Source organism: Gossypium hirsutum, chromosome A07 (genome assembly GCF_007990345.1).
Source record: "Gossypium hirsutum isolate 1008001.06 chromosome A07, Gossypium_hirsutum_v2.1, whole genome shotgun sequence".
Taxonomy (NCBI): domain Eukaryota; kingdom Viridiplantae; phylum Streptophyta; class Magnoliopsida; order Malvales; family Malvaceae; genus Gossypium; species Gossypium hirsutum.
This window is the reverse complement of record NC_053430.1, coordinates 16,780,655-16,852,743: the sequence shown is the minus strand read 5'-3', so window position 1 is coordinate 16,852,743 and position 72,089 is coordinate 16,780,655. Positions and strand designations below refer to the sequence as shown.

Below are 72,089 nucleotides of genomic sequence, written 5' to 3'. Positions count from 1 at the left end.
GCTTCTTTCCCTCTCTTATGATATTATGCTTATATTGCTATTATCTATCTTTGTATATTGAGGGCAATGTACAACTTAAGTATGGGGAGGTTATTTATGTGATTATCAGAAAATCCCTAAATTGTTCTTGTTCTCAAATAATTTTCTCATATCATTATTAGAGTGAATTTTGATTGATTTATGATTTTTATTGGTATGTGTTGAATTAAATCATAGGTAATTGTGCATTAATTGTTTAAACTCTAAGATATTAGAGGATCAAGCATGATAAGTTGACTTTTGAGAATTAAAAATTCTAGGTTGTTTCCCAGAATTGAGGTATTATCTTGAAGTTTTGAGTTTACAGTATTGACATCAAACACCCATAACTTTCGTGAGATTTTGAGCCTTTTAGAGCATATATCTTTCTTGCTCACTGATTTTTTTATGAGTGTGCAAACATTGATTTGCTATTCTAGAACTTGCATCGATAATACATGTCGAGACCATACCTTTGATTTGATATACTGAAATGATAAAGGCACTTAGGTTTTAACCCATTTACCCCATAAAAAGCCTACCCACATAATTGACCCCTAGTGAACTCCTTTGAGCCTTGACTATTATTTCTTAATGATGGGCATCGAATCCACCAAAAATAATTCCTACAAAATAGCTCTAATTAGTAGTAGAGTGGTAGTATAGAACCTTCAATGATTGGTGAACCCGCGGATCCATTTGCAACTAATCAATTTTTGAGTTTGGCTTATGAACAGAATGTCGTGTCAAGGGTCGTGGCTCACGACTCTAAACGTACTAGCTGAAAAATAAGCAAATAAATAAGTAAAGCAGGGGATTTTGAAATTGAGTGGAAACTAAATAATTAAATAAATCAAAAATTAAATTGGGATTTGCAATCAAATGTAATAAGCCTTAGCCTTAGACTCGGTAAATTCCATGTCGAGAATCGATCCTCGAAAATTGATCTTCTCCTTCAAACGATAAGTTGGTTATAGTGGTTAAGAACGTCCTAACCACCAATTCTTTCTCTCGTAGCTGGTCTCGGTACGACCTGCAAACCAACCCTTACCGATTATCTAACCGAGATACATATGTTCCTGATTCAAGATTCCAACAGCCTTGCATTCTGAAGAACCCAACTCGAATTAACGGCCTTAATTGCGTGGGTCGTTTAAACCCGATCACCTCTTTCTCGATTTGTTCTCAGAGATCCAAATACAACACGACCGATTTGTTTCTCCAACTGTCAGAAAACATGACTCCAACCCAACGAGCTCTTTTTGACTTGAAATTGAATTATCCTTAAGAGATGAGTTGTCAATCTCGATACTTAGGAAAAAGGTGAATACCGATTGGAAGGATTTTAGGCGCGAGTACGAATCTCACAATTCTCGACCAGAAAGAACACCGGCCTAAAGCTAATATGGAATTCTAGTGGAGCATGAATTTATTCATGCTTGAAAGTTGTGGAAAATGATGGATTTATATGAAAGGTGATGGAAATTGAAAAGGAAAAGTACTTTGAAAGCAATTAGCCCGATTTGACAAAAAAAACAAAACCAAATGAAAAAGTGACAAAATGCTAAACTCCAATTTGAAAAGGGAAAAGGAGAGTTTTTCAATTCCAAATAGAAGTAGGAATACAAAGACAAGAGATGATTTTCTAAGAACTAAAAGCCCCTATTTATATATATAGGGTTTACTAAAAATAGGCTAAAACTAAATTAATAAAATAAATAATAAATAATAAATAACAAAATAAAATAATATCTTCTATTTTTAGCTTTTTACAAAGTCAAAATTTATGTTAAATCCTTGGCTTTCCCATCTTTATGATTTGGCCCCAACTCAACGATCTGTCTTTCAATTTGACCCATTTTTGCTCGTTTTTTAGCAATTGCATCCCTGACAAGATTAATCCATAAAAACACCAATTAAGCAGGGATTAATTCAGAAATAAGCCAAATTAAACACAAGAATCATGTAAATTAACATGTTTATCAACTCCCCCCTACTTAGCTCATGCTTGCCCTCTAGCATGTTTGTTCTTTCAAACATTAAATTTGTTCTACAATTTATTAAAAATTGAGCCTCTTTTCGAATGTATAATCAATGTAAATAACGGCAGGCAAAAAATAAATAAACGCTCAAGATATAAAGTTTGATCAACAAATGTCATAAAATTGAAACATGTGGACTAAATAATTTCACTAAATTAAGTTTGAATCCAATAAAATGCAAGGTATTATTTAATTAACTATGCATTATAAAAAATTATTGACGTGGTCAAACCTTTTTACGCGAACTAGGATGACAACCCAAGCACCCTATCCCGGTTACTCAGTTTAAACAGTCTTAAATTTTATTTATTTATTTATTATATATATGTTTTTTTATATAATAAAGCTCAGTTAGCGGAATGTTTATAAGTTATCGACTTGTCACTCGAGCCTTTTTACGCGAGATAAGATGACAACCCAAGCACCTTACCCCGGTTACTCAATCCAGTCACGTTTTCGAAACTTCACTCATAACTTGAACCTTTATTTATTCACTTATTTATTAATGCACAAGCAAATATAATTTTCCAAACAATCAATTTATACGGAAAAAATCAAGCTACATATATCAATTTTAAAACACAAATGTTGGCTGACCTATATACTTGAACATTTTAATTCAAATTTTGCCCAATTGTCCAATATTAACTAAGTATGGGATTAAAGGCTCAATGTTAAATAAACTGTCGAATGAACTTAATGTAAGATTGAACACATGCAAAAGAGAGACATGCAACAAAAATCATGCATATTTACCATCCATTACCATCTATCCATCCCCCCTACTTAATCTATACTTGTCCTCAAGCATATATTATATGAAATAAAAGTTAGCAGCCTAAAATAAAAAGAAAAAGTGAAGAATACTCCCCATATATGTAATGAAGTAGTTGGTGTTGGGGGTAACGAGTCTGCAGGATGTTGAGGATTATGGAGACTTGGGTTTCCATTGGTCCAAGTAGAGCCTCGATTCAGTTTAAACGGGCCTCCACAGTTGGAGTCTGTTCCTCATGTTCTCGAGTAGCAAAATGTAGGCGTTGGCGAAAAACCATATTCACACGAGCAGTCCGTGTACATGGAGGAACAAAATAACACGCAGTAGAGATGCCGGCAAGCAAACCTATAAAATCCAAACAATATTTATCTAGGCTGTCCATATGATACGCACATGTCAAGGACGAGAAATTGATTTCAGAGGGAAAAAGTATAGAAGTTAAGTTCGTAATATACGACCCAAGTATTAGAGGATGATTACAACGTAAAACAGCATGAAAATTTCTTGCAAACCAATATCCTAAATTAACTTTATAACCGGAATGCATACACCACAAGAAAAATAATTCAGTTCTCATTAAAACAGAAGATGAATCGTTTCGTCCCGAAAAACTAAATGCTAGGAATCAGTGAATATATCTTAAAGCAGGTTCATGCACTAATAATTCTTTTGTGGTTTTCAGATTATAAAGTTGATTAGAATTGGTTAAAACACGATAGGCATCTTGAGCATTAAAGTCGCTCAAAATGTCTAACAGAGCAGTATGATAGGAATCGGATTGAATATTATCAAAGTCAACGAAATCCATGGCAATATTAAAATCAGATATCGACATTCGAAAGTCCTTTCCAAGCAAACAAAAATAGATAATGTTTTGTGTTTCAACTGTCTGTAATGCATTAATATTGAAGCTAAATGTGGTGTAAAACTCATATATTAACTCATAATATGCATGACAAGAAATATTGGCAAATAAGCTCCCACCAATAGCATCAAAATAATTAATCACAGCATCATGAATATCTAACATATCAAGACTGGTGAAATCGATTTGCTTATAGACCGGGATTGGACGTTGTCGAATGTCGTCGTACCGTGTGCGATGCTCTGGGTTAAAAAATTTAAAAACCCTTGCAATCATCCTTCGGTAGGAATTGTGTTGCCACAACCTCGTCTATTACGCTGACTGTTTCGTGTTGGTCGAACATATGCGTCGTGCGAGGGGGGAGGACTTGAATTTTCAGCACCATCAGTACTGCTGCTTGGTGGTGTCAGTGGCTCACATCTCGACTGTCGACGGCTTCGAGTAGATCGTGTTTGGTGTTGATTGAAACTTTCATTCGTGGTCGAAGGAACCTCGACATGGTCGTTAGAGGTTTGAGTCTCGTCTGCATGATATGTTAGTAAAGGCAAATGAGGTTAAAGTTCAGTAATCAACCTTTCGGGAGGAACTTGGTTGCTGTCTGAGTGTTCTGTATCAATAGGAGTCGGGTTTCGTTGGCGACGAGTTCTCGTGGGTGGGGTCGTTCGTCTAGGAGGTGCTGGAGAAGGTTCATCGTCAGCTATATCAACAACAAGAGGCGCGGAGGATTGGTGCCGACTTCGATTGAGTGATACCAGAAAGTTTTTGGCCGTTTGGTTTCGAGTTCGAACCATTGTGTCTGTATGGATAACACAAATAATCGGCTCTGTCTACTAAGGCGTTGTGGCAAACGGCGACGGTAGGTGGCAGCGAGGGCGACGGCGGTAGTGACAGCGGCGATGGTAGGTGGTGCGATTTTGGTCAATTTTTTGTAATGGTGATGGTAGGGGTGTTGGTGTTGGCATCGATTAAGGTGGTGGGTGGCGGTTTTGGTGTTTCAAAGAAAAAGAAGAAAAAAAAGAAAAAAAATAGGAGTTGGGGGAAGAGGAGCGGCGGCGCATGGCGAAAGGCTCCATTCGGCGACGATGGTAGGTGGTGCAGGTGGGAGGTTACTGTTCGGCGGTAGTTAGGTGGTAGAGAGGAGTTGGTCGGCATGGAGGAAGGAAAAAAAAAGAATAAATGAAGATGAATTTGGGTTGCCCCAAAAAAAAACGCTTTTTTTTAACGTCGTTAGCTCGACGACCTGAGATATCATTCAGCTGGCTCTTCGAGGACTAATTTCTCAACCAAGTGGACTTGAAAGTTTTCGTAAAAATGCTTTAAGTTGCTGCCCGTTGACTTTGAAAATTTTTCCATATTCTTCACTTTTAACCTCGACTGCACCATGTGTAAATACGTGAGTAACAATAAAAGGCCCTAACCACTTAGTCCGAAGCTTACCTGCAAAAATTCTCAAATGTAGGGTCCTAAAGTAATACTTTCTGTCCTATCATAATTTTTTTGCAGTTTATCTTTTGGTCATGATACGCTTTGACCTTATCTTTGTAATTTGGGCACTCTCATACGCTTCGCGTCGAATTTTCTCAAGTTCCTGGATATTTAATTTACGATGCTTACCTGCAGCTTCCAATTCCATGTTGCATAGTTTGACCGCCCAAAACACCTTATGTTCTAGCTCAATAGGGAGATGGCACGGTTTACCGAAAATTAGTCGATAAGGAGACATACCTCTAGGTCCTTTATAAGCTGTTCGGTATGCCCACAATGCATCATTAAGTCGTAAACTCCAGTCTTTCCTATCCAACTTAATGGTCTTCTCCAAAATCAACTTGATTTCCCGATTCGACACCTCTGCCTGACCGTTCGATTGTGGGTGATAAGCTGTAGCAACTCGATGCACTACTCCGTACTTTTTCAAGAGCGTATCAATTACTTTATTGCAAACTTGATTGCTGATCAAAGCTCACGGTGTGCCAAACTTGGAAAAAATACAACTTTTCAGAAAATCGACTACTGTTTTGGCATCAGAACGACGAGTGGCTTTTGCTTCTACCCATTTTGACACATAGTCAACAGCAAGTAAAATATAAACATTACTGAACGATGAGACAAAAGGGCCCATAAAATCAATGCCCCATATATCGAAAATTTCACAGACATGTATAGGGTTTAGAGGCATTTCATTTTTTTCGGCTCAAGTTTCCTACCTTTTGACACTTTTCGCAGGTTTTACAAAATAAATACGCGTCACGAAAAATATTTGGCCAATATAGTTCACATTCAAGTACTTTATGCGCAGTTCGTTTGGGGCCAAAATGTCCACCACATGCATAAAAATGACAAAAGGATAGAACTGATTTTACCTCAGTTTCAGGAATGCATCGGTGAATTACCTGGTCAGAACAGTACTTCCAAAGATACAGGTTGTAGCGACATAAAAATTTCGCTTTGGTCGCTAGTTGAGGCGATTATTTGAAAATTTGAAAATGGAATTTCAGTTTTAAAAAGAAAAGGAGGCACCACCGACCATTTTTCTAGGTGTGATCGGACACCTAATAAACATTCTTTTTTAGAAAAGAAAATTTATTCTTGAACAAAATGAAGGCCGAATTTGGGTCTACGCGAAAATCCAAAAAAAAAATAGGGTTCGAGAGTCGGTTACGCACGAGGAAGGTATTAGCACCCTCGCGACGCCCAAAATTGGTATCTTGTTAAACACGCGTTGTTATAATTCTCAAAATACAAGTTTAATTTAATACTTAGTTGCGATCCGATTAAAATACGAGAATTTGAAATTTTTGGTTTTTTAGATGGGTGTCACGTTTTTAACACGAGCCAATGATATCCACCCAACATAACGATGAAATCAGCTACTTAGTGTTGAAATCGGTACGTTGCCTTATTTATTTTTGAAATTGATTAAAAATATCATTTGCGATAGGAAATTGTAAACAATGCAAGCGATGATACAATTAATGAAAAATATTAAAATATAATATTAGCATAAAAATAACAATAATATTCACAATAAAAAATAAGGTTCTAATAAAATAATAAAAGAAATAGTATTTGTAGTAATGGTAAAAATACTAATATGCACATGAAAAATACACACGTATATATATGTATGTTAATGATGATGATAATGATAATAAAAATAACAAATATTATGTAATATGTGTAAACAAACTTATAATTTAAGTAAAAAATGATAAAATAATAATGGAATAAATATACATAAGTATTATATGAAACAAAACAATGATACAGGATAATAGGAAATTTTCAAAGTTTGAAATTACATAAAAGTGTAAGCGAATAAATAATGAAATAATAAAATAGAATTAATGTACCATATAAAAAACGTAAATATATAAAAGAAAAGCTATAATAATAATAGTAATTATAATAAAAGAAATAATAATAAATATAACAGTAGTAATATTAGTGATAAAAAAAATAATAGTTATAAAAATAAACATAATAACCATGACAATAAAGAATAATAGTAGTAATAATAATAATGAAAATAAAAGTAATATTAATAATATATTATATTACGATAGTAAAGTAATAACAATAGTGATAATGATAATAATAATTAATAAATTAAATTAATTAGTAATAAAGTAATAAATAAATAAACATAAAAAGGAAAGTGTATAATATAATAATAATATTAAAATAAGGTAATTAAAAATGCTACTATATAAATACATATATATATGCATATATAATAAAAATATACACTAATATTAATAATAATAATAATAATAGAATAATATTGAAATTCAAAAAGCAAATATAATAAAAATAAAGTAATAAAAAATAATAGTATATATAAATATATACATATACATACACATATATAATAAAAATACACACTAATATTAATAATAATAATAATAATAGTAATAATATTAAAATACAAAAAACAAATGTAGTATAATAAAAATAAAGTAATTAAAAAATACTATGTATAAATATAAATACATATACATATATAAAAAAATATACACTAATAATAATAATAATATTGAAATACGAAAAGCAAATGTAGTATAATAAAAACATTAAAATAAAGTAATAAAAAAATAATACTATGTATAAAAATATATACATATACATATATAATAAAAAAAATATACTAATATATAATAATAATAATAATAAATTTAGCAAATGATAATGATAATATTGAATAAATAATAATGGTAAAATAGCAAAAATAACTAAAAGGACTAAATTGAATGTAAAATAGGAGTTCGGGGCGAATCCAAAATAAAATGAAAAGGGAAGGTCATATTGCAATGCGCGAAAGAAGTGGGGGACCAAAAGTGCAATATTCCCTCCCTTCTGAAACAGGCAGCATAAGGGAGGACCGAAATGAAAACCCAAAGTAAATTACAGGGCACATTTAAAAATCAAAAGAACTTGATTTTAAAACAATGAAAAGACGGAAGGGCTAAAAATGCAATTAGCCCTTCCGTTGAAAACACGCGGATCCTAGGCCTGAAGCAGGTCGAGTCGCGGGTTAAGGCTCAAAAAGACACCATTTTGGGGTTTAAAGACCTAGGCCAAAACGATGTCGTTTTGGCCCTCTATTTAACCAATTTTTTTTAAAAAAAAATTCATTTTAGCATTTGTTTTAAAATAAAATTTCTCCTTCTAATTTTCTCTCTGCAGACGCCTTAGGCCGGTTGGAGCTCCGGCGAAACCGCCGTTTTGACCACCGCCGTCGCCAGCCACCGCGCGCCCTGCTTTTTTTTAAGCCCAGGTTTGCATCATTAGGACGCCCTCTCAGGTTTTCATCCTAATCCTTTTTGTTCATCAAGACGCCCTTTTCGAGTTTTCACCTTGATTTTTTTTTGGCATAATATTTCTTTATAGTATCTGAGTTCACTGGGTTAGGTAACTCTTTCCCATCCATCTCAGTGAGAATCAAAGCTCCGCCTGAGAAAGCCTTCTTTACGACATATGGTCCTTCCCAATTTGGTGCCCATTTTTCTCGGAAGTCTTTTTGTATTGGGAGAATCTTTCTTAGCACGAGTTCTTCTTCGTGAAATTCTCTTGGCTATACTTTCTTGTCATGGGCCGCGATCATTCTCTTCTGGTACATCTGTCCATGACAGATTGCCTTCAAACGTTTTTCTTTGATAAGGTTTAACTGGTCATATCGAGCTCGAACCCACTCTGCTTCCTCTAGTTTCAACTCCATTAAGACTCGTAGAGAGGGGATCTCAACTTCGATGGGTAGCACAGCTTCCATTCCATAAACCAGAGAGAAAGGAGTTGCTCCCGTAGATGTCCGCACAGATGTGCGATATGCATACAAAGCGAACGGTAACTTCTCGTGCCAGTCTTTATATGTCTCTGTCATTTTCCCAATAATCTTCTTAATAATTTTGTTGGCCGCTTCAACTGCTCTATTCATTTTCGGGCGATAGGGTGAGGAGTTATGATGCTTTATTTTAAATTGTTCACACACTTCCTTCATCATTTTGTTGTTCAAATTTAAGGCGTTATCTGAAATGATTTTTTCAGGCAAACCATATCGACAAATGATTTCCTTTTTTAAGAACCTGCAAACTGCAGTCTTCGTCATATTAGCAAATGAAGCGGCTTCTATCCATTTCGTAAAGTAATCTATCACTACAAAAATGAATCGATGTCCATTAGAAGCTTTTGGGAAAATTGGCCCTATAACATCCATGCCCCACATAGAAAAAGGCCACGGAGAAGTCATGACATGAAGGGGCGAAGGGGCTACATGAATTTTATCACCATAAATTTGACATTTGTGGCATTTTCGTGCAAAACTAATGCAGTCACTTTCCATCGTCAGCCAGTAATAACCGAGTCTCATAATATTCCTGGCCATAGTGAAACCATTGGCATGTGTCCCACAAATTCTCTCATGGATATCTTCAAGTATTTTTCTGGCTTCAACAGCGTCTACGCATCTCAAGAGCACTTGATCTTTTCCTCTTTTGTATAGAATGTCCCCATCAAGAACAAATCTTACTGCCATTCTTCTGATTATTCTTTTATCGTTCTCATTTGCTTGTTCGGGATACTTTTGGTCCTTGACATATTCTAAGATATCATGGAACCATGGCCGTCCATCTGGCTCTTTTTCAATGCTCAAACAATGTGCAGGGATTCCATATATGCTCATTTGAAAAGGCATTATTTCTGTTTCTCTGTTCGCTTTGAACATTGAAGCCAAAGTGGCCAAGGCATCAGCCAATTAGTTTTTTTCTCGTGGGAAGTAATTAAAAGTTATTTCTTTGAATTCTTTAAACAGTCCTGCCACTAGATCGCTGTATTTAACTAATTTTGAATCTCTCACTTCTCAATCTCCATGGATTTGGTATATCACCAACGCTGAGTCCCCATACACCTCTAAGATTTCGACGTTTTGTTCAATAGCTGCACGAAGTCCCATGGTACAAGCCTCATATTCCACTATGTTATTGGTACAGAAGAAATTCAGCCTGGCAATGAACGGATAATGGTTCCCTTCCGGTGATAGTAAGACTGCTCCAATCCCATGCCCCAATGTATTCGATGCACCATCAAAGCTCATCCTCCATGACTTCTCTTTGGATGACTCACATTCTTTTCCCGTAATGCACATCAAGTCTTCATCTGGAAAATCAAATCTCAATGGCTCGTATTCCTCCGTTGTTCGAGTTGCTAAGAAATCAGCTATTGCACTCCCTTTTATCGACTTTTGGCTCACATAGACGATGTCGTATTCTGATAGTAGGATCTGCCACCGTGTTATTCTTCCTGAGAGTGCAGGTGATTCCATCATGTACTTTATTGGGTCTAGCTTTGAAATTAACCATGTCGTATGGTACAACATATATTGTCTGAGCCTCCGAACTACCCAAACCAAAGCGCAACAGAGTTTTTCTATTGACGAGTACTTTGCCTCATACTCTGTGAACTTTTTACTGAGATAGTAAATTGCCTTTTCTCTTTTCTCTGACTCATCATGTTGCCCTAGTACGTAACCCATTGAATTTTCGGATACAATCAGATACAATATTAACGGTCTTTCTGGAATTGGCAGTACTAGTACCGGCGGACTAGACAAATACTGTTTTATCTTGTCAAAATCCACTTGGAAATCCTCGTTCCATTCTCCCAGATTATGTTTTCGAAGGAGTCGAAAAATTGGGTCACATTGGTTGGTAAGTTGAGCAATGAACTAAGCGATGTAGTTCAACCTCCCTAAAAATCCTCTGACTTCTTTTTGCCTGCGCGGAGATGGTATTTTTGTATAGCTTTTATCTTATCTGAATCAACTTCAATGCCTCTCTTGCTGACGATGAAGCTTAGCAATTTTCTCGAGGTAGCCCCAAACGTACATTTCGCTGAATTAAGCTTTAGCTGGAACTTTCTCAGTCTTTCGAACAACTTCCTAAGGTTCCCAACATGCTATCCATCCCCCTTGGATTTGGCGATCATATCATCGATGTAGACTTCTATTTCTTTGTGCATCATATCATGAGACAACATCACCATGGCCCTCTGATATGTAGCCCTAGCGTTCTTTAATCTGAACGGCATCACCTTATAACAAAATGTTCCCCATATTGTTACAAAGTAGTTTTCTCCATATCCTCAGGAGCCATCTTTATCTGATTATAACCCGAGAATCCATCCATGAACGAAAACAACGAATGTTTGGCTGTATTATCCACCAATGTATCGATGTGTGGCAAAGGAAAATTATCTTTAGGACTTGCTCGATTCAGATCGCGATAATCCACACACATTCGTACCTTGCCGTCTTTCTTCGGTACTGGTACTATGTTAGCTACCCATTGTGGGTACTTGTAGACTTGTAGAAAGCCAGCATCGAATTGTTTCTTGACTTCTTCTTTTATCTTTAACAGTATTTCAGGTCTTATTCGTCTTAGCTTTTGTTGAATGAGTTTGCATCCTGGTTTTAGTGGGAGTTTATGGACCACTACATCCTCATCCAATCCTGGCATGTCCTGATACGACCATGAAAATACATCTTTGTACTCATGAAGCAAAGCGATCAAATCATGCTTGGTGTTATCTGAAATGGAGGTCCCAATCTTCACTTCTTGCCTCTTTTCTTCATTTCCCAAGTTTACTATCTCAACAGATTCTTGATGAGGTAGAATTTGTTTATCCTCTTGTTCTACCATTCTTAGTAAGTCAGGAAACGAGACATAGTCTTCAACATTTTCCTCAGCTTCGAACTCTCCTAAACAAATAGCTTTCTCGAAATCGATTTCAAGATTTGTAACAGATTTGTTCATATTTTTGATATCTGAGCACCTGAAAGTTGAATGGAAAAGAAAACTATAGAGGAGCATCAAAGTATTGAGACCAACAAGCATAATGGCATGATGTGAGATATATGCAATGACAAGCTATGAGAAGAGGGAAAAATTATGAAGTTAATGAGAATGAAAAGACCATGACAAAATGCATCTCCATTAATGTTCATTTAAATGATAAAGAGCAAATCATAAGCTCTTACAAAAGAATCCCTAATATTACTTAGGGACACACAAAAAGAAAAGTGTTAACATTAAGCATTACTCTAGAGAAGACTTAGAAACTACAAGGAGATCCACAGCAGTTCAATTATTCAAAATGAATCCAGAAGGACAAGGGCGTATCATTGAAACATCTTTAATTGCATCATCTCCTTTGTCAATGACATTTATACTAACATTCTGAAGACCCCTTTCAATTAATAACAGTGTGCTTCGTGGATTATCTTTCCCGAGGTATATCATTCCTATAGATGTAAATGTTTTTGACAAAGAAGGGTACGTTATGGGATTTCATTCCAATTCTCAGCCTAAGGCTCTTGAAACCCTCATTTCTTGATCTTTCTACAACTATTTTCTTCTCTATCGTATATCCGATTGGAACCCAAAACCATATCGAGCCTTATGGGGCACTGGTTTTAAAGCTCTAACTATCCCTTGCTGATATCTTCTCAAACCTTTCCTCACTTGGGCTCCCTTTCCCACAGTCAGTTTAATTCCCATCTTGGTATTCCTTGATAGCTGAGGCATGGGAATCTTATTTCCTTCAGCAACGAACATAGCATTGATGAATTCGAAGGAATGGAAGGAACATTCTACTGCATCCTTGTTTACTTCGAGGTATGGTGTATCAGTAGAGATAGATACGACAATGTCTTCCTCGCCCACGATAGTGACCAAAAGACCATCCATGATAAACTTCACTTTTTGATGGAGAGATGAAGGAACTGCCCCAGCAGAGTGGATCCAAGGCCTTCCTAAAAGGCAATTGTACGAAGGCGTGATGTCCATGACGTGAAAATTGATGTATTATATATAGGGGCCCACTTCTAGAGAAATTTTGATTTTTCCCATGACTTCTCGTCTTGTCCCATCGAATACTCTTACTGTAGAGTGACAAGGCCTCAAATAAGATATATCAATTGGAATTCTAGAAAGCGTGGCCAAAGGCATGACATTGAGTGCCGACCCATTATCAATGAGCACATTCGGTATTATATAACCCTTGCAACGGGTTGTGATATGTAATGCTTTTACGGAGCCCCTACCATATGGCGGTATTTCGTCATCACTGAAAGAAATAAAATTATCCGCGTTCAAGTTGTTCACCCACCTATCAAGTTTTTAGACAGATATGTTACTTGCCATATAAGCTTGATTTAACACTTTCAGCAAAGCATTCTAATGTGGTTCTGAATTCAATAGTAGGGATAATACCGAGATTCGTGCCAGTTGTTTACTTAACTGTTCCATGACGTTATATTCACTATGTTTGATGAACTTCAAGAATTCATGTGCTTCCTCTTCATTCACAGGCCTTTTAACTTCTTGTTCGGACGGAGTCTCAAGTTCAACCTCGGCCTCATGCATCGATGCCTTTCCTTTTTGTTTCAAGTCGTTAGTCTTCTTCATTGGTTTGACCACTTTAGAATGACACCTCCCGCTGCGGGTGAAGTGTCCAACTTCACCAACATTTTCGGTCGTGACTTTGGATTTTTCACCTTCAGGCATGATAATGTTGACATCATATTTCCATGGTACTGCCTTGTTGTCTTTGTAAGGGAAAGGAGATGGTACTTCAATTATCATCTTTGGTTTCACTTTCTCCTTTTTTGTATCGTAATAAATCACCAATGGTCGATCGGCACTATAAGGGAAACCCGATGATTGATTATCAGAAGTGCATACTTCTCCTTCATTGGCCTCTTTCATTTTGTTAAAGATCTTGACTTCCTTGTTGTCCATCATGTCTTGAAGTAGTTTTCTGAATCTTTCACAAGACTGGATGTCATGCCCCTCGATCCCATGAAAATTACAAAAACATTGACTTTTTGTATTTCCTTTTTTGAAAATTCTGTTGGGATAACAGAACAGCCCCTTTTCAATCATTACCTCCCAAATCTTTCGCACTGGTGTCTTTATTTCAGAAACACAACTTTTGGCACGCCATCTATCTTCTTTTGTCAACGCGCTCACTTTTCCTTCAGTGTGGTTAGGGAGCGAATTTTCAGCCATATTGCCAGCACCATCAAATCATAAAATACCTGCATTGATAAGACCTTGAACCCTCCTTTTAAAGGCTAGACAATTTTCTGTAGAATGCCCCTGGTTTCCGGCGTGGTACATGTAATTGGCATTAGGATCGTACCATTTTGGGTATGGAGGCTTCAAGGGTGCCATATAATGTGGGGATATTAGTTATTTTTCCAACAGTTTTGGGTACAGCTCTCCGTATGACACGGGAATTGGGGTGAACTGGGGTTTTTCAGGATTGGATCTTGTCGATCTTTATTTATTTTTGGGTTGGCTTTGAGCAGGCATGGTATTTGGTGGGAACATGGCAAATGGTTTTTGGTTATCTATGGCATAGACGAGGTAAAGACGAGGTACTTGATAGTAAGGGCTTTGGGGAGGATAATAAAAGTTTGGAGGTGGGCAATATCGAGGTCGTGGCTGGACTGGGTAAGGATTAGAAGTGTGGTGGCTCTCAGTTCTCACCATATGGGCTTCTGCCTCTTTTTTCTTTACAAGTACTGTCCTTTTCGAGCTCTCAAAACCTTCTATCCTTCCACTTTTGATGGTATTTTCTATAAGTTCCCCGGATATTACAATATCTGCGAAGTCTTTCATGGCACTTCCTACCAACTTATCATAAAACGGTGCTTTCAAAGTGTTGATGAAGAGGACCGTTATTTCAGTTTTAGTCAATGGGGGTTCTACTTGGGCCGAGATATCCCTCCATCTTTGCGCGTATTACTTAAAAGTCTCCGTTGGCTTCTTTTCCATCATCTGTAGAGTTAGCCGATTAGGCACCATGTCGGATACATGTTTGTATTGTTCAAAAAATGCTAACGCCAAGTCTTTCCATGATCGGATCCTTTTTCTACCAAGTTGATTATACCATCGAAGGGCCGATCTGACCAAGTTGTCCTGGAAACAGTGTATTAGCAATTTATCTTCATTCACGTAACCAGTCATCTTCCGACAAAACATGACAAGATGCGTCTTTAGACATTTTGTTCCATCATATTTTTCAAAATTTGGCACTTTAAATTTCGAAGGCAGAACCAGATCGGGCACCAAACTGAACTCTTTAGCACTTAGTGCAGAGAAGGTTTCGGCACCTTCTATCACCTTGAGCCTTTCTTCCAAGCTCCTATACTTGTCCTGGGCATCATGATCATCCATTTTCAACCTGGCTATTTCTACCGGATCATCAAAATCTAGAACATTGGGATCAGCAGGATTAGCTCCTAGGTTTGATACGAATATACCTTGCCCTAGATGAGGAGGGGGTACGGGTCGTTGCTCCAAGCTTGCAGGTTCTCCTTGAGGACAGTCTCTTTGCATTACATGTGCATGAAGGGGAGTGAATCTTGGGGGATAGCACGGATCCTGATCATGGTTAACTCTCGACTGAGGCTCCATAGTGTCAGGGCTCTACATAGGTCCCTTTCCTTTGACCAAAGTTGTCATCATCTCCATCATTTTGGCCATCTGATCTCTTTGCTCGAGCGATTCCTCTCGAGATCTTAAAATCAGATCTTTTGCTTCCTTTTGTGACTTGGTCAACTGCTCTTGCAATTCTCTTTGAGTCCTTTCCATCCTTTTTAATTCTCACATTGAACTCGGCTTCTATAATTCTAGCTTTTTGGAGCGTCCTATAAGAATGGCGTAATTCTAGACTTAGAGTGTAGCAACTGCGGATTATACGGTTTTAGCCTCAGTGAATGATTATGGTGATATGTACATGCAATGAACAGATGAATGGATGAATGACAAATGAATGTCAGTCATGAATGAATGTGAAAAAATTTGGTGTTGATTTCAAGATGGCCCCTACTTAGGCATTTCATTAATCAAAAGAGTCTATTACAAAACATTTCGCTATTTTTTATTCAACCGTTACACAAATTTTCTAGCCACATTGCCTTGTTTCTTCACTCGTTCTAAGAATTCTGATATGCTTGATCTTTGACTCGGAGGGAATTGGCAACTGAGAGCTTCGGCTTCATCTGATAATTGCACAACTTGCATAGTCGCCTTGCGAATTTCATTGATCAAAAAGTCGAGTTACATTTCTTTTTCTTGGAGAGCTCTTTCGTAAGTGCGAGTGTCTCTTTCATGCTGATCATTCTTTTCTTCTAGAGATTTTAAAAGAGTATCTAATTGTTGCTGACGAGATTGCAGCATATTTTCTAGATCTCATATTTTCCTTCTTAGCTCTTGACATTCGGACTGACTAGTCACAAATTCTGCAGTCACAGTTTCATACTCAGCATTCTTTATTCTTAACTCTATCATAGCACGCGCAGCTTTTTCCTCTTTTTTCTTTGCTTTCCCTCTCCAGAATTCCAACCCACCTTTGATGTTGCTAATTTCTTCCTTCCATTCTGCTGACGACTTGCCCAAACCACTATTTTTTATAGTGTTTCTTAATTTCTTCTTTTCCAAATGAAGGTCCCTTAAGTCTTTTCTCATGATCTCAGCTTCTTTTTGAACTTTCATGGTTTTGGATTCTTTAATTTAGACCCCGATCTTCAGCTGGTAATTTTCCTCTTGAAGAGAACTAATATCTCGTAATAGCTTGGCCTTTTCACGTTCGAATTCATGTATCGCTACTTCCAACTCGGATGGCATTTCTTCTGAGAAAGGATTCTGGAAAGTGTAACTCGTCGGTGAGATTTGTTGACTATTCACTCGTCGTTTTCTCCATAAGTCATAATCCTAAGTGATAGTATCAGCATAAAGGGCTACTCCATTAGGTGAATTTCCTTCCAAGACTTTGCAGTATCTCGGACTCTTTTCATGTAGCCTTCACCCGTAAAGGCGAACTCTGATTGTGCCAATCCTCCGGTAGCGGGTATGAACTGTCGTGAAGCAAACTGTCTTTGAACCATTAACAGAGCGTATCCAATTCCTCCCTATAGTCCTACTAAAGGCACCCAATCTTGGCTCCCACATTTGTATAATAGAACTGAATGACAGATCTATGGTGCTCTCCAATGCTGTTCAATGACATCCATTGGCCAATCTTTCTCAAGGTGAGCTTTCAATAGGGCGAATGTTTTTGAAAACATGTGGAAAGGTGTGCGCTCCACTTTCCAGAAATGACTTAGAATCCGGACATTAAGTAACTGTGCACATTCGATAAAACGTCCTTCCCATTTCCTCCTACAACAATTTAGAGATCTAAAAGTCTCGACCAAGATAGCCGGGACGGGGTTGATCCATTTCTTCAATCTTTTGAAAAAATCCACTATCACGACTTTTATATGCCCGAGAACTTTTGGGAAGACAATTAATCCGTAAATGGCCAAAGCAAATAGATCCACTCTCTTTGCAATATCTGGATGGCTTTGAACTAAGTCTCGCAGAGAAAACCACGGAACACAACTGACTTCATTCTTTTTCTTTGTTTGTGTTTCAGCCCATATATCAGTCATTCTCGTCAACCTCACTAGCTTTTTCTTGAAAGTAATTGGTTTGAGCTCTTTCACATATATCTTGTTGAAGTGTACGTTGTCAACACGAAGCAAGGCAGCATACTCTTCTATGGTCAGAGTCATATCTTCCTGATTGAAAGTGAAACATTGGTATGCTGGGTCCCAGAATCGAACCATGGCTTGAATCAACTGTTCGTCTACATTGACGGCGATCAAGTGAGCTATATCCCAGTACTTTTCAGTGAAAATCCCCTAAGTATCTGAGTCCCATTGTTTCCAAATCCGAGTCAAGCCTTCGAGGTTATTCTGATGAACGTTTGAAGTTACATGTTCGGGAAGATTGGAGATACATCCTTCCGTTAAACTGTCCCTTTTTGCTTTCTGGGTTTTCAAAGACCAGTCTCGAACCACGACATTTTTCTCGGTTACTTGCGTAATTGACTCCTCTATTAGAAACCCATTTTTGGCAACCAATCTCTAATCAACACCTTCCTAATCAAGATGCCTATGATGCATGATGAAACATAAAAAAAAAAAATAAACAACCTTGGTTAGAGATCACAAAAAATATGAACAGAAAAAAAAACTATGGAGAATCTAACAAATTAAGTTACCCAGTCCAATAGACCCGATTCCTTTGCAAAGTATAAACGTAAAAGAAATGAAAGGTAAGAGGCGTCTCTCCCGTGTACTTATTTGGGTGACTATTAACGAACGGAGGTTCGACATGGCTCTAATTAGGTGGCTCGTATGGTTTACTATATGCGGTTTCTTTTTTAGACAGGTACTCGAATTGTTCATGCTATCGTCTACTAAGACTAGTACGAAGCCTCGATCGTAGCCCATCACAGGCTCACGAGTTCAATTCGAGGGATTACATTTACTTATGCCTATGCGGTGGGACAAGTTAACTCACGAAAGCATAAGTCATATGTAACCCGGAAGTATTCACTAGCCTGTGCGGAGGGACGAGTTAACTCACAAAAGCATAGCTTTTACTTCCACTTAAGCAGACGGAGCCCGGGTAGAGAGCTCATGTTATGGAAAAATGCAAGTGCACGGTGTGTGGGGAGAAACTCACAAACCTTTACGTTTTATTTAAAAACTAAACTAAAAAAACTAAAACCATAAACACTTAGAGCTGAAAAACAATAAGATAAAATAAGTTAGAAGAATATTTACAACATGACGCAAGTGCATGACTTTTCAAAAACAAAAATTTAAGGATCATGACTAAATATTAATTTGAAAAATTTTGACAACACGGGTTTAATTCTAGACTCGGCTCTAAAAAAAAGATCCCAGTGGAGTCGCCAGCTGTAGAGACGTAAAAATTTCGCTTTGGTCACTAGTTGAGGTGATTATTTGAAAATTTGAAAATGGAATTTCAGTTTTAAAAAGAAAAGGAGTCGCCACCGACCATTTTTCTAGGTATGATCGGACACCTAATAAACATTCTTTTTTAGAAAAGAAAATTTATTCTTGAACAAAATGAAGGCCAAATTTGGGTCTACGCGAAAATCCAAAAAAAATAGGGTTCGAGAGTCGGTTACGCACGAGGAAGGTATTAGCACCCTCGCGACGCTCAAAATTGGTATCTTGTTAAACACGCGTTGTCATAATTCTCAAAATACAAGTTTAATTTAATACTTAGTTGCGATCCGATTAAAATACAAGAATTTGAAATTTTTAGTTTTTTAGAAGGGCGTCACATTTTTAACATGAGCCAATGATATCCACCAAACATAGCGATGAAATTAGCTACTTAGTGTTGAAATCGGTACGTTGCCTTATTTATTTTTGAAATTGATTAAAAATATCATTTGCGATAGGAAATTGTAAACAATGCAAGCGATGATACAATTAATGAAAAACATTAAAATATAATATTAGCATAAAAATAACAATAATATTCACAATAAAAAAATAAGGTTCTAATAAAATAATAAAAGAAATAGTATTTGTAGTAATGGTAAAAATACTAATATGCACATGAAAAATACACACGTATATATATGTATGTTAATGATGATGATAATGATAATAAAAATAACAAATATTATGTAATATGTGTAAACAAACTTATAATTTAAGTAAAAAATGATAAAATAATAATGGAATAAATATACATAAGTATTATATGAAACAAAACAATGATACAGGGTAATAGAAAATTTTCAAAGTTTGAAATTACATAAAAGTGTCAGCGAATAAATAATGAAATAATAAAATAGAATTAATGTACCATATAAAAAACGTAAATATATAAAAGAAAAACTATAATAATAATAGTAATTATAATAAAAGTAATAATAATAAATATAACAGTAGTAATATTAGTGATAAAAAAAATAATAGCTATAAAAATAAATAAAATAACCATGACAATAAAGAATAATAGTAATAATAATAATAATGAAAATAAAAGTAATATTAATAATATATTATATTACGATAGTAAAGTAATAACAATAGTGATAATGATAATAATAATTAATAAGTTAAATTAATTAGTAATAAAGTAATAAATAAATAAACATAAAAAGGAAAGTGTATAATATAATAATAATATTAAAATAAGGTAATTAAAAATACTAATATATAAATACATATATATATGCATATATAATAAAAATATACACTAATAATAATAATAATAGTAATAATATTGAAATCCAAAAAGCAAATATAATAAAAATAAAGTAATAAAGAATAATACTATATATAAACATATACATATACATACACATATATAATAAAAATACACACTAATAATAATAATAATAATAATAGCAATAATATTAAAATACGAAAAGCAAATGTAGTATAAAAAAATATTAAAATAAAGTAATAAAAAAATAATACTATGTATAAAAATATATACATATACATATATAATAAAAAATATACTAATATATAATAATAATAATAATAAATTTAGCAAATGATAATGATAATATTGAATAAATAATAATGGCAAAATAGCAAAAATAACTAAAAGGACTAAATTGAATGTAAAATAGGAGTTCGGGGCGAATCCAAAATAAAATGAAAAGGGAAGGTCATATTGCAATGCGCGAAAGAAGTGGGGGACCAAAAGTGCAATATTCCCTCCCTTTTGAAACAGACAGCAGAAGGGAGGATCGAAATTAAAACCCAAAGCAAATTACAGGGCACATTTAAAAATCAAAAGAACTTGATTTTAAAACAATGAAAAGGCAGAAGGGCTAAAAATGCAATTAGCCCTTCCATTGAAAACACACGGATCCTAGGCCTGGAGCGGGTCAGGTCGCGGGTTAAGGCTCAAAACGACGCCGTTTTGGGGTTTAAAGACCCAGGCCAAAACGACGTCATTGTGGCCCTCTATTTAAGTAAATTTTCTAAAAAAAAATCATTTCAGCATTTGTTTTAAAAAAAATTTCTCCTTCTAATTTTCTCTCTGCAGATGCCTTAGGCCGGTCAGAGCTCCGGCGAAACCACCGTCGTGACCACCGTCGTCGCCGGCCACCGCGAAGGTATTCTTTTTTTCCCTTTTTTTTGTATTTTTTTATGTTTTTTAATATTCGTACATATAAATGGTAAAAGAAAATAAATGGATCTTTATATGTATAGATTGTTACGAAAAGTAAATAAATAAAAATGAAAATAGATCGAAAATAACACCTTATCCCAAATCTAACTCCTCTGTTTTAGTATTTATTGCTATGATCGAATGCTACTATTGGTGCTTGAGTCTCTTTTTGTTCTATTTTTTGTATTAAAAAAATGTCCAGAGCCAAAATACAAAATATGGCAAGGCTTATATAGCCATTTACAAAGTATTTTTTTATTGTTTATGTCTTTTCTTCATTTGCAGATGCAAGTTGGACAGTGACAAGGGCGGTGGCGTGCTGCAGGCATGGCCAATGGAGTTGGTGGTGGCAGAGGCTAGGAGCGGCGGCTTGGGGGGCTAGGGTTTTCTGATTTTGTTTTGTTTTTTTGTTTTAGGTATTGGGCTGGTTTAGTGGGCTTAGGGTTTTTAGTTATTTGGGTACTTTAGTTTGGGTTAGGGTAGGTTAGTTGGCTCATGGGTTTCATTTTGTTTTGTTTCTGATTTGGGCTGCACTGTTTTGGGCTTAATGGGTTTAGCAATCGGGTATTGGGTTGTATTTGGGTTGTATTGGGTAGGGTAGGTCAGTTGGTTTATTGTTTTGGCCAAAATTGGGCCTCAACATGGGTCGTCCTAAATATAATACCGAGACTCACATTTGATCTGTCTTTTTCAGATCGCGATAGGTTAGGAGAGACTATACCTGTAGCAAGGTAGTTCACTATGTCCGCGTACCATGGAAAAATCGTCTGGGCAGCAAGCAAGTTTTCATCCGGAAAATCATCTTTAAGTGGTGTTACATCCTTTGATAGAGGAATTCGACTCAGATGGTCAGCCACCAGATTTTCACGTCCTTTTTTATCTTTTATTTCAAGATCGAACTCTTGCAGAAGTAGTATCCTCCTTATAAGTCTCGGTTTTGCTTCCTTCTTCCCGATCAGATATTTGAGGGCTGCATGATAAAAAAAACCACAATCTTAGTTCCTAATAAATATGAATGAAATTTTCCTCAGGCAAAGACTATAGCTAGAAACTCTTTTTTAGTGGTTGAATAATGGATTTGGGCAGCGTCCAAAGTTTTAGAGGCATAGAAGATGACGTGTGGTTCCTTCTCGATCCTTTGTCCAAGGATTGCTCCCACACTATGGTCACTAGCATCGCACATTATTTCAAAAGGATAACTCCAATTCGATGGTTGAACAATAGGTGCCGAAACGAGCTTATGTTTGAGCGTGTCAAACGCTTCTTTGCATGACTGGTCAAACTCGAATTCCTTGTCCTTCTGTAATAGGTTGCAAAGGGGTTGCGCAATTTTTGAAAAGTCTTAATGAACCGCCTGTAGAAACCTGTATGACCAAGGAAAGATCGAATCTCCCTCACAGTAGTGGGGTATGGTAGTGAGTTAATGATGTCGATTTTTGCTTTATCGACAGAAATTCCCTCTGCAGAAATAATATGACCTAGAACTAATCCCTTGTCTACTATAAAATGGCATTTATCATAATTTAGAACAAGATTAAATTCTAAGCATCTTTCCAAATTTTTTGCAAGGTTATTCAGACATACCTCGAAGGACTCACCATATACAGTAAAGTCGTCCATGAACACCTCGATAATTTTCTCAACGTAGTCTGAAATTATACTTACCATGCACCTCTGAAAAAGTGGCTGGTGCATTACAGAGTCCGAACGGTCTCTGTCTGTAAGCGAATGTGCCAAATGGGCACATAAACGTCATCTTCTCCTGATCCTCCGGTGCTACTGGAATCTGGAAAAACCCTGAGTAACCATCAAGACAACAATAGTGAGACTTTCCAGCTAAACGTTCTAACATCTGGTCAATAAAAGGAATTGGGAAGTGATCTTTCCGAGTTAAGGAATTCAACTTCCTGTAATCGATGCAGACTCTCCACCCGTTTTGGACCCGAGTGGGAACTATCTCACCTACCGAATTCTCAATTACAGTCACACCGGTCTTTTTTGGTACTACGTGGACTGGGCTAACCCAACTACTGTTGGAAATGGGATAGATCATCCCGGCGTTAAGTAGCTTTTGGACTTCTTTTCTTACCACTTCCATCATAAGCGGGTTGAGACGTCTTTGAGCCTCTCTTTTGTGAACAGCATTATCGATAACCTAAATTTTGTGCATGAAAGTCGATAGACTCAATCCCTTGATGTGGGCTATTGTCTACCCAATTACCTCTTTATATTCCCTAAGGACTCGTACCAAGTTTTCTTCTTCTACCTTCGAGAGTTTACTCAAGATTATCACCGGTAGTGAATTTCCTTCACCGAGAAAAGCATACTTCAAGTGGCTTGGGAGTGATTTGAGTTCTAATTCCGGAGCCTACAAAATAGATGGTACGAGCTTAGTCTGTGAGGGAGATAATTCAAAGGTTTTACCTGAAGCTTTCCGTAGTTGTGATGCCTCCATATGAGCTACTATTCCGTGAACAGAATCTTCAATGGTTATCCACTCCTCAAGTTCTTTAATGGCATCAAAGTCTAAACTTTTGCAAAGGAAAGCTTGTAATTCATCCTTGTCATGATATTTCAAATGTAACTCAGTTAAAGGATCAATAATATCAATATTAGAAACATTAGAAATCACGCTAGGACGGTTCAAGGCCTCGTAGACATTGAATTTTACTACTTCCCCATCGAACTCCATAGTGAGTATCCCACTTCTTACATCAATCTTTGTTTGTGCGGTACTCAAAAATGGTCTTCCGATAAGCATTGGCCGAATTTTCATCTTCCATGTCGATAATGTAGAAGTCTGGAAAAAATATTAGCTCGTTTACCTTGACAAGAACGTCCTCTAATACTCCCCCTGGATGCACCACAGATCTATCTGTAAGCTGGATTATCACGTCTGTTTCCTTTAAAGGACCCGCGTTAAGTAGTTTATAAATTGACAAAGGTATAACATTAATTGATGCGCCTAGGTCACACATTGCTTTTTTAATACCAACACTACTTATTTTACATGATATGGAAAACATACCGTGGTCCTTATATTTGGGCGGTATTTTCCGTTGCAGAACGGCAAAGACATTTTCTCCAACACTTACCTTTTCATTTCCCAAAAGTTTTCTTTTACTCGTGCATAACTCTTTCAGGAACTTTGCATATTGTGGGATCTGCTTAATTGCATCGAGAAGAGGTATGTTGATTTCCACCTTTCGGAAGGTGTCGAGGATCTTCTTCTCGTCTCGCTCCTTCTTACATTGGATAAGTAGTCCGGGAAACGGAAGTGGTACTGCAAATGACTTTTATGGTGCCGACTCCATTGGAGCCTCTGTGCCAAGTTTTTCCCTATCTTGACTAGCGTCGTGGGCACGACTAGTGTCGTGGCCGCGACTTGCGTCATGTACGGGCTCCAAAACCTTCCCACTCTTTAGCGTCATAGCGCTTGCATTGTGTCGTGGATTTGGCTCAGTCTGGGATGGCAGCTTACCTTGGGACTCCAAACGACTAACCGTGAGCGCGAGTTTGCTCACTTGCTTGTCCAACTCCTGCAAATGCATGTCAGTTTTTTGTTGGAACTTCTCAGTACTGGTGGCTAACCTTTCCACTATGGTCTCCAAAGATGACTTCGGGGGTGGTATTTGTTGATTCTGCGACTGCCTTTCTTAGAATGGTTGATTGAACTCGGATTTGTCCTATAGATGAGATTCGGGTGATCCTTCCACCCTACATTATACGAGTTCGAGTAGGGGTCATACCGTCTTTGGGGTGGTCCTGGGAAGTTCCCTACAGCATTCGCTTGTTCTGCCGAATCCTCTTGTAAAATTGGACATGAATCCGTAAGGTGGTCTAGCTTGGCCTATTTTATCTGAAAGAAAAGTTTGAACAACATTAGTCAGCTTATCAATCTTATCTTCTAGAGACAAAGAACTTAACCCATGAACCTGTCTCGTGGGTTCTGTAACCGGTCGGAATTGTTGAAAGTTGGCAGCCATGGTTGAAATCAACTTTCTCGCTCTTTGAGGCGTCATGTTGACTAGTGTTCCTCCACTTGTAGCATCTATCATTTCCATCAGGAGTAAACCCTCATAAAAATACTGCAAGAGTGACTGCTCAGTCAGTCCATCTTATGGGCAGCTCGTGCACAACTTTTTGTATTGCTCCCAGTAATCGTAGAGCGATTTAGTATCCTTCTGACAGATTCCTACGATATCCCTCCTTAGTTCGGCCGCTCGAGCTGTAGGGAAGCACCTGTCAAGAACCAAACGAGACATGTCAGACTATGTGTTGACAGATCTCGGAGGCAAATAAAATAGCCACTCTCTAGCAGGGTCGGCTAATAAAAATAGAAAAGCATGAAGTTTGGTTTGGTCTTCTGTTACTTCTTGAGGCTTCATGTTTGTGCACACCATATGGAACTCCTTAAGGTGGGCGTGCGGATTTTCATTTTGTAGTCCATGAAAAGTGGGCAGTAAGTGGATCAAACCCGACTTTAGCTCGAACGGCGTTCCTCTTGCTGGATAGGTTATACATAAGGGCTGTTGTTCATCCGGTGCCGCTGCGAGCTGGCGTATAGTTTGTTCAGCCATCTCGTCTGGTTCGTCAAAATATTCTTTGGTGTAAGATATAGTTTCAAATCTGAGATTTGGCCGTTTACCACATCGTATGGCTTCTCTTAGTAGTTATCGGGCCAATTTCTCAATTTCTGGCTCAAACTCTAGACTTTCCGGTTCTGATCTGGTCATAAGGTAGACAAGCAAAAGTTAGAAAATATCTCCAATCCCCGATAACGGCACCAAAATTTGATGGGCGTCGAATCCACCAAAAAAATTCCTACAAAATAGCTCTAATTAGTAGTAAAGTGGTAGTAGGGTCGAGTCCACAGGGATTGGTACTTTAATCAACTTTCGAGTTTGGCTTATGAACAGAATGCCGTGTCAAGGGTCGTGGTTAGAGTCGTGCCCACGACTCAAAACATACCAGCTGAAAAATAAGCAAATAAATAAGTAAAGTAGGGGATTTTGAAATTGAGTGGAAACTAAATAATTAAAACTGCTAAGATAAATAATTAAATAAATCAGAAATTAAATTGAGATTTGCAATCAAATGTAATAAGCCTTAGCCTTAGACTCGGAAAATTCCGTGTCGAGAATCGATCCTCGAAAATTGATCTTCTCCTTCAAACGATAAGTTGGTTATAGTGGTTAAGAACGTCCTAACCACCAATTCTTCCTCTCGTAGTTGGTCCCGATACGACCTGCAAACCAACCCTTATCGATTATCTAACCGAGATACACGTGTTCCTGATTCAGGATTTTGGCAGCCTTGCGTTCTGAAAAACCCAACTCAAATTAACGGCCTCAACCGCATGGGTCGTTTAAACCCGATCACCTCTTTCTCGATTTATTCTCAGAAATCCAAATACAACACGGCCCATTTGTTTCTCCAATTGTCAGAAAACACAACTCCAACCCAACGAGCTCTTTTTGACTTGAAATCGAATTATCCTTAAGGGATGAGTTGTTAATCCCGATACTTAGGAAAAAGGTGAATACCGATTGGAAGGATTTTAGGCGCGAGTACAAATCTCACAATTCTCGACCGAAAAGAACACCGACCTAAAGCTAAGATGGAATTTTAGTGGAGCATGAATTTATTCATGCTTGAAAGTTGTAAAAAATGATGGATTTATATGAAAGGTGATGGAAATTGGAAAGGAAGAGTACTTGGAAGGCAATTAGCTCGATTTGACAAAAGAAACAAAACCAAATGAAAAAGTGACAAATGCTAAACTCCAATTTGAAAAGGGAAAAGGAGAGTCTTTCAATTCCAAATAGAAGTAGGAATACAAAGACAAGAGATGATTTTCTAAGAACTAAAAGCCCCTATTTATATACATAGGGTTTACTAAAAATAGGCTAAAGCTAAATTAATAAAATAAATAATAAAATAAAATAAAATAATATCTTCTATTTTTAGCTTTTTACAAAGTCAAAATTTATGTTAAATCGTTGGCTTTCCCATCATTATGATTTGGCCTCAACTCAACGATCTGTCTTTCAATTTGACACATTTTTGCTCATTTTTGACCAATTGCATCCCTGACAAGATAAATCCATAAAAACACCAATTAAGCAGGGATTAATTCAGAAATAAGCCAAATTAAACACAAGAATCATGTAAATTAACATGTTTATCACTAAATTTTTTCCCTTAATATTAATCCACAATTTAACCCTTTTTGATTCGTTAAGAATTTCTCCCTTTTTATTGACTCCTTTTTATCGAGATTTGATTTGATTAGTTACCTAATTATGATCATTCATTCTAGTTGTTGAATTATCTCTTATTATGTACTTTCTATTATTGTTCTTATTCTTTAAAAGAAAAACCGTATATTTATATTCATTCAGTCACATATTTGTCTAAAGAGTTTGGATAAGTTAAAGTTATTATATTAAGAAAAAGCTCACGTCTTTGGTTTTGGATAGTTCGAATTCTGGCACTTTTTTGTAATTCAGCAATTAGCTTCTTTTTTCTAAGTTTCGTAATTTATTAAATTAATCTCGATTCTAACTCTATTTTTCAGCCTTTATCCACTCCTTTAACCTAAGCCCCATTACAACTCGGTTAAAGACCTTTTAATTTGTGTATCATATCATTATAGTGCTAGAGATTTGATTTTCATGCAAGCCTATGGTAATAACTTTTCATGTTTGACTATTGAGTGCTTAGTTATTGAACCTTAAACACTTTGAGTGATTTGAGTGAATCATTAGTGAGGATGTCAACCTTGCCAATTTGGAATTAAAGGTGATTACTTAGATAAAAAGGGATACTTATGATTTTATGATTGAAATGCTCAATTTGGATTGTTTGAAACTTTAATGTTCTTTTAGTTAAACTATTAACGTATGATTACTTATGGATTATTTCGAACATTATTGATTAGAATTATAAGTTGAAAAGAATTTATTTTAATTGTGAGTTGAGGATTTTCCTTGAGGACAAGCAAATGCTTAAGTGTGGGGATATTTGATGAACCATAATATATACATGTTTTGACCCCATGCTCGGCATATTTATGGATGATTTTTCCTTGGTTTCATTGAATTTGATGCTCTTAATCTTTTAAATTCATGTTTTATACTTAGGTGAACATAGGAAAGCAAAGAGAGACGAAATGGGCCAAAAACAGACGAAATGGGACTAATTCAGTGTTTCACACGGCTCATGCACTTCTACACGGGTAAACCACACGACCGTGTGAGGCATACGGGCAAGCCACACGCCCGTGTGTCATTGCTGTGTCGAATAAAAACCAAGTCAAAATTGCACACGGCCTGAGGAACTTCACACGGGCATGGCACACAGCCGTGTCTCTATCGACCCCAAGTCTAATTCTATTTGGAAAAGGCTAATTTTGAGGGTTTTGAAGTATACCAAAGTCTATATAAACACCCTCGAAAAGGATTAAAGGGGGGACATAGAGGTTAGAAGGCAGAAAATACTCAAGAACAGCCATTGGGATTGAAACACCCCAAACCCGTATCCGTCGTCAAAACAGGGTTACAGAGTGTTACAAGTTACCAGTACGTACAAACATTTACAGATTAATCAAAACATTACTATTCACTTTCTGAGATCATATATATATAACAACCTTCATTTGGGCCCTCGAAGCCCAACATGAACATTAAAATCAAGTCGGAACTCAACTGATTTCTCATAAAATTTTTCGCTTAATTTTTTTTAAAAAAAATTTTACTTGTGAACAGTACCCACACGCCCGTGTGATTAGGCCGTGTGGATTCCACATGCCCTTGTGGCTTGGGACACAGCCGTGTCCCTTGTCCGTGGAGCTTTTTGTTTATGACATCGTCATCAATTTAGGGGCACATGGCCACATCGCACGCCCGTGTCCTAAAGTCGTGTTCTATATACGGCTGAGACACACGGCCGTGTCTCTGCCTGTGTGGTCAATATCTAAGCCATTTTCCAAGCCTTGGTCAACCTTAATCTCTTACACACTTATACAAAATCAAAAGCATATAACATAGTATTCATTTAATGATTAAGCATTCTCAATTAAACTACAAACATAGCATTTGTATGTCATCATACATGTGTCTCTCATACTCATTTTACCTTGTCTATTATGGTACCACTTATATTTTATACCATGATTATCATCTTACCAAATATTTTCAGCTTAATCATCAAGCATTCATATTTAAAGTTAGATCATATTTAAAGCTAGATCATATTGAAACTAGTCATATATATATGTCATGATATGTATCGTTCTCATACTATTTTCTTATAAACATATATCATTTATTTTCCTCCTCTTCCTCTTCATTCCACATCCTTAATCTATATAACATTCTTGTAAGTACGATTTCACAATTTACTTATTAATACTCACATCAAGCTGTTCACACGAGTCATAGTCACTCAATTATTTATAATTCGAGCTACAGAGCTCCAAATTAAGATCCATAAATTTTGCCTGAAACTAGACTCACATATCATTTCACCATAAAATTTTCAAAATTTTTGGTTTAGCCAATTAGTACAGTTTATCATTTAAGTTTCCCCTGTTTCACTATCTGACAGTTCTGACCTCTCTTCACTAAAAATTAATTATATCACAGTACAGAACTCGGATAATGTTCTCGTTGATTTCTATTGAAAACACACTCATTAAGGATTCTAAGCATATAAATTTGAGCCTCTAATTAATTTTCTAAAATTTTTGGTGATTTTCCAAAGTCAAAACAGGGGAACCCGAATTCATTCTGACCTTGTCTCACAAAATTCATTATATCTCATAATTTACAATTCAATTGCTTACACCGTTTCTTCTATAAGAAACTAGACTCAATAAGCTTTAATTTCATATATTATTCAAAATTTATGGTGATTTTTCAAAATTAACCTACTGCTGCTGTCCAAAGCTGTTTTAGTTCAAGATGTTTATTACCATTTTTCCTCTAAATTTCACAGGTCATACAATTCAGTCCTTACTCAATTACCCCACCTATTAAGGTAATTTTTCTCAATTAACATTTTATTCCATCATTCTAAACTATTACACAACCTTTGAAAATCATAATTTTCACACTAAACCATAATTCACAACTTTTTCACAATTAGGTCCTAAAATCAATTTCTATTGAATTTACTTGATAAAATCATCAAACAACAAAATCAAAGCTTAAAATTCATTTTATTTCATCATAAACAGCCAACACTTATCAATGGTAGCTTTTAATTTTGTCCATAAAATCAAAAACTAATGAATTAAACACTTGGACCTAATTGTAAAAGTCACAAAAACATAAAAATCTCAAAGAAAAGGGCAAGAATTGAACTCACATATGTCGAAGTATGAAAAAACAGCAGCTTTCAGACCTCCCATGGCATTTTTTCTAAAGAAATATGATGATATCTCTAGATTTTTCAATTTTGTCTTGCTTTATATGTTTAATTTGCAAAATTTCCCATTTTGCCCTTGTTTCTCCTTACCTTTTTTACTGATTTTCTTGCCCAACAGTCCAGCCCATACAATTTGGGTCCAATTACCTTTTAAATCCCTCATTTTTAATCACTTAAACTATTTAATCACAATTTAATAAATTTTGCACTATTTTCAATTTAGTCCTTTTTAATTAATTGACTAACCAAACGTTAAAATTTTCTAAAGAAACTTTAATACTAACTTAATAACACTCCATAAATATTTATAAAAATATTTATGGCTCGGTTTATGAATCTGGGGTCATGATACCTCATTTTCAACCCAATTTACCTGATTAATTCTTTCAAAATCGCAAAATTCACTAATTAAAAATAATTCTTTTAAGTTCGCGCTTGGCCTATAATTATTATTTGTTAAAATTTCTAAACTTACTCGTCGGATTTAGTGATCTCGAATCACTGTTTCCGACACCACTGAAAAATTTGGCTGTTACAGGGATCAGCTCAGAAGGAGGATCTACATCAAGACTGAAGATTTCCATCAAATTTCCTAGAAGTTCTTTAGGTTTCTTTATGTTTTGTTGTTTTCCAATTTTTGAGATGTTTTCCATTATTATGAACTAAACTCCCTAAATACCTAAGGAAGATGAAACCTAAGACGAATCTTATTACTCATTGAGTTATATGATAAATACTTGTTCTTATTCTTAATTGTGAGTTTAACCTTTGTTTTAATATTCTAGGATATTAATTCAGGTTTTTGATGTGCTTGTTCAGTGGAGGAAAAGTCTCTGTTTAAGAGTAGATTGTTCATAATTAAGCGGAGTTGCATGCATCGTAGAGATAGGACGACATAAATCTGTCGGATTAGAATCAAATCTATTAAGGGAATCCATAGATCGAGTTAATGCGACAATAGGGGTTTTAATTAGAAAGAGATTTCGATTAATCAACCTAGAATCAGTTGTTCTTAGTCTCGAGAGAGATATTAACATAAATCAGGGATTCCTACGGATTAAGTCAAGTGAATAAATCGTCTAATTCAAAGGTAATAAGTGAAGTCTAGGTGAATTCTTCCTTGGGTATTGTCTTCTCCATTGATTTTTCAAAAGTACTTTCCAACTTTAATCTCTGTTGCAATCTTACTTAATTAGATAATTAGTGTTAGTTTAAAACATTCTCTTAATTGTTAGGCTAGATAATAAAAAGATAGTAATTACTAGTACTTTTAGTCCTCATGGATACGATATTTCCGATCTCACCATAATTGTACTACTATTCGATAGGTGCGCTTGCTTTAGTCGAATTTTTAGTTAGTTTCACGACCATCAATAATATATTGCCCTTTCTTTCGTTCCTGACTCATCGTGTTGGCCAAGCAAACATCCCATAGAATTCTCAAATACTGTTAAATACAGTATTAGTGGCTTATCTGGACTAGGCGGTCTCAGCACTGGGTCATTGGACAAGTATTACTTAACCTTGTCAAAAGTCTTCTGGCACTCCTCATCCCAGATGCCTGGATTATGTTTCTTAAAGAGACGGAATACAGGGTCACATTTCTCAGTTAGTTGTGAAATGAACCGTGCGATGTAATTTAGTCTTCTTAGGAAACCTCAAACTTTTTTTAGTGCGTGGTAGAGGCAATTCTTTTATAGCCTTCACTTTATATTGGTCAATTTTGATCTCCTTTTAACTGACTACAAATCCTAGCAGTTTCCCGACCTAGCTTCGAAAGTACATTTTACTAGATTGAGCTTCAACTGGAATTTTCTCAATCTCAAGAACAACTTCCTCAAGACTTGTACATGTTCTTTCTCTGTTCAGGATTTTGCGATCATATCATCAACATAAACTTCGATTTCCTTGTGCATCATGTCATGAAACAAGGTTACCATGACCCTTTGGTATGTTGCTCCCGCATTTTTCAGTCCAAATGACATCACCTTATAGTAGAATATTCCCCACATGGTTACAAAGGTGGTCTTCTCCATGTCTTCAGGATGCATCTTTATCTGGTTGTATCTTGAGAAATCATCCATGAAGGAGAATAATGAATAACCCGCCATATTGTCCACCAAAGTGTCGATATGTGGCAATGGAAAATTATCTTTCAGACTGGCCTTGTTCAAGTCCCTGTAGTCTACACACATTCGTACTTTTCTATTTTTTTAAGGACAATGACGATATTGGCTACCCATTCTAAGTATTTAACCACTTACAAGAAACCAACATCAAATTGTTTCCAAACCTCTTCTTTTATTTTCAGCAAGACATCAGGCCTCATTCTTCGGAGCTTTTGTTGGACTGGTTTGCACTATTCCTTTATGGGGAGCTGGTGTACCACGATATCAGTGTTTAGCCCAGGCATGTCTTGATACAACCATGCGAAAACATCTTTAAACTCTTGGAGTAATTTAATGACCTTACGTTTTGTCTCTGCGGTGATGCAAGATCCGATCTTCACCTCTTTATCCTCTCCTAAACTCACGAATTCCATTTATTTTTTGTACGGTAGGATATGTTTTTCATCTTATTCAACCATCATTAACAAATCAGGAGATAAACTATATTCTTGACCATCTTCAAAATCCTGGGGTTCCTCTGGACACATACATATCTTGCTCAGAAGGAGATTCTGAGTCATTAGCAGCATCACTCATATCATTTATATCCAGACACCTGTTATAGAAACAAGGGAAGATCAAAAGAACAAAAGAATCTAGGAATAAATATTTGTATGGCATGATTATGAATGAAAGAATAAAAGAATATTTGCTCAAAGTGAGACAAAAGATGCATTTTATTAAAATAAAGATCATTGGACATAAGCCTATTTCACAAAATGGTTCTTATTATTCATAGGCCTAGAGCAATAAGCGTGTTTTGAAAATTACTCTAAATTAATTCTAAAGATTACTGGAATCTCCTCCGCATTCCAATTGCTCAAAACGTTCCCTGATTCTTAAGGGTGAATGTCTGATAGGTTTTCTTCTCTCATTGCTTCTTCAGATATGGCATTAATGTTCAAACTTCCAATCATTTCTTCAGTAATTTCTCCCCTTGACATCTTTTCCTCAAGGTGAAAGGTTCCTCCTGACACGAACATTCTGGATACATAGGGAAAGGTCATCGGTTTCCACTTGACCTCTTCCCCGCTTAGTCGTGCTCTCCTTTTTTCTTGTTTCTTTTCCATCTCTTTCTTCTTTTGCCTCGCATCTAGCTTGTATCCTAAGCCAAAGCAATCTCATTTGTCCGTGAGTATGGGTACCTCGACCATTCCTTGTAGGCGTTTTCAAGCCCCCTCCCAGGCGAAACTCCTTTCCCAACCATCAGTTGCAGGCCCATCCTTATAGTTTTGAATATTTTGGGCACCGAAATTTTGTTCCCTTCGACAATGAAGGTCGCGTTCACAAATTCTAGTGATCGAAAGGAACATTCTATCGCTTCATCGTTTGTCCCTACATAAGGCGCATTGCTGGTTACGGATGCAATAATGTCTTCTTCCGTATTTATCATTACTAGCTGACCTTCGGTTACCAACTTTAGCTGTTGATACAGCAATGACAGTACTGCCCCCGCTGAGTGAATCCATGGCCTCCCCAATAAGCAATTGTAAGAAGGCTTGATGTCCATCACTAAGAAATCCACCTCGTAGGTGCTTGGACCGATTAAAAATGGTATTTCAATCCTCCCCATTACTTTCCTTTCGGTGTCGTCAAATGCCCTCACTATACTTTGACATGTCTTCATATGGAACTATCCATTGGTAGCCTATTCAGTATGGATAGGGGTAGGACATTCAATGTAGATCCATTATTAATCAATACTCTCGGTAACGTATATCCCTTACAGCAAGTGGTGCTGTGTAGAGCCTTTGTAAACCCCATTCCTCCTGGTGATATTTTGTCGTCATTAAAAAACATGAGATTATCGACGCTTATATTATTAACAAGATAGTCCAGTTTGTTGGCAGAGATATCATTCGCAACATAGGTTTCGTTTAGCACTTTCATTAACACACTATGATGTGTCTCTGAACTTAAAAGTAAAGCTAGCACTGAAATGTGAGCCAGTTGCTTATGTAGCTGTTCTACAATGCTGTACTTGATGTGCTTTAAGAATTTCAAGAATTCTCTAGCCTCTTTTTCAGTCACTGGCTCGTTAATAAGTGATTCGACTTTAATTGTCTTTTCTTTTTCTTATTCTACCTCCAAGACCTTTCCTTTTACGGGTTCCACTCTTGAATTCGCTGGATCGTAGCGTTTCCCACTACGCGTGTAAAAACTCACATTTTGACCCTCTTCTGAAGCGTTAATCGGGTTCTCCTCTCCCGAGAATATCATGTTGCAGTCATAGTTCCAAGGAACCCTTTTGCTATCCTTATAGGGAAAGAATACAGGTTTTTGGATTATGACTCTTGGTGCCATTCATACTCCTACTTCATCATTTCTTGGTCGTGAAACGATCACTACCAGGTGGTTCACTTTCTGGACCCTTTCTGTTGATCCTTCCTCTGAGGCATAAACCTCTCCTTCTTTTGATCCATTGATCTCTTCATAAAATTCCATCTCTTTATTATCCATCAGATTTTGCACGGTGGTTTTGAACTCAGTGCATTCTTGGATGTCATGATCCCCTTGGCACGGAACTCACAGTATTTTCTTATTCCTCTGGGCCTTTCCTCCGAATCTTGTATTATTAAACCTCTATTTATCATTTGTTTCCAAACCATTTCAGTGGGGTTTTCACTTTCACCGCGTCAGCTTTGATTCTCTTATTCCCACTCTCGATTATCGTGTTTACCATTTTATCAGAATGATTAGAAAATAGATTTCTTGCTACATTAGGTCCTGATGAGTCATCAAATTTTACGATCCCCATCTTAATGAATCTTTCGATCAACTTCTTGAACGTAGTGTAGTTCTTGATCGAGTGCCCCGTCATTTCCGTATGGTACTTATATTGAACGTTTGCGTCATACTATTTAGGGAATAGAGGTTGTATGGTTTCAGATAGAATGGGGATACCACATGTGCATCGAATAGACTCTGGTACATTTCCCTATATGTCATTGGGATGGGCGTAAATTGGGGTCTTTCCGTATTTGGCCTTGTATTGGAATCTTGACTTGGAGGGCCCTAATGGCTAGTAGCCACTATCCTTGGCTGAGCTACCATGATCGGTTTAGAATAAGTTTTGTTATATGTGCTCACATTATTCACCTCTTTTTTTTTCCTCGGGGCTGATCTTTTGGCATTTTCCTCGGCCTCTATTTTCTCAAACCTTATCGCATTTTCTATCATTTTACTAAATATCACTATGTCTGAGAAACTCTTAGTTGCGCTTCTTAGCATGTGTTAATAAAAGGTGCCTTCAAGGTATTAATGAAGAGCATAGTCGTTTCTTTTTCTAGCAGAGGTGGTTGGATTTGTGTGGCTATCTCTCTCCACCATTTGGCGTATTGCCTAAAGCTCTAATTTTGATTTTTCTCCATATTTTGTAATGTGATTCTGTCGGGCGTCATGTCTGTTACATGACTGTACTGCTTCATAAAAGCTTGTGCTAGATCTTTCCATGAATAAATCTTGGCACGACTCAGTTGATTGTACCATTTAGTGGCAGACCCGATTAGACTGTCCTGGAGGTAATGGATCAATAGTTGATCATTGTGAACGTATCATGTCATCCTTTGACAAAACATGGTGATCTAGACAACTAGTTCCATTATATTTTTCAAAATCTAGAATTTTGAACTTAGGATGGAGCACTAAATCTGAGACCAAACTTAGGCCTTTGGTGTCAATTTCGCAATAGTAATCAGCGTTCTCCATTGCTCTGAATTTTTCTTTCAGCCATCTGCATCGATCCTCCAGTTGTTTTGGCAGTTCCACTCTTATTTTTTCCATTTCTGCCATATCATCGAGATCAAGAACAATGGGATTGGTTGAGTTATCCCCAGGATTAGAACCTGAACCTGTTTGGTAGTTCATCGGCACCGAGGTACTGGTCTGATGCTGTTGGGGTTTGATCGTAACGGGTACCCTTCGTAGGTACACCTCTGGCTGTGCTTGACCATTCATTGGGATAAAACCCGGGGGATAAATGGGATCCTCATTATCATCCCCTGAGTTGATTGCAATGTTCTTCCCTTTTTCATGTTCTTCAGTTAGTAACTGTGCCAATTGGCTCATCATGTTTCTTTGGGATTCTAGTATCTGATCCCTCATCTCTTATTGTACTTTCACTAATTGTTCTTGCAATTGTGTTTGTAATTGGTCTTGCATCTTTTTTTGAAACTATTCCAATCTTTGGTCCATTTCTTTGGTTTTAGCGCGAGTACTATAACGATGTTCAATTGGTTGACTCTTATTGGTTTCCAGATTAACTAAAATAATTTTGTTTTAATTAGGGTCTTTTCATGAAATTTAATGCATATGATGTGATGTAATGCAAATGCATGAAATGAATGCAAAAAGAGACATTGATTCTGATTCAATTATGTTAGGAAAACTTTACTAGAAAACAAATTTCTTTACATAAAATGAATTACACATATGGCTTTGCCCTGATGCTCAAAGTTTTAACTTTTCTAAGTAGCCAAGCTAGCTCTCAGCCCTGGTTTGACTCTGACTCATATTTCAAACTCAGTACATCAGCCTGGACTGCCAAGGTTTGTAGATGATCAGCCACCTCTCGTATCTGAGCCACGGCTTCACCCATAATATAGTCTTTATCCTTAACTAGACCCTGAGATCAGTGGAGTTGCTCCTTACACTGCTCATTGTTTGCTTCAAAAAGTTCGACCCAGAGCCCACAGTTTTGCAACGTAGTCTCAAGCTATTCTACCTTCCTTTTCAGCTCTTCAATCTTGTTCAAGCTCGCCTTCAGCTTAATTGCAAAGTTTCGACTATGATACAATGGAGTGAATTTTCCATTTCTACACTCTAGCTTTTAACTCGAATTTCTCATTTTGGGTTTTCGATAAACTCTTTTCTAAAGCCTCTTTTCGAACCTAAGCCTCTTGGAATTTTCTCTCCTACCAATTGGCTTTGATCTTTTCTTCTTGAATCTCATGTAGTCATTGCTCCTATATTTTTCCCAATCCAGTGGTTTTTATTGATAAACACAGCTTCTTGTAATTCATTTTCAGACTATCCAAATCCTCTTCATCCTTATTCCTTCCATTTCTTAATTTCTCGGTTTTTAATTTTTGAACATCAACATCCAATCTTAAATGTATTTTTTCTTCCTCCAATTCTTGATCTTCTTTCCTAGATTCGAATTCTTTTCTCGAAATCCTGTCTTATGATCTCTAGCTCGGATGGGACTACTTGCAGGTATTCTTCCATTGATCGCACACCTTCTTGACTTGGCCCATCCAAATCCTGCTTTATGTTGTCATTGATTCTTTTACTTCACCACCCTTTATACTGAAGGGTCGTCATCGGACCTACAACCAATCTTTTCATCCGGCAAGTCTGATTCCAAGCGTTGGACATTTCCCGAACTTTTTTCTTATAGTTATCCCCCTATATGAAAACTCGCACTGAGCTAGCCCTTGGGTTGCTGGTATGAACTGTCTCGATCTGTACTACCTCAAAACGAGAAAATGAGCGTATCCGATGGCTCCCCAAATCCCAAGTAGGGGGACCCAGTCAAAATCCCCACACCGGTACAGAATCTCATTGGGGACCATCCAAGGGGCTCTCCACTCAACATCTTCTTCTTGGAAATTTTGGAGGATTGTTATCTATCTTTCCTCCGATATATCATCCCACCTCGGTATAGCAACTATTTCTTTCAAAGAAAAATAATTCTCCGAGAACACTCGATACGAGACTTTGTCTATTTTCTAGAAATGGCTATGGAACCAAGCTAGCAATAGTTGCGCACATCCGATAAATCTTCCCTCACCCGCTCTCTGGTACGCGTACAAAGATCTGAATGTTTTAGCCAAAATCGCAGGAACCGACGTGACCCTCTTATCAAACCTGTCAAACAAATCAGAAATCGCTTCATCCATGTACCCTAGCGCTAAAGGGAAAACTATCAGCCCGCAAATATTCAAAGCAAAAACATTAACCCTTTTCTTCACATCCAGGTGTGCCAAAATCATATCTCACAAGCTTTTTTAAGGAATACATTTGCTTCCTCCTTTCTGCTTGAGACGAGCTGCGACCCACTGTTCACTCATTCCCATGATATTCATTAATTTCTTCACGAAATTCGGGACATTAGCGGCTCTAGAATAGGCTTTGTCAGCTTGAATCTTTGGACAACGAAGTTGGGTTGTATACTCCTCTACTGTAGGTACCAAATCCATATTCCCAAAGGTAAAACAACTGTAGGCGAAATTCCAAAATTGAGTCAGAGCTTGAAGCAAGTGCTTGTCCACCTTGATGTCGAGTAGATAGGGCAGATCACTATAATTACTGTAAAATAGTTGCTTGACTTCATCGTCCCAATTGACCCATATCTCTTTCAATTCTTGGAGATCATTTTGTGTTGCGCTGATACGGGTGAAGTATCATAATTCCAATATGTATCCATCTGCCAAACTATCACCTTTCTCTAATTGCGTTCTCTCTGACCATATACGGATAGCCGTATTATCTTCCACTTTATGAAAAAATTCGTTCTCCATGGCAAGCTTTCTATTTAGCAACTGAATGTGAATCAACATATTTTTTGTGATGAAAATGCCATGCAAATATAATCAAAGTAAAATAAAACAAGTCAGTATTTCATACACAATTTAAAGCAAGCAAGAAATAATAAATAAAGCACCTGCTGGGGTAACCACTAGGGTTCGGTGTAGCTCTACCTAAGGCGGGCTCCTACGGCTCTCTATATGCAGTTCAGTTCTAAAATAAAGGTACTTGAATCAGCAGATTCCTCGATCCTCACCCATTATAGGCTCATATAGACCGAGTTCAGTTTACGGAAATACATTTCCCTATGGCTGCACGGAGATGAAAATCTCACGAAGACATAGGTACGGATGTATTTCGAAAATAATCCATTATCCTACACGGAGGTGAAAACCTCACAAAGGAATAGTTTCTCACTTCCACTTAAAAGGGTAAGATCAACCGATCATGCGATGCAATGTGCAGAAAGATACCAAAACTCAAACCAACACAGTAATTTATAAACCACAATAATGAAGATCTTAACAAAGACGGATGAAATGCAACGACAGAATCGTACATTTAAACCAAGTTTTCAATTTTCGACAAAAAGACAAAAAGTAATCAACTCGTGGCTTGACTCTCTTTTTTAAGTCCCCAGTGGAGTCGCCAAGCTGTCGAAACTATTTTTTTGAAAAATAGGGTCAACTTTGATTTTGAAAATGGAAACGAACGTAGGAGTCACCACCAATCTTTTTTGATGAGGTGTGATCGGCTCACCTCATAAGATGGTTGTTTTTAATAAACGATTTGATTTATTAAAACAACACTTTTTGGTCTACAAAATTCAGAAGATGGGTTCGGGAGTCGGTTAAGCACGAGGAAGGATTAGCACCCTCGTGACACCCAAAATTGGTACCTAGTTGATTAATTAATGTCTTAGTGTCGAGAATCAATAAGATTTTAAAAAAACGATCCTTTGTTAAAATATTATTTAATTAATTTTATTTTGAGAAAATGATGTATTTCACGTTAATCGAGGGAAAAAATTATGTCCCGTAAGTTAGGACACAATATCTTAAATCTCTGAAACGAAGATAAATGTAGCACCCCAAACCCGACCCAGAAGTTATGGCCGGATCCGGCATGCCACATCAAAAACGTTAAAAAAATTTCATTCTAAGTCCAAAAAATCGTACTTGATGTTCAAAAGATTAATTCATTAAGGATTAAAGTGAATGGAAGTTGTGCACTAGGTAGGAAACCGAAAAAGAGGTGGTGAGTCCATCGGACTGCTTAAGTACCAAGCTCCCTTCGGATCCAATCCTAGACATGCATACCGCCATTGCCACACCTTAACGTCATAGATACTTCTAGGAAACCGATTTGATTAAGTCATTTTTAGGAAAAGTGATTAATTTTGGAAAATACTTTCATTGCGGAAGCTTTGCTTATTGTCGTGTTATTTTGAAATCAATTGTTGTTTTTGAAAACGCGCCCTAAAGCTATCCAATTTCAACAGTTAAAATAAGTAATACCTATGTTAGTAATACATATTAAAACCATCAAAAATAATTAAGCGGCCTTATTACATTTAAAAACCCAAAATTTCAAACGTAAATAAAAGGATGTCCAGTTCACCAGAAGAAAATCAAACTTTCAGAACGGGTGGCCACTCCGAATTCCCACACAGCTCCAAGCCCACTATGGTTGGGGATTTCCTGCGTGGATGAAAATAAAAGGGGTGAGTTTGGGGAAACTCAGCGTGTAAGGAAAACCCATTCAAAGCCCAAGTCAGCTCAAGCCTATTGGGCCTAAGCCCATTCAGGTAACAGTGGTAATGGGCCAGAGCCCTTTTCAGATTACAATAAACTAGGCCTTAGCCCCTTATTCAGATAACAGTATAGCCCATAGGCCCATTTCAAAATACATGCAACATCAATAACATATGCAAGCCCATTTGGGGAGACTACTCAACCCACCAACCACTACACTCCACCCGTACCAGCCATACACTCCATGTGGGGATAGCTCAACCCACCCAGCCCAACACTCCACAGTTGCAGCATTGCTGCTCAGTTAACAGTAAACTGAGGCAAAGCCTCCAGTACGTGGACAAGCCATTTTCAGTACTTCCTCCGTCAATATCCCAGTCCCATGCATCAGATAATAACAACATGGCATGTAGTAAATAACAACAGTCAAACATGCATTTAAGTCAATTTAACCCTAGGGGTATTTCGGTAATTTATCTCCTAGGGGTAAAACTGTAAATTTTTCACTTTTAAAGGTATTTCAGTAATTTATCTATTTTAGGGTTTTTCATGCATATTCCTACCTTTCACGTACTACAGAATCACGTACCAAGGGTTCTTACCGAATTGGGCCCGTTGGCCCATCATTCCAATTTTGGCCCATCAGGCCCAAAAATATCGAGGGCACAGAAATCATGCACTTTGCAGTCCACACATTGTAACTTACCAAAAACATTAATCGATTTACCTCACGAGCATTCGCACACTCGCAAATCTACAAAATACCGGTTTTCAGCATTTCGACTTTTCGACTTTTGCCGATCTAGACTAAGAAAGAGGGTGTTAGTTACACACCTGTTTGCGAAGATATGCTGACGAGATCCACACACGAACCGCCTACAATTGGATTGCTAACACGTTAATCTAACTATTCAAATACAAACTACGTATTAACCCCTTACAGTATTCGGCCAACCACACCTACAGATCATAGTAAGCTTATAAGAAATCAATAAGCAACTCATTAACAAATTTTTGTCAATGTTTACCACATAATCATAGTTTCACTGCAAACTGTCTTCCTGAACAATAGTCACTAAATCATTTATAACTAAAGCTACGAAACTCTAAATCAAGTGCCGTTAATTTTCCCTGAAAATAGACTCATATATCTTCTATCCATAAAATTTTCAGAATTTTTGGTATGGCCAATCCATACCAAATTTTTCTTAAAGTTTCCCATGTTTCACTGTTTGACTAATCTGACCACTCTTCATTACGAATCAAATTTCTCATTGTGCAGAATTCAAAATATGTTCTAGTTTATTCCATTTGAAACTAGACTCATTAAGCTTTAATTACATAATTTATGCAGCTTCTAACTCATCTCCCACAATTTATGGTGATTTTCCAAATTCACGTTACTGCTGCTGTCCCAAGCAGATTTATTACCAAATCACTCTTTCACACCTAACTTGCATGCTTGTTATTTAAACATGTATATCACCAATCAATCATCACATATCTATGATTTTACTTAAGTATAATCTCCATTTCATCATTTTAAAGCACAACATGTTAGCTGATTTTTCCCTTTAACATCTAAGGCACATGCATGCTCATTTGTTTGGCTCAACTTCACCTATCTTCCATTTTTCATCAAAAGAACATGAAACAACAACCATTTCCTTCATTTTAATTCATGACTAAATGCTCACAACACAACTAAAAATCAAAATATACTTCAAGAGTTAAGGTAGAATCAAGAAGAACTCATGAACCTCAAAATAGAAGCAAGGTACCAAGAACTTACCTTCAATTTTCCTCCTCCTAATGACCGAATACTCAAGAGCTTTCTCCTCTCATTTCTCTTCTCTAACTTTCAGCTATGATGAACAAAGATGGACAAAACTTTGTTCTTTTTACCCCTTTTTCTTTTACTAAAACTTCATATTTCATCCATTTAATTCTTTAATACAAAAGACATGAAACTCTTATCATGAAACATTTACCTAACCCAATATCATGAAAGATTTACCTAACCCATTATCATGGAACATTTACCTAACCTATTATAAATTTGTATCAATTTGTACCATAAATTATGGATATCAAGTGCACATTTTGTCTACAACAACATGATGGCTAGCCACTTCATGTAAAATGGGAGGTTTGTCATGCAAATCCTCCTATTTTGCACTCCTATTTATTTGGCCACTTCAATTTAGCCTATAGCATTTTCAAACATTTTCACATAGGTTCTATTTCATAATTTCACCCCATTTTTCTTATGGAACAAAAATTAACTAAAATTGCCGGGTTCTATCTTAAGCTTGGGCCTTCTAGAGGCCCATTAACATAATTAAACCTATGCCAACATTCACAGAATTCCAGAAAATTGGGGCGTTACAACTCTACCCTCTTTAAAGAAATTTCATCCTCGAAATTTACCTGATCCAACTAGTTGAGGGTATTGTTGACGCATAGTCTCTTCTGATTTCCAAGTAGCTTCTTCCCTTCCATGATTACGCCAAAGTACTTTCACTAACGGGACAGATTTCCTTCTGAGAACCTTAACATCTCGAGCCAATATTTGCACAGGCTCCTCCTCAAAGGTCAAATCAGTCTGAACTTCGATTTCTGCAACTGGCAGGACATGAGCAGGGTCAGCACGATAACGCCTTAACATGGAGACGTGAAAAACATCGTGAATCCTGTCTAACTCTGGAGGCAATTCCAACTAATAAGCCATTGGGCCTACTCGCTTCAAAACGCGATAAGGCCCAATGAACCGCAGACTCAACTTGCCCTTCTTACCGAACCTTACCGAACCTTAATATCTTCTTCCAAGGAGAAACCTTTAAGAAGACCATATCACCTACTGAGTACTCAATCTCCTTACGCTTCAAATCTGCATACGACTTTTGCCTATCAGATGCTTCTTTTAACCGGTCCCTAATTATCCTGACCTTATCCTCAGTATTAGCTACCAACTCTGGTCCAAGAATTTGTCGCTCTCCTAGTTCGGTCCAACAACTAGGTGTCACCTTCGTCCATACAGTGCTTCATACGGTGCCATTCGAATACTCGTCTAGTAACTGTTATTGTACGCAAATTCTTCCAACGGCAAGTAATCTTCCCAACTACCTCAAAAGTCAATCACGCATCCCCTCAACATGTCCTCCAGAATCTGAATAACCCTCTCTGACTGACCATCAGTTTGGGGATAGAAAGCCGTACTAAAATTCAATCGCGTCCCCAACGCCTCATGCAACCTTTGCCAAAACCGAAATGTAAATCTGGGATCCCGATCAGAAATAATTGAAACTAGGACTCCATGAAGTCGCACAATCTCTGCCACATACAACTTGGCTAACTTTTGAAGTGAAAAGTCAGTACGAACAGGTATGAAATGGGCTGATTTGGTCAACCTATCCACAATCACCCACACCGAGTCTTTCTTTGATGGTGTCAAAGGCAGCCCACTCACAAAGTCCATGGTTACCCTCTCCTACTTCCAAAGTGGTATCTTCACTGACTGTAACAGTCCAGAGGGTAATTGATGCTCAGCTTTCACTTGCTAACATGTCAGACATTTCCCTACAAACTCCGTTACTTCTCGTTTAAGTCCAGACCACCAGTACAATTCTTGTAAGTCGTGATACAACTTGTTCCCTCCAGGGTGCATGGCACAAAGTCCTCCATGAGCTTCCTTCAATATTGTCTGCCTCAAATTAGAGTCCTTCGGAACACAAATTCTTCCTCGGAAACACAGAACTCCTTCGCCATTTAACCCAAACTCAGAAGTTTCCCCTTTCCTTAACTTGTTGAAAACGAGCGACCAAAGACTCATCGTTCAACTACTTTTCCTTAATCTGATCCACCCAGGTTGGCCTTACTTGCAATTCAGCCAACAAACTGCCATCATCATACAGAATCAAACGAGCAAACATTGCTCTCAGATCAGATACGGTTTTACGACTTAAAGCATCAGCTACCACATTAGCCTTGCCTGGGTGATACTCGATCGAACAGTCATAATCCTTAAGCACCTCAATCCATCTCCTTTGCCTAAGGTTCAGCTCCTTCTGAGTCAACAAATACTTAAGACTCTTGTGGTCTGTGTATATAATACACCTTTCTCCGTACAAGTAATGTCTCCAAATTTTAAGTGCAAATATCACTGCTGCCAACTCTAAATCATGAGTCGGATAGTTCCCTTCGTGAGGTTTAAGCTGTCGTGATACATATGCAACCACCTTACCCTCCTGCATTAACACACAGCCCAAACCTACGTGTGATGCGTCACTGTATACAGTAAAATCCTTCCCAGACTCCGGCTGAATTAACACAGTTGCTTCAGTCAGAACTTTCTTCAACTTCTCAAAAGCTCCCTGCTGCTTCTCAGTCCATACAAACGGTTCTCCTTTCCTTATGAGTTTTGTCAGGGGTGCTGCCATAACAGAAAAACCTTCCACAAACCTTCTGTAGTATCCTGCCAGTCCTAGGAAACTCCGTATTTCTGACACTGTCCTAGGTGCCTTCCACTCCAAAATTGCTTCAATTTTTCGAGGGTCCACCTTAATCCCCTCAGCAGAGACCACATGTCCTAAGAAGGTTACCTCCCTCAACCAAAATTCACACTTGCTGAACTTCGCAAAGAGTTCCTTCTCCCTTAACACTCGTAGCACTATAAGGAGATGCTTATCATGTTTCGTTTTAGTTTCAGAATATATCAGGATATCATCAATGAAGACGACTACGAATCGATCCAAGAATGGTTGGAACACCCGATTCATCAGATCCATAAATGCTGCAGGAGCGTTCGTCAGTCCAAATGGCATAACCAAAAACTCGTAATGACCATACCGAGTCCTGAATGCCGTCTTATGGATATCCGCCTCCTTGACCCTTAACTGATGATATCCAGATCAGAGGTCAATCTTAGAAAACACAGAAGCCCCTCTAAGCTGGTCAAACAGATCGTCAATCCTTGGTAGTGGATACTTATTTTTAATCGTCAGTTTGTTCAACTGGCGATAATCAATGCACATTCGCATCGTACCATCCTTCTTTTTCACGAATAGCACCGGTACTCCCCATTGAGACACGCTTGGCCTAATGAAGCCCCTATCCAACAACTCTTGAATTTGAGCCCTTAACTCCACTAACTCCTTCGGTGTCATCCTATACGGTGCGATGGACACGGGCGCCGTTCCAGGCAACAAATCTATTCCAAACTCAACTTCTCGGTTCGGAGGCAATCTTGGAAGCTCCTCCAGAAAAACATCTTGGAACTCCTTTACGGTCCTAACCTTATCCACTGTCAATCCCTCCTCTTCTGACTGACTTACAAATGCCAAATAGGCCTCACAACCTTTCTGACTCCACTTTTCAGCTCTTAAAGTGGACACCACATTGGACAAATAATCCCTTCGCTCACCTATCACCATAACCTCCTCATCCTTTGTGGTCCTTAACACCATTCGTTTAGCAGCACAATCCAGAGTCGCCTTATGCTTAACAAGCTAATCCATTCCCAGAATGAGGTCAAACTCTCTGAACGGTAACTCCATCAGATCTCCAGGAAAAACCTTACCTTGAGTTTCTAAGGGTACATTTCTATACAGTTTGTCTACCCTAACCGAGTGACCCAAGGGACTTAGTATAGATACCCCACTCACAATCTCCTCAGAGTAGTCCAAGTCATCCGTAATCCGTTCTGTGGCCTCTAACCAATATTTCGCCATATTCGGGGCTATACCAGACACGCCCTTAAAGATCTCCGTTCCGTTGGTCCCGAAGTCATTCAGAAATAGATCTCTGAATTTCGTTGCCCGAACTTGCTCCGGCAACCCTTTCCAGAACACGAAGCATTGCCTGTGATAGGGCATCATCCTCGGCAACCCTATCATACGGCCCATTCTCATCCGTCGGTGGTGGTCGTGCTACTCTAGTGGGTAAGTGTTCAGAAGACGAAGATCCAGCTTGAGTACTACCTCAGCCTCGACCACGGCCTCTTCCCCGAGTAGCTCTCGTACTCATATTGATTTATCTTGATTATGAATTTTTATGCATCAATTCAATATTCCAGTGTTTATTACAGATGTTTTATGAATCAGACAGTAATTCAAAGTTTGTTTTCGCAGAATCGAAGTCTAGCTATAGTTTCAGTCTCTTATCAGATTTTCCTATGGTTTCAGAATCATCCTATCTAGAGTATCCTAGTAGGGTTTCAGTACATGCAGATAATTCAGAAAAATATTTAGAAGAGTTCAGAGTAATACTTACAGGCTTGAGCCGGAGATTAGGAATGCTATCTTCTAAAGATCTAAATTTTGAAAATCGAGTTTTTTGCATTCTTTATAAAATTTTCGTTTTCGAAAATCTTTGTTTTTGTAAACCTATTCCACAGCCGAGTTGTTGCAACCTAGGCTCTGATACCACTAAATGTAGCATCTCAAACCCAACTCAGAAGTTATGGCCGGATCCGGCATGCCACATCAAAAACGTTAAAAAAAATTTCCATTCTAAGTCCAGAAAATCGTACTTGATGTTCAAAAGATTAATTCATTAAGGATTAAAGTGAATGGAAGCTGTGCACTAGGTAGGAAACCGGAAAAGAGGTGGTGAGTCCATCGGACTGCTTAAGTACCAAGCTCCCTTCGGATCCAATCCTAGACATGCATACCGCCATTGTCACACCTTAACGTCATGGATACTTCTAGGAAACCGATTTGATTAAGTCATTTTTAGGAAAAGTGATTAATTTTGGAAAATACTTTCATTGCGGAAGCTTTGCTTATTGTCGTGTTATTTTGAAATCAATTGTTGTTTTTGAAAACGCGCCCTAAAGCTATCCAATTTCAACAGTTAAAATAAGTAATACCTATCTTAGTAATACATATTAAAACCATCAAAAATAATTAAGCGGCCTTATTACATTTAAAAACCCAAAACTTCAAACGTAAATAAAAGGATGTCCAGTTCACCAGAAGAAAATCAAACTTTCAAAACGGGTGGCCACTCCGAATTCCCTCACAGCTCCAAGCCCACTATGGTTGGGGATTTCCTGCGTGGATGAAAATAAAAGGGGTGAGTTTGGGGAAACTCAGTGTGTAAGGAAAACTCATTCAAAGCCCAAGTCAGCTCAAGTCTATTGGGCCTAAGCCCATTCAGGTAACAGTGGTACTGGGCCAGAGCCCTTTTCAGATTACAATAAACTGGGTCTTAGCCCCTTATTCAGATAACAGTATGGCCCATAGGCCCATTTCAAAATACATGCAACATCAATAACATATGCAAGCCCATTTGGGGAGACTACTCAACCCACCAACCACTACACTCCATCCGTACCAGCCATACACTCCATGTGGGGATAGCTCAACCCACCCAGCCCAACACTCCACAGTTGCAGCATTGCTGCTCAGTTAACAGTAAATTGAGGCAAAGCCTTCAGTACGTGGACAAGCCACCTTCAGTACGTGGACAAGCCACTTTCAGTACTTCCTCTGTCAATATCCCAGTCCCATGCATCAGATAATAACAACATGGCATGCAGTAAATAACAACAGTCAAACATGCATTTAAGTCAATTTAACCCTAGGGGTATTTTGGTAATTTATCTCCTAGGGGTAAAACTGTAAATTTTTCACTTTTAAAGGTATTTCAGTAATTTATCTATTTTAGGGTTTTTCATGCATATTCCTACCTTTCACGTACTACAGAATCACGTACCGAGGGTTCTTACCGAATTGGGCCTGTTGGCCCATCATTCCAATTTTGACCCATTAGGCCCAAAAATATCGAGGGCACAGAAATCATGCACTTTGCAGTCCAAATATTGTAACTTACCAAAAACATTAATCGATTTACCTCACGAGCATTCGCACACTCGCAAATCTACAAAATATCGGTTTTCGGCATTTCGACTTTTCGACTTTTGCCGATCTAGACTAAGAAAGAGGGTGTTAGTTACACACCTGTTTGCGACGATATGCTGACGAGATCCACACACGAACCGCCTACAATTGGATTACTAACACGTTAATCTAACTATTCAAATACAAACTACGTATTAACCCCTTACAATATTTGGCCAACCACACCTACAGATCATAGTAAGCTTATAAGAAATCAATAAGCAACTCATTAACAAATTTTTGTCAATGTTTACCACATAATCATAATTTCACTGCAAGCTGTCTTCCTGAACAACAGTCACTAAATCATTTATAACTGGAGCTACGAAACTCCAAATCAAGTGCCGTTAATTTTCTCTGAAAATAGACTCATATATCTTCTATCCATAAAATTTTCAGAATTTTTGGTATGGCCAATCCATACCAAATTTTTCTTAAAGTTTCCCATGTTTCACTGTTTGACTAATCTGACCACTCTTCATTACGAATCAAATTTCTCATTGTACAGAATTCAAAATATGTTCTAGTTTATTCCATTTGAAACTAGACTCATTAAGCTTTAATTACATAATTTATGCAGCTTCTAACTCATCTCCCACAATTTATGGTGATTTTCCAAAGTCACGTTACTGCTGCTGTCCCAAGCAGATTTATTACCAAATCACTCTTTCACACCTAACTTGCATGCTTGTTATTTAAACATGTATATCACCAATCAATCATCACATATCTATGATTTTACTTAAGTATAATCTCCATTTCATCATTTTAAAGTACAACATGTTAGCTGATTTTTCCCTTTAACATCTAAGGCACATGCATGCTCATTTGTTTGGCTCAACTTCACCTATCTTCCATTTGTCATCAAAAGAACATGAAACAACAACCATTTCCTTCATTTTAATTCATGACTAAATGCTCACAACACAACTAAAAATCAAAATATACTTCAAGAGTTAATGTAGAATCAAGAAGAACTCATGAACCTCAAAATAGAAGCAAGGTACCAAGAACTTACCTTCAATTTTCCTCCTCCTAATGACCGAATACTTAAGAGCTTTCTCCTCTCCTTTCTCTTCTCTAACTTTCAGCTATGATGAACAAAGATGGACAAAACTTTGTTCTTTTCACCCCTTTTTCTTTTAATAAAACTTCATATTTCATCCATTTAATTCTTTAATACAAAAGACATGAAATTCTTATCATGAAATATTTACCTAACCCATTATCATGAAACATTTACCTAACCCATTATCATGGAACATTTACCTAACCTATTATCAATTTGTATCAATTTGTACCATAAATTATGGATATCAAGTGCACATTTTGTCTACAACAACATGATGGCTAGCCACTTCATGTAAAATGGGAGGTTTGTCATGCAAATCCTCCTATTTTGCACTCCTATTTATTTGGCTACTTCAATTTAGCCTATAGCATTTTCAAACATTTCACATAGGTTCTATTTCATAATTTCACCCCCTTTTTCTTATGGAACAAAAATTAACTAAAATTGCCGGGTTCTATCTTAAGCTTGGGCCTTCTAGAGGCCCACTAACATAATTAAACATATGCCAACATTCACAGAATTCCCGAAAATTGGGGCGTTACAATAAACACCGGAAATTATTTATTTTGGAAAATGTTTGATTATCTCGGTTTTAGAAAGAAATCATACCCCGTAAGTTAGAATACAATCTTTTCTTAATTCTCGAGATTATTTGAAAAAAAACTCATGTTTACAAAAGGGACTCGTATACTTAGATTTATTGAGAAAATCGAAACCCCGTGAGTTAGGGAACAACTTTTTCGAATCTCGAAACACGGAGTATCGCTTATTTTTTTAAAAAAAATTATGTATCAAGTGAAGGTTAATGTAATACGATTTTGTAATAAAATGGAAAATGAATTATGATGTTAATATGCATAAAATAATATAAACACAATGACAATCACAAAAAAGGGACGAGAATAAATAAACAAACAAATAAATGGATTACAAATAAAAGAAAGTTAATAAATAGAACTAAAATAATGGTAAACAAATACGCATGTAAATGGTATGTAAATCGGCTAAATAATAACATTAATAAAATAAATAAATAAAGTTTGAAATTATATGAAAAAAGTATAAATAAGTAAATAACAATAGTAATATTAATAATAAAATAGCAAATAATTTAAAGTTAGAAACCATAAAAGGATATAAGTCAATAAATAATGAGAATATATAATAAAATAAAGTATGTTTAAAATCTAGGTAAGTAAATAGAGATATAATAATAGTAATAATAATACAAAATATAATAATAATAAATAAATACATAAGCATAGAAAGGAAATATAATTATAATAGTGATAATAATAAAAATAATAGCAATAATACAATAATAAGAATACATTAATAAGAATAATAATATACATTAATAAGAATAATAATAAATTAACTAATTTTACTAATAAAATAGCAAAAATAACCGAAAAATGACTAAAATTGAACTCAAAACTAAAATTCGGGGCAAATCTGAAATAAATAAAAAAGGAAAAGGACCACATTGAACGCGCGAATAACAAGAAGGGACTAAATGGGATATTTTCCCTTCTCTTCCAAAACGCATAGCATTTGGGAGGACCGAATTGAAATCAAAATAAATTAAAGGGCAAAAATTAAAATGAAAGAAACTTGATTGCAAAACAATAGAAAAGCAGAAGGGCTAAAAGCGCAATTAACCATTCTGATTAAAAACACTCGGATCCTGAAGGCAAATGGGTCGGGCCACGGGTTAGAGGTCAAAACGACGTCGTTTGGCCTCTGAACTCAACTTTCAAAATGGCGTCATTTTATGTAGCCTATATAAGTGAAAATTCTTTTTAAAAAAATCATTCTACCTCTTCCCTTAAAAAAAAACAAGCCCCCTCTCCCTTTTTCTCCCCAAAGAAACCCTAGGCTGGCCATAGAGCGCCACCGTGGCTCCGCTGTCGCCACCAGCCGCTGGCGATGGTGACCGTCATCCGCGATGGCCGGAGTTCACCGGAAAAAGGCCATTTTGGCCATTTCTCCTCCCTTGGCCCGTTTTTGAGATGAAAAATCCAAAAAAGTAAAGAAAATAGAAAAAACTTTCCACTTTTCGATTCGTAACAAAGGTAAGAAAATTTATTTCGAAAATATATTGATATATTTTTCTATGTTGAAAATAGATGATGCAATATTGAACAATACCTTATAGAAACTAAAAGAACTTTGGATTTGCTCTTTTTTTTTTTTGGTATTCGAAATCTGTCTGTAAAAATATTACATTGAAGTTCTTGTGACTATATAGCTGAATACATATTATTGTCATTTTCTTTTGTTTATTTTTGTTGCTATTTGCCTTTGCTGTTTCTGTTCTCCTTTTGGTTTGTTTGCAGGTTGGAGGAAGGTCAACGAGGCAAGGTTACCATTTTGGTGCAAGATGCCAAGAATGGTGGTTTTCGGGCGACAAGCGTGCTAACTTAGCACATGAAGGCAGAGACGCATAGGGAAAGAGGGGCTAGGGTTTCTGTTTTGAAAATTATCTCGGGCCATTGGTGGCTTTGGGCTAATGTAATTGGGTATTAGGACTGGTTTAGTTTTGGCCTGTGTAATTGGGTATTAGTTTGGGTTTGTTTTAGCCCGGGCCAAAATTGGGCTGTACAATGCCCTTATGCACTTACAAGTTCGAATCAATCAACGTTTAGCTACTATCCACAAAAGGAAAGTTTTAAAAGAGTTTTCAAATGGTGGAATGATAAAAGTTGTTGGCTTGTTTCAAATGTAGTGAAAGACCAGATTAGACTACTTGCTTATATTTGTTGGAATTTATGGATCGCAAGAAACCAGATAATATTTGAAGGCATTAATGACAATCTGGGATCACTATGCATAAAGCAATGAGAGAAACTGAGGAATTAGTTTGGCCAAATGATGCTAGAAGGGCATCGTCTACCAATATTGGCCTATGATGGTCTGCTTCAAGGCAAGGAGGTATCAAAATTAATTGTGATGCGGCATGGGATTGCTGCCATTGTTAGGAATGAAAAAGGGAAATTGTTGAAGGTGTGAATGCCTTTCTCATTGCGTCCTCAGTGCAGGTTGTGGAAGCTTTAGCGGTTCATTTAGGAGCTACCTTGGTCGCAAGAAGAAAATGGACTGATGTGCTGATAGAATCTGATAATAGTGACTTGATTTCCTCTCTTAAAGGTGGTAACAATTCGTGCTAGCTTTCTCGGGTGATTGAAGCTGATATCCTCGATTTAACTTCTCCTTTTAATATTTGTTAAAAATGTATTCTCCGATTATGTAACGAAACTGCTAATTGGGTGGTGCAATGTATGGGTAGGATGTCTTACTCGATGGATGGGTTGTGTTTCCCCTTGCTGCGCTTGCTAAGATTCTTAGCATTGACGCCTGTTCTATTTAATGAATCTGCTTTGCTTTCGTTCAATAAGAAAACTTTGAGTAAACTTTTGCTTGATGAAAAACCACAAGCCTAACTTTTTAATGATCTCCTGCTAGAATATGATCTCTTTTAATTGATGATAGAATGGGACGTGTCCATTGTAGACAGGAGCCATCTAATTTGTTTCTTTATATGCACATATAAAAGTATATTTTAAGGCTAGACAAGCACTTCAAGATTTCAAATGGCACTCCCCTGGTCCTACATCGTACAAAGTGTAATCTATTAGATTTTTTTAATGCTAATTTGCTGAAATGGCGCAAATCCAGATTGCAAACCTCCAGAACCCACAACGTACAAGATGTGCACATTTCCCCAATAAAAACACCGATGGTTCAGGGTTTAACAAAATGAATACAATAGAAATTGACTTCCAACTTTTGGACCACTCCTCCATGTCTGGCTCTCTCAACCTAATCCTAATGTTTTAATTCCTTCAGCTCTCCTGTCTTTTCTTTCTTTCTTTTTTAATCTCAAATTCAAAAACTAAGCACACTGCATTTATCACCTTCAGTAGAGAATCCTTTTAAAGGATACAAATTCTTGTAAAAGAAAAACTGTTTACTACAAATTCTTTAATAAGCTTTAGACTGATAACTGTTTACTAAAAAACATTGTTTGGTCACAAATTGTTGCTGCCAAAAGTTGACCCACAAAAATTGAATGAAATGAAGATATGGGCATAGCAGATGAAGAACAAGTGATGGAATGAGATTATATGAAATCATGACTATTTTTTATAACAATGGTGAGAATAGCTTTAATTTATCATGCGTGCTTTGGTACCTTTTGGTACTGTAATCAGGCATGGAAAAAGGTGGAAAAAAAGTTTGTGTATAATTTTCGACTGTTTGAATTGAAAAAAAAAAAGAAAAAAAAGAGAGAGTAGTTGTACACCTCGTAAACATGTTATAAGTTATAACTATGCGTAGGAATCAGGTTTTTTTATCAATTTAATCTAAAAAATTAAATATTTGAAAGCACGGTTTAACTTCAAAAACAATTATGGAAATAACCTAAAATGAATAGTGCCGGGCTGTATCAACCTTTCATGGCCGGCACCAATCAGAAGCTAATGATTAAAGGATGGTTGAGTTGGGTATCAGCACCGACCAACACTATCATTTCAGATTCTTTCTGTCATTATTTTTGAAGTTGAGTCACTCTTGTAAATATTTAATTTTTTTAGATTAGTTGAAAAAAAATACCATAGAAACCTTTAACAATTCATAACCTTAAAAAGGAGAGCATTGTTAGCCCTTTCGTACGATGAGAACTGGGGTCTGAAAACCTGCTCAGGGGACATGGAGGATGGGCAAAAACCAGATATCCCCACAAAGGGGTCCCCCCTTTGAACTAGCCAACAACATCCAAAATACCAATCTGTTGAATTTGTCAGTTTGCCTTAACTCTAGATGCCTTGCAAATGTTGCAGATTGGTGATGGCTATCTTTACCAAATTAGCTGATCATCCCCTGAAAAGATTCCCCTAACCCCCCAATAAAAAATGATAATAATAACTGTTTAAAATTAATACACATTTATACAAGTAACCAACTATAACTATAGTACTGAGTGGTAGATGAAAAGAATAAATTAAAAGAACAAAAAAAAGTGAAAGAAACTCATCTAGCAGGAATCCAACGGCAATATCTGAGAGGAAATTGAAGGGCACTGTGGTAAATATTGGAGAGGTGTTCCATTCCTTCCAACAATGAATTTAAGGGCACTGTGGTAAATATTGGAGAGGTGTTCCATTCTTTCCAACAATGAATTTAAGGAAAGACCCTTGTATGTCTTCTGTTAAAATTGGTGTGTTGTTGGCAGCTTTAACACCACAGTTTTGAATGGAACCACCATTTCTTTGTACCCTTTTCTCAGCTTCTAGCATCAATCTGTTTAAAAGTTTTTCTTCTGCATCCCTTAAGAACTTGAATTTTGGAGGAGGTGAAGATCTAAGCTTGTTTGACTCTGCATCTGTGGATGATTCAAGGAGGGGATTGAATCCATTGCGGTGATAAGAATCAAAGGGGTTCAAAGGAGGAGACTTCAATGGTGGAGAAGCCAAAGGACTGAGAGGAGTGTCAACAGTTAACATAAGATCACTCAAGCTCCCTGTTCTGGATCCTTTTCTGCTCTTCTCACCTCTAGACCTGCCATCTTCAGACTCCAAATCTTCCTTTGTTTCCTCCTTGATTGTGAAGAGAAATCTGGGTGGACCTGCCAGATTGTGTAGTCTCATGAGCTCTGATTGTACACCCTCTTCTCCAAAACCCTTCACCAGCAAATTTCTGCTTGAGCCAACTTCCAAGTCTGGTTCAACACCATTGCTATCTTTGTTTTTAACTAAACCTTGATTATTGTTGTTGTTGGTAGCGGTGGATGCATGCAAAGAAGCAGATTTTTTCCAGCAGAAGAGTTGAACGAGCTCCTTTGCGTAGTTGTTGTAATCATATTCAACTTGTGAGCTGGTAATTCTCTTCTTCCACCAAAGCAAATAGTAAAGCTCTGCAACAAGAGCCAGTAGAAGACAACCAAAAACCAAACTTAAACCAATGCTTAACCCACTGAAAGATGTCATCTTTGCTTGCAAATTTCACATCTCCTGAAATATATCTTATCTTGGTTTTTCAAATTCCACAATATTCTCTCTCTCTTTCTCTGAGGACTCTGTAAAAGAAAAAGGAAAGAGAAAAGAAGTTTAAATCATGCCACAACTTCCATGTGAGGTACACAACCGAGACCAAAAGCCTCTTTTTTTCTAAAGGAAAAAAAAAACCGATAGTGGAATATTGAAGTATAACATTCACTTTTACTGCAAATTCACAAGCTAAGATTCCGTGTGGTAAAGCACTATGGACCATGTATATCTATCTATCTGCCTACAACACACGCCATGAGGAACCTAAGGAAATGCCGAGGAAATTTCACCAGAGATTAAAAATAAAATAAAGAAGAAGCTTACCTTATACGTCCAAAATTTCTCAGCAACAATGGAACACCAAAAAATTAAATAAATAAAAAAACAAAGAAGGGTTGCAGAGCGAGAGAAAGAGTAGGAAATTAAATGATTGGGGGGTATGGGCAAATCTTTGTACAATAGTACTGAAATGTGTGGAAATTGTAATAAGGTAGAGAAGGCAGCTCACATGGCTAGGTAATGGTTTTGAATCGAAAAATGAAAAAGACTGAGGAAACAAACTCAAAAAGGGTTAAGTGATTGCATCACCCTACGCCCCACTCGGTTGCCTCTATGTAAACCCTCTTTAACTTGGATTACAAGACAGTGCCCATAAATACACCCCACATCCATCAAAATCTAGCTGTGGGTTTTGATGGAATATGTGAACTAAGCTGATTTTTAACTATTTCATTATCTCATCGACTTTATTACAAGAATTTCCCTGTTGAAATTGTTGTCCTTTCTGTCAACATTTTCCTTTGATTTACCAACTACCTTTGAAATTAAAATGTACTTCTCTTCTAACTTTTAAAACTTTACTAACTATACCAAATTAAGGAGGCTTTGCTTTTGCTATTATAACGTTCGTGTTCCAACTCCAAATGGATATTTTGGTTTATTTCACATTGAATCTATAGGAAGCCCAGATCTCCTCCAATCTTTCAAACAATAATAACTTTTCACGAGGCATCTTTATTAGAAGTGAGAGATCGCATTTTATTTCCTTTATTTAAAAAATAAGTAAATTAATTTTCATATGTTAGATTAAAGAACAAATAATTCTTTTCTGTTAAAAATTATATCTATTTCTAATGTTAAAAACTAGTGTGTTTAATAAAATAATAATTAAATAGTTATACAAAATGTGTCGTATGTATCTAATGTTGATATACAATAACTAATTTTTAACCATAAATATGATGAAATTTTTAATAAAAAGATAAATTTACTTTTTAATTTAATATATAAAAAATTATTTATTTATTTATTAATAAAAATAAAATATATGTTTCGAAATACTTTTTAGCAATTAAATTGCATGTCCTGTACACAATGACATAGCCTTTTATTTTTCTGCTAGAATTAATTAAAAAAGGTTATGACATGATGGATATCCTGCAGTGCAGCATACGGCAGTACTTTCAACTATCCTCGTATGGCATGCCTATTTTACGTTAAATTCCCTTCTTTAAGCGTGTAATAATTAGTCCCTTTCACTATAGTACTCGAATATTCAATCAAAAAATATACTGTAAGGGAAAATTCAAATAAAAATAAGAAAAAAATAATATGGAGAAAAAGGGTGAATTTTGATGTTCAACACTGTCTAAAATAAATTTGTAAAGTTAAGCTTTTTAATATCCAACAAGGTCCTCCCAAGTTGGTAGAGTGAGTAAAGAGACATTTAAAGAATTGGCTAACATCATTCACGGGGTGGATGAAATTGACATTGATGGACCTAGGGTTCCTTACATCCCAATGTCCACTCTGAAAATGTCTCATTTAAAGTTACTTGCAAGTAATAATGAGTGCCAACATATTCCCCCCGGGTAAGGTAAAATGACAGGTACGGTGTTCAGTTTACATCTCAATTTCTATCCATTAAGTTGCCAAAAGAAACCATGCTATTTGGTCAATCCATTAATAATCTTGGCTGTCTCTAATTAATTTAGTTGTAAAAATAACTTATGTTGTTTTGCTTTCTCATTTTCCATCATTATTAATGTAGTTGAGAAGTTAACAATTAGGTTGTTAGTTTATATGGTTAATGATTATACTCGGAATTAAAAATCTAGTTTTTAGTAGAGAATAGAGGATAAGTTCATTGTTAATATTTGAGTGGCTATTTTAATAATTAAATTTGAGTTTAATTATCTGTGATATATTTGGTAATTATTATAATTAGTGGATATCACTGATTTGAGTGTAAATCAATTGGAACATCCCAATTACAGTTTCTAACTCTTAAGAAGGATGAGAATTAGGTTAATTACAAACTATCACTCTCAAATCTAATTGGCAATGCATTTCCAATCACATCCTTAAGTTTAAGAAATTACTTTTATATAATAATATTATTTAATTTTAGGATATATAGTTTATTTTTAAGAATATAATTATGTATTATGTTATTAATCCCACTTAAATAATTTGAAAATTTTATTGATTAGAAATAATTTGTCATAGATTTTGATCTACTGTGGTAGCATATATGCCCTTATATTGGAAAAAAAGAAAAAGAAAAAGCATATATGCCCTTAGATGCCATGTAAAGGGAAAAGGATCAAATCCTAACAAGCAAGTACCGCTTACTTTCTTTCAATAGGTGATTGCGCGTTACACATGACTTGATCCCAGCTTCACTTCTAGTTGAAGCTCTTTGCGAAGTCAAAAAGAAAAAATCCCCAGCAACTCAAACACAATATTGATGGATTGAAAAATTAATCGATTCTGGACCAACTATACTTCAAAATCTTTTCCAGGAGCCCCTAAAAGAAATTATTAGTTTAGAGTAGATAATAAGTTCAAGTAGGAGCTTTTTATTGCGTAACAACTTGAAATACTAGGAGCTTTTTATTGGGTAATAACTTGAAACACAGACATGCAATTCAGTCTACTTTTATTGTTGTAATCCAATAAGACATAATAAAAATATTGGGTAAATTATATAAATATTCATTCAATTAAAATTAATATTTTAGGTGCCCAAAATAGAAAATTGTAATTTAAGTATCTATTTACATAGTTTGATCATTTTAGTCACTATCGTTAAATTACAAACGGCAAGCTAATGTGACATTTTAAAAATGGTATAATAAATATTAACCCTCAAATTTTTATATATTATATCAATTTAGTCATAATTTTAAAAAACTCTCAAAATTTACAAATAATCTCAATTTGATCTTAATTTTAAAAAAAAATAAAGATACATAAATACATAAATATTTTAAAATATATATAATAATTTTAAAATATATAAAATAAAAATTTTTAATAAATTTTATATTAATGTTAATATTACATAAATATAATTATATTTATATTAAGTAAAATAAAAATCTCCCCACCCCCTTCTCTCTCCCCCAAATAAAAATCTCCCCACCCCTTCTCTCTCCCCCTCCCCGACCGGACCTTCCCACCACTGTTCTTGTCCCCCTTCCCCCTCCCCACCACCGTTCCTCTTCCTCTCCCCACGCCCTATATACTCGCACTGACTTGCTTGTATATATATTCTCCTTCTATCTCCATTGAATTTACACTTCTCTATGTGCCTCCCTAAAAGAAAAGATTCAACAATTCTCTACATTGACATAGAGCGTGAGAACATTTTTCTTTCACATTCAATAATTATTGGGAGGGGAAAAAAAAGAAAAAACGAAGAAGAAGCATCCAAAAATATGGATGGTTTAGAAAGACCTCGAAGTTGAAATCCTAGTAGAAGAACAAGGCATAGCAGCATAGGGAGGAGCTTAAGCAAGAGTAGTTGGAATATGGAAGATGTATTTTTAGGTTCCAGGTTCCAAAAGAAGTAGCCGTGTGGAAGATGATGAAGAAGCTCTAAAATGGGCTGCTATCGAGAGGCTACCCACATATGATCGGCTGAGGACAAGCATCATGTAGTCTTTTGTGGATCATGAAATCATTGGCAACAAGGTGGAATATAGAGATCAGTTGATGTTAGAAACCTTGATATGAACGGTGGTGGGGGAGGGGTTTTTTAATATATATTTTTAAATATTTTAGAATTAGCATCAAGCATATTTTCATATTTTGAGGGTTTATTTTTTAAAATTATACTAAATTAATATAATATGTAAAAATTGAGAGTTAGATTTGTTATTATACTAATTATTTTAGTACCATGTCAGTTTGCTATTTATAATTTAGAGAGAGTAACGAAAATAACTTAACAGACGTGACTTTTTAAATTATAAATTTTTTATTTTTAGTATCTAAAATAAAAAAATTTAAAAGGTGAGTAATTATTTGTATGTACCCAAAAATATTTGAATTCTTTTAAAAGTTGTAATGCTTCGATTTTTCAAGTGTTTGAAGAATGAAACTTTTGGGCTTTTTTGTGATCAAAGATTGAGGTAAGGTGGAGTTGTCTTTGGGTGTTCGACTATGAAGGAAGAATCGGGATGGAGGCCTATATTATTACAGTAAAAATTGAGGGGAAAAACAGAAACTAAATGGTTAATATGCAAATTTACCACTATAAGTGGAAATTGAAAGGGGCAGGTGGGAGAGACAGTGAGAGGAGGGGGGACCCGCGGTGGGGGAGAGTTTTTATTTTATTTTATTTAATATTAATATTAATATATTTTTTAAAAAATTTTGTAATCATTATTTATAATTTTTATATTTTAGTAATTTTAATTTTTTAATATTTTTTTAAAAATAGAATAATTATTAAAAAAGTAATTAAAAATATCAAATTAATATTTTATTTATATTTCAGGGATCAAATTGATTATTAGCCTTTTAAATTAACGTGTCACGTAATCATTTTAACTGGAAATAATAGATGAGTGACAAAAATATAAAAAAATTCAATAACATTAATAGTTATTATGTAAGTAAAAAAGGTTAGATGGTCGAAATATAATATTAACCAAATTTAAGGGGCAATTGATGGATTTTATCATTACTTTAATTCATATTTGCCATTCCACTTGTGAACTAATGATAAATTTATTATTATAAATTCTATTTTGAATTTTATTATTTTACTTTTATTTGATTAAATTTTGTCATTAAAATTATTTTTTATTAAATTTTCTATTCAATTTAAATTTAAAATACTTTGAAGAAAAAATTAAATGACAAAATATTTTTTATATTTTACTTTAATATTTAAAAATAATAAGTTAGTTAATGTAATTTTAAAATTAAATAAAAATGGTTATTTTATAATAAAAAATTCTTTTATGATATATGTATTTTTTATTTTTTTTCAAATTTTTATTTCATTAAATAGAAATTCTAATTTAATTTATTAATTTTAATATTTATAAGTTAAGTTATTGTTAACTTTTAAAATAAAAAATTTGTTTTGAAAGCATTAAAATTAATATTGAGTGGTAAAATTTAATTAAAAATTAAATTTAATTAAAAATTTAATAAAAATCAAAGTTAGAAAAATTTAATCACATAAATTTATTTATATTTTCAAAATATAACTAAAAACATCAATGAAAACAAAGTAGACCTATAGAATAATAATAAATTTACTCAATAACCCAAAACAAAATTAAAATTAAAATAGTAATAATGTTTAACCTTTTTGTTTTCCTTACTGATAGTAAATTTAGATTTTTGTGAACATTTTTGCTTAATTTTACTGACAGTATTTTGCATGTTTCTAAGAGAAAGGAAAAGATTTGTGAACTATTCATGCAATCTATATTTTGATTTAGGGAACATAAATCTAATTGTCTGAAGCGACACTAATAGCAACACTAATATGTTATGACGAAGAATGGTCTAAACACCCAAATATTGTTTCATAATCTTTGTTTCAACCTCCATGCATGTTCGAGTTTGGGTATATTTTACAACGCTGGCACCGGTTGGTTAAGGAAGCTTCCCCATCAAAAGAGAAAGAGATGATTATTTAACCATCTGTATCGATTTCCAAGACAACAAAAAAAAGAACCCGAGAATAGGGCGGAGGTAGTGGCGGAGGATGGTGGTGGTTGAGTTTCACGAGGCGGCAGCGCACGGTAACAAAGCATACATGAGAGTCAGCAAATTTAAATGACCCTTAATAACTGGTGTACGAGCTTCAATAACCTAGTATCGGCTTTTTTGCTCCCTGATAGATTGACCAAGTGACTGCGCCCATTAATGGCGCCTTGACAAGATCCTCCTCTTCTCAATTTTCTTTCTCACCAAACACTCCTTTACTCAATTTATAATCAATAAATTAAACTCTTTTTTTTTTAGTATTATACAATTAGAAGGTTAATATTTACAAATAATATTATTTGTGCTTTGATGGCAAAATATTGTATTTATTTGTAGAGTAGACTATTTCTGTAATTAAATTGAGAAATAAATTCACTATCTACCAATCCTCCCTAGTTGACAAGGGAGCAAACATGTTATTATATAATAAATCAATTAATTTCTAATGCTACTTGTTTTGTTGAATGTACGGAATCACTTTCATGTTTAGAATAAGTAATATACTCTTTTTTTTTCTTTTTTTTACTAAGGAGTGAATCAATGGTATTTATATATAAATTAATATTTTCATTTTGATGGATTGAAAATCAACAAATAACTATTCAACTTCATCTGAATCTGCATGCATTCATCTCCTCAGCTTTTCAATTCCCAAAGCCAAGCCTGTACCTTCACCTTACAAATCAAAGGGGTTGTCTTTTTCCTTGAAATTTCATTGACATTTCTACCTTCGCTTCTGTTTTTTCTTCTTCAATGTCGTATCTTGCGTTTTGCTTTTTTCCCTCCCAAGATGATCTCATCCTTACATTCCCGAGATACAACTAATATAAAGCATCTAATTGGTCAACTACAAAGCATCCATCTTGGGGGTGATTTCGTCTTTCCTCTTCTAACGAAGAAGAAGAAGACGACGAGACACCAAAGGCCAAATCCTCCTTTCAGCCGCTACTCGCCATGTTTTCAGAGATTTTTTCAGCACAAAAAACAATACGCATGCTTCTCTCTCTCTCTCCCCCATGTTTTCTTTGTTTTGTTTTCCTTTATATATCGTGAAATCTAGAAGAACCTATAAAATCTCAGAAACCTCAAACAAGCCAAAAAAAAATCAAAACAATGGAAGGTGGTAATATGGACACGTCTGGTGATGGCGGAACTACAGGGGATTCAAGGTGGAACCCAACAAAGGAACAAATAAGCATCCTTGAAAGTTTGTATTTGCAAGGGTTAAGGACGCCAAGCGCTGATCAGATACAGCAGATAACAAGCAGGCTTAAAGCTTATGGCAGCATTGAAGGGAAAAACGTCTTCTATTGGTTTCAAAATCATAAAGCAAGGCAAAGGCAGAAACAGAAGCAACAAAATTTGGCTTATATCAATCGCTATCTTTATAGGACGACTCAACCTGTTTATTCTCCTCCTCATGGCATCAATGGTTCTTTCAGAAATATTCATCTTTTTGGCTTATTTTAGTGGGTTCATCACTCTTATACTGTTAAACATTTAACTTGGAATATTGTTTTTCCTTATTACAGTTGTTTGTGGACCACATTTTCTACCACAAGTTGAGTTAGGAATTTACCCTCAGACTCAGTGCCCCAAGGTTCTTCTCCCTGGCGGAGATAAGAGGAGAGAAAGGCCTGCCAAAATGGGGAAGCCTCTGCAACGGGACTACAACACGATGCTGCCAGATGCTGAAAACTTTGAAGGCCTCCTCAACATTAGTAATCATGAGACTTTGGAACTGTTCCCTTTGCACCCAACTGGACTTTTAGAAACAAAGGAAACATTAATGTCTCCACTTGGTTCAACCAATTCTGCTGGAATTTCGATTATTACTCCATCTATCTCTTGTGAGACTACTGCCGGTATCGACCAAGAAGGCTCTGGTACTGGTGAACAGCAATTCTTTGATTTCTTCACTTGCCAAGGTTCTTCCGCAAGAGATTAAATAATTGATGAGGCTAAGAACAATGTTGAGCATTTGGCAATAATTCTCTGTTCTGTTGCCTTTTCTATCCCCCCCTCCTCGTAATTAGTGATTAGGAAGGTTTTTTTTTTTTTTAAAGCTTCTTCTCCGAGAGATATATCTGATTCAATATTATGTCATTTTGCTTTTTCTCATTACATATTTTTTATAAAATACTTTATTGATTCAGTTAAATGGAGAATTGGTTTGTTTAAATTGATTGTGAACTAATTTAGCTACAGAATAAGGAGTTGAACCAATAACTCATTAACAAGTATAGATTAATTGAATCAACAATTAAATCGAGCTAAATATTTGTATATATTTATATAATCTTTTGACAATTTATCTTATTGAATTGGATAAATTAATCATTGAGTTTAAAATTGATGGTCTAAATTATTTGACTACGAATTTAATTTTGAAAGCTTTCAAATAAAAAAAAAATACTTTTAACATGTCTGTCATTTATCAATTGCATATTTAAGATTTTATTTACAAAATATTTGATTATGTTGCAGCACATGTGAAGGTAAAAAATTTGTATAATTAACATTTATTAAAAGTTTATATAAAAATTAAGTAAAAATTTAGTTACGATGATAATTAGTGGTAAGCAAAACTAGATATGAAAAATAAAAGAAAATTTGAATTTTAAGTTAATCGAATTGAGTTATTCGCGTCAACTCGAATAAGTACTTCGAATTTCAAGTTCGAATCGAGTTGAATTTTATAATTAGAATAATTCAAATAACAGATTGATGTAAATATCCCTTTGATTTCTGTCAATTTTGAAAATGAGCAAATTAGACTCTGGCTTAGTTTAGGAATGCTTCTCAAAAGTGCTTTTGGGAAAAAAAATCTTTTGGGGAGAAGCTAAAATTTTCAGCTTATAAAAAAAGTGCTTTGGGGCCAATTTTTGGCTTGGGAGAAGCACTTTTTCTCTCAAAAAGTAGCTTGTTTAGGAATGCTTTTGTTTCAAAAGTATTTTTTTTCCCAAAAGTGCTTTTTAGAAGCAATACCAAACACACCCTCTCTCAAAGAAGAGTCAAGGAGCTGACTGTACAGAAATGGAAATTCGGGAGCTCTAATGAGATATTTAAAAACTTAAGTGGTTGGTTGGGAAAGGTTAGAATTCAATTATGATTTGATTAGACAGGAATCGACTGCTACCATAGTTAGAGACAAAATAATTAAGATTGAATGGTGGCAATGGTCTGTGGAGACCGTGCCAATGGAGTATATATATATGGGTGTGGGTGGAAATAGAATTCTTCTCACTTCTATTTCCAAATCTCTTTCTAAGCATCGTCTTATTTAGTCGCTCCAAAGAAAAAGATGACATAGCTGAAGGAAGCTCTGTATGTTGTAGTCGTTATGTGATTTGGAATCTGGAAGCAGAGAAATTGGGAACTGGTAAGTTTTCGTATCCTCCCCTGAACTTGTGGATTGAAGAAAAGAAGTAGAGTAAGAACTCTCAAAGCTTTTGAATGGGTTTTAAAAGGGTTGAACACCTTTAGTTTAACCAATAAATGGTTGTCATGCTTAGCTGCCAAGACAAAGAAAGTCCTAGCGTTTGGACAAGCTAAACTGATAAAGATAAGGGAATTCAGATGAGTTTCTATACCTTACCTTTGGATGATAGGCGATATTGTATGACTTGCATGTAAAACATTAACAAGATATGGTGCATTAAACCTGAAGAAAGAGAAATTTGTGCGTGTGTTTGATACTGTATGAGTTTTCGCGAATTGACTACTGATTGTTGAATGGTAGGTAATGATAGATAATTTGGCTTAATGTTTTCTAAATGATAAATCATGCGACATGCTTGATTATTGTATGCACGTAGCAACGAGGAAATTATTAACGAGTTAGATGAAGTTAAGATGGGAAAATAGTGACTCTGTTAAATACTGTCATAAGGTATTACTGAGTGCAAACCATGATGTACGAAGCTCTAGCTTTGCAGAAGGGACACTACGGTGTTCGAGCATTAATGTTAGGAAAGGCGTAATGGAGAAATGGGTGGAGGAATCGGGAAATTAGAATTTTGTTAAGACTCCGCCATACGAGATTGCTGGGAGTAAATTGCGATGTGTAAACTTCGGGCCTTGCGGAGGAAACATTTTGGTGTTTGAACATTAAGGTGAAATGTGAAATAGGTCCTTCAAGATAAAATCGTGATGGCATTCAACATGCTCTATGGGGCGCACCACGACGACAGTAAGGTCCTACGAGGCGACACCTCAAAAAAGGTCTAATGTGTAAAACCGTAGCTCAACTATGACAACCAATATAGTCCATCGGGATAGTAAACATGAGGTAATCCATCGGTACAAAAAACACGAGAACGTCCACTGAGACATGTAATATGGGGTGAATAAGTGTAAGATCATAACTCGACTATGGCATCATAAAGAATCCGTCAGTATGGTGAACATAAGAATTATAAGGTGTAAAACCCTAGCTTAGCTTTAGCAACCGTTAAAGTCCATGAAGACATTCAATAAAGGACTACATTGAGTAAGATCATAGCTTGGTGATGGTGATAGGTAAAGATCGCCAAATGGGATCAACTCTAAAGCTGATAGAATAAGGTAAACCTCATTATAAGGATTTACCATGTCAAGTTATGAAGAACTCACAGGTACAAGGCTACAGATGTTTGGCGAATGATCTTGTAACGGAGGCTATACTAGATGATTGAACTGAACCAAAAGGTCCATGAAGAAGGGACAACTAGAGGTGATATAGTTCATTGAGACCCATACGAAGGTTAAGTCATCCGGACTAATTGAAGTAGTCTACTAAGGACTACCTTGGACGGGTAGACCTCTTAGAACAATGGATTATATGAATTGGAAACCTAAGGAAGTAAATATAGATAACTATTAGCAGACATTGGGCTTCACTTCTAAGGTTGCGAGAGAACAAAAAGTTAGGTTGAGGTGTAATTAGATATATATATATCTGGAAGACCTTTACCTTGAAGAAACATGTGTGTACTTCAAATAGAGAATAAATTAGTCAATGGTGAGGTGCAGCAAAAAGGAGACACAAAACTCATCGGTAAAATCTGTTAATAGCCAAGAATAACCAAGTTGAATTTTTTTTTTAAATTCGTTCCTTGAAGTTCTAAATTATGTTATATGGTCATTAGACATGATCTGACTAAGTTCTATTGAACTTACAAATGGTCTACTTAATTGCCGGATAAAGTTTTCACTCGAGAATCGAGTGGAGGGTCAAGCCAGACTTCGCCAATTTGAGGAAAAAGGAGCGATAGTCATAACATGCATATAGAGGGGCACACCTAGAGACTACACCTCAGGGGTTTAATCGAGTCATGAAATTTTAAAGGTTTACTTCAAAATTTTAAATAAGATTGTAAGATAATAATTTTTAAAAGATATGAATAATAAATAGTCTAGGGTGTAATCTAAACACTTGAGAATGTAACAAGATTTGATTCAGGAGTAATAGCTAAGTTGGTCGGGTCTTTGTATCATCTAGTACCTGAATTAGACATCGGGTTGAGTATAGGGTGTTACAGTCATATAACAAGCATTAAACTGATCATAGTGTTAATAAGAAAACAAAGATCATACCAAACATATCATCTATCAGACCATTTCAATGGTAACTTCTTCAGTAATTATTTTACCAGTAAAAGTTTATTAAACAACGAACTGAAACGTACAATCAAACATGCATTTGTAAATCATCACTTTGCATACTTTATTCGTACAACAAACAACCCACAATAATTCAACTCACCATTAGTAGAACATGAAGTCAAATAAAACAAAATAACATAATAATAAAGTATATAACAACAGAGAGTTGGAGTTTAGATTTTCACCAGCAAAATACTTGAAAGTTGGTACCAATTTCACCTGCTTAGCTTTTCCTTATCACCCGAGCCTTCTTCTTCTCAACTAGCTAAACATAATAATCATATCAAGATCAAAACGAAGACATTTAGACATAATAAAATCATAATTCATTTGCATGCAGAAAAAAATTTAAAGGTTAGTTGCAACCCTAAACATCTCATTAGAAGCTCGATGAATTAAACTAAAATCTTCAATTTCCCTCCCTTTTATTTAAAAAAAATATATAGAAAAGCTTAGAAAATTTTCTAGTTCACTAAATCCTCAATCACTTGAGTTGATACATTATTTTCTCCCTCAATGTAGATTGCTTCTTAACTTTTCTCTCTTACAGAACAAACCAGAGTAGAAGATGGAAGAAAGAAAAATTAATACCAGAATGAAAGAATCCTTCCATATATAATCTTTCCACTACCATTTCCATTAATCCAAGTCAATCAGTACTACTAATACCCTTAATCATAATGTTTCCCACTAAAAGAAAACTCATGGTTCTAATGTAACAACACTAAGCTTGAATTTTAATTATTTACCAATCAGTCCACAAGATTCTCATAACCATACTAAAACCCTCTTAAACAAAATATTTTTCTAATTTAGTACCATAATTGTCATGACACTTAACCTTTAACATATTCGGGTATGACAATCCAATTAGTTTCAACTTTGGAAGTTTTAACACTAACAACATCAACAATAGTAGGGGGCTCCTAGCTACTAGGAATTGATCTCTACGACTTCTTATCCATAGAATTTAAAAAGGTTTTCATTCTTGCTTTCCAATAAGCATAATTTGCTCGATCCAACATAAAGGGGTGCACTAATGAAGAATATTCCATCTTAAACAAGTATGGACACTAGGTTATTCTTTGGAAAAGTTACCGCTGACGTAGGTTAAGTTGAACTGTATTAACAACTTCATCTATCCAATCTTTTATTTTTTATGTTTATTTGTAGATGTAATAAACATTATACTCAATCTCTCGGTACATCTCACTACCAAAATTTTAATTTTCAATATGCAATGTGATTATTTGTAAGAAAGATAGAGAAGATAGTCAAATTTAATGTATTGAATAATTTGTGAGCCTTAGAACTAAAAAATTGCAAGTAAGAACCCATTTGTAGAAAGTAGACTATAATTTGACATCCCAACTTAAGTAGGTAGTATTCAGTGTCGCATATTTTGCTATTTTTTAAAGAGCATGTTTTGCTTTTACCTTTCGAGGGCATTCTATTGCCCTCTTAACGGCTTTGGATATATAGTTACCAATGTCCCTGACAAGCTCTATGAGGGAGACGATGGTCTTTTTGGACTCACTTTTGGCATTAGCTCCTACTTAGCTAAAAGAACAAAAAACAATAAATGTAAGTAAACTTGAGCAGTACCAGTAGCATTGCTACAAGTAGTGCCAATTGCTTCAGGCACTAGTGAAGAACAAAGATGAACACAATAATATGTTTACGTAATTCAGTTGCCATACTCTGTAGGGCGTTGCGTAAAGAGATAATCCATTATCTTAACACCTCATACAACAAGTGATTACAAGCACTAACATTCATCACATTAACAACCTAACTTTTTTACTTGAGATCTGATCACTCTCCTCTAAGTTTTTCCCTTGAAAACTTAATTTGTAAGCCAAGTGACTCACTTGATTACTTATAAAAACACTCTGAAAAACAAGTTCTAAATAACAAAATAAGTGTTCAAATGCTCCATACATTTTATCTACATAAACCTTTCAATATATAAGATTTTAAGGAATGTAAAAGAAAAAGATTAATTACCATCAATCTTCCCATCAAAATAAAAAGAAAATCAACATGTATAATATCTTCAATATGATTAGGGCAAGTTTTCAAATCTTTAGGATATATTACTAAGCTACCTAATCTAATCTAATCTCTTTAAAATAGGGAAGTCGATTTCCTTGATTCAATCCAAACTAATCTTCAAGATATGTTCCTATAACAAGTTTAGACATCATTAATAGGCTTACACACATCCATATAATCAAAAAAGATTACAACCTAAAGATTTTGTAGACGAAAACTTCCAACTTCATATAAGGTAAATTATGAAGCTGAGCAGTTCTAGATAGTAGTAGGCACTCCTTTGGCATTACTCAAGGCACTCACCATAACTATTTCAACCATAAAACATTTATCAAGGTTGAACAAACCTTCCAAATTTATAGCACTAATCGAACCCCACTAAGCAAACTTCAAACCATCATGATCTTCCTGAATCTCAACAAAACAATTACCATTTATATAGGGATACAAAGGATAATAAAGTCAGCGCTTATCCTATATATAAGGTAAGTAGATCATATAAGAATACTTGAAAAATAATCTTGCTTGATTCAACTCTTCTTCAATAATAAATGCAATATTTTCTACACAAAATCCTCAAAAAGATGCAAGTAAATAACTAAGATATTTTGGTCAAGCATGCTAACAAGTAAGTCAAGTTAAAAATTTGAGCAATGCTAGGGCACCACTCCTCAACAGTCCTCATAAATTGTGTCAACACTAGTGATAGATCTATTGGATGTGGGTATAACAACCCTGATGGTGTTAATTTCTCTAATCACTATCTATTCTCCCTTGTTGCAAGCGACGGTGGCCAAGAACAATGATAGCTAAGGTTTTGTAATAGCCCATTTCCAGTGTAATCGGAACAGTGGTTTCGGGACCACAAATCTGATCCAGGAAGAGAAATTTATTTTAATATTATTTTATGATCTACAGAATTACAGAAATATCGTGTGAAAATTTCGTTAAAAAATTTTACAGGTTACATGTCTAATTTGATGAAAGAACCAAATTGCATAGAATGTAAAAGTTGATTTCTAGTAGCTATAAGCATTAATTAGCTATGGAATTCAAAAATTGAGGTCCTTATATGACAATTATACCATTAAGAAAAGTTAGTAGATATTTTTGATGAATCATCCATGAAAAAATAGAAAAAGAAAATGACTAAATTGGAATGTTGAAAAATTAATGGATGATAATAAATTAAATAGAAATATCATATTATTATTATCTTCTTCCCCCAAAATACATGGAAACCCTAGGAAAGAGAAAGCAAGCTCTCTTGGCTTAATTGGGAAAGTAATCTTGTCCCTTTTTTAATAATTTTTATATTTTCGAGATCAAAATAGTTTAATCTATCTATTTTGGGGATTAATTTGTAAAGATATCAAAGTATAGAAATTTTTCATGGATGTAAATGTTGAAATTTTGAAATTTATGATAGAAAATGAAAGGTTGTTGATAGATAAACAACTTTTACAAAGAGAATTTTGATGAAATTATGATTTAGGGACCAAATTAAAAAATGGTAAAACCCATGGAAAATTCTGATTTTTGTGAAATTCATGTGTTTTTGTTGTAACATATAAAATTTGGTTAGGCTTGAAATAAGGATTAAATTGCATGAATTTCATTTTCCAAGTTTAGGGACGAAATTGTCATTTATGAAAAGTATAGGGGCAAAATGATAATTTTGCCTAAGATGTGAATTGAATTCAATTGAGTATAAAGTGAATTAAATTGATGTTAAATTCATTTATATAGATCCAGACAGATCAAATAATGAGTTAGATCGAGGAAAATGATAGCTAAGGTTTTGTAATAGCCCATTTTCAGTGTAATCGGAACAGTGGTTTTGGGACCGCAAATTTGATCCAGGAAGAGAAATTTATTTTAATATTATTTTATGATCTACAGAATTACAGAAATATCTTGTGAAAATTTCGTTAAGAAATTTTACAGGTTATATGTCTAATTTGATGAAAGGACCAAATTGCATAGGATGTAAAAGTTGATTTCTAGTAGCTATAAGCATTAATTAGTTATGGAATTCAAAAATTGAGGTCCTTAAATGGCAATTATACCATTAAGAAAAGTTAGTAGATATTTTTGATAAATCATCCATGAAAAAATAGAAAAAGAAAATGACTAAATTGGAATGTTAAAAAATTAATGGATGATAATAAATTAAATAGAAATATCATATTATTATTTTCATCTTC

At 35.7% G+C, this 72,089-nt stretch overlaps 2 protein-coding genes and 1 long non-coding RNA gene across 3 annotated transcripts; 2 read left to right on the top strand and 1 right to left on the bottom strand.

The window, feature by feature from the left end:
* The first annotated feature begins 51,919 nt into the window (after window positions 1–51,919).
* LOC121232172 (uncharacterized) lies at window positions 51,920–53,547 on the top strand. Its single transcript, XR_005930407.1, has 2 exons — window positions 51,920–52,191; window positions 52,456–53,547. It is a non-coding gene; the product is annotated as an uncharacterized lncRNA (long non-coding RNA).
* Window positions 53,548–54,911: 1,364 nt separating this feature from the next.
* Window positions 54,912–57,037, bottom strand: LOC107937012 (uncharacterized). The gene is made up of 2 exons (XM_016869824.2): window positions 56,491–57,037; window positions 54,912–56,195 (listed from the first exon to the last, which is right to left on the bottom strand). Exon 2 carries the CDS (start codon window positions 56,104–56,106, stop codon window positions 55,246–55,248), a length of 861 nt encoding a protein of 286 aa, XP_016725313.1. The 5' UTR covers window positions 56,107–56,195; window positions 56,491–57,037; the 3' UTR covers window positions 54,912–55,245.
* A 6,005-nt stretch (window positions 57,038–63,042) lies between these two features.
* On the top strand, window positions 63,043–64,302 carry LOC107937015 (WUSCHEL-related homeobox 2). Its single transcript, XM_016869827.2, has 2 exons — window positions 63,043–63,613; window positions 63,714–64,302. The coding sequence occupies exons 1-2, from the start codon at window positions 63,295–63,297 to the stop codon at window positions 64,127–64,129; spliced, it is 735 nt and encodes a 244-aa protein (XP_016725316.1). The 5' UTR covers window positions 63,043–63,294; the 3' UTR covers window positions 64,130–64,302.
* Window positions 64,303–72,089: the final 7,787 nt, after the last annotated feature.

Coding starts and splice junctions, on each gene's coding strand:
- LOC107937012 (XM_016869824.2), bottom strand. CDS start 56,106: ATGACATCTTTCAGTGGGTTAAGCATTGGTTTAAGTTTGGTTTTTGGT.
- LOC107937015 (XM_016869827.2), top strand. CDS start 63,295: ATGGAAGGTGGTAATATGGACACGTCTGGTGATGGCGGAACTACAGGG. Junction 63,614..63,713: donor TCCTCCTCATGGCATCAATG/GTTCTTTCAGAA, acceptor TCCTTATTACAG/TTGTTTGTGGACCACATTTT.